The sequence below is a fragment of the Juglans regia genome, chromosome 13 (assembly GCF_001411555.2).
Source record: "Juglans regia cultivar Chandler chromosome 13, Walnut 2.0, whole genome shotgun sequence".
Lineage (NCBI taxonomy): Eukaryota > Viridiplantae > Streptophyta > Magnoliopsida > Fagales > Juglandaceae > Juglans > Juglans regia.
Window position 1 is genome coordinate 6307910 of NC_049913.1, and position 71008 is coordinate 6378917.

The 71008-nt window shown below is 36.8% G+C and overlaps 7 protein-coding genes and 1 pseudogene across 8 annotated transcripts in view; 3 read left to right on the top strand and 5 right to left on the bottom strand.

Moving 5' to 3' along the window:
- Positions 1 to 2488: 2488 nt before the first annotated feature.
- On the top strand, positions 2489 to 5310 carry LOC108993340 (subtilisin-like protease SBT1.6). Its single transcript, XM_018968218.2, has one exon. It carries the CDS (start codon positions 2624 to 2626, stop codon positions 4964 to 4966), a length of 2343 nt encoding a protein of 780 aa, XP_018823763.1. The 5' UTR covers positions 2489 to 2623; the 3' UTR covers positions 4967 to 5310.
- A 6191-nt stretch (positions 5311 to 11501) lies between these two features.
- On the top strand, positions 11502 to 29699 carry LOC108993344 (protein EARLY-RESPONSIVE TO DEHYDRATION 7, chloroplastic-like). Of its 2 annotated transcripts, XM_018968224.2 has the most exons (5): positions 11518 to 12563; positions 13139 to 13305; positions 14194 to 14278; positions 14645 to 14840; positions 29557 to 29699. In XM_018968224.2, exons 1-4 carry the CDS (start codon positions 11674 to 11676, stop codon positions 14832 to 14834), a joined length of 1332 nt encoding a protein of 443 aa, XP_018823769.1. In that variant the 5' UTR covers positions 11518 to 11673; the 3' UTR covers positions 14835 to 14840; positions 29557 to 29699. The 2 variants fall into 2 exon arrangements, with proteins under 2 accessions (XP_018823768.1, XP_018823769.1); XM_018968223.2 differs by lacking the exon at positions 29557 to 29699 and having other exon boundaries at positions 11502 to 12563; positions 14645 to 15058.
- LOC108993334 lies at positions 21517 to 29587 on the top strand (annotated as a pseudogene).
- On the bottom strand, positions 29608 to 32720 carry LOC108993343 (amino acid permease 3-like). The gene is made up of 8 exons (XM_018968222.2): positions 32471 to 32720; positions 32234 to 32372; positions 31695 to 31928; positions 31519 to 31612; positions 31163 to 31377; positions 30901 to 31058; positions 30518 to 30745; positions 29608 to 30407 (listed from the first exon to the last, which is right to left on the bottom strand). Exons 1-8 carry the CDS (start codon positions 32516 to 32518, stop codon positions 29982 to 29984), a joined length of 1542 nt encoding a protein of 513 aa, XP_018823767.1. The 5' UTR covers positions 32519 to 32720; the 3' UTR covers positions 29608 to 29981.
- Positions 32721 to 39411: 6691 nt separating this feature from the next.
- LOC118344176 (uncharacterized mitochondrial protein AtMg00810-like) lies at positions 39412 to 42286 on the bottom strand. The gene is made up of 4 exons (XM_035684162.1): positions 42214 to 42286; positions 40465 to 40880; positions 40292 to 40377; positions 39412 to 40162 (listed from the first exon to the last, which is right to left on the bottom strand). The coding sequence occupies exons 1-4, from the start codon at positions 42284 to 42286 to the stop codon at positions 39412 to 39414; spliced, it is 1326 nt and encodes a 441-aa protein (XP_035540055.1).
- Positions 42287 to 55761: 13475 nt separating this feature from the next.
- On the bottom strand, positions 55762 to 56943 carry LOC108993394 (myb-related protein 308-like). The gene is made up of 2 exons (XM_018968294.2): positions 56517 to 56943; positions 55762 to 56400 (listed from the first exon to the last, which is right to left on the bottom strand). The coding sequence occupies exons 1-2, from the start codon at positions 56777 to 56779 to the stop codon at positions 55914 to 55916; spliced, it is 750 nt and encodes a 249-aa protein (XP_018823839.1). The 5' UTR covers positions 56780 to 56943; the 3' UTR covers positions 55762 to 55913.
- A 2766-nt stretch (positions 56944 to 59709) lies between these two features.
- LOC108993393 (L-ascorbate peroxidase 3-like) lies at positions 59710 to 64706 on the bottom strand. The gene is made up of 9 exons (XM_018968293.2): positions 64398 to 64706; positions 63690 to 63814; positions 62730 to 62779; positions 62410 to 62475; positions 62281 to 62329; positions 61725 to 61807; positions 61556 to 61635; positions 61347 to 61449; positions 59710 to 60066 (listed from the first exon to the last, which is right to left on the bottom strand). The coding sequence occupies exons 1-9, from the start codon at positions 64508 to 64510 to the stop codon at positions 59869 to 59871; spliced, it is 867 nt and encodes a 288-aa protein (XP_018823838.1). The 5' UTR covers positions 64511 to 64706; the 3' UTR covers positions 59710 to 59868.
- Positions 64707 to 68010: 3304 nt separating this feature from the next.
- The window catches only part of LOC108993422 (synaptotagmin-1-like), a 5125-nt gene continuing 2127 nt past the window's right edge, over positions 68011 to 71008 (bottom strand). Inside the window, exons 5-12 of the mRNA XM_018968337.2 lie at positions 70994 to 71008; positions 70802 to 70903; positions 69927 to 70001; positions 69601 to 69677; positions 69268 to 69514; positions 68835 to 69185; positions 68483 to 68614; positions 68011 to 68335 (exon numbers count right to left, since the gene is read on the bottom strand). The exon at positions 70994 to 71008 is cut by the window's right edge and continues 104 nt beyond it. Of these exons, the coding sequence (XP_018823882.1) occupies positions 68207 to 68335; positions 68483 to 68614; positions 68835 to 69185; positions 69268 to 69514; positions 69601 to 69677; positions 69927 to 70001; positions 70802 to 70903; positions 70994 to 71008 (1128 nt within the window). The 3' untranslated portion in view covers positions 68011 to 68206. The remainder of the gene's footprint in view (positions 68336 to 68482; positions 68615 to 68834; positions 69186 to 69267; positions 69515 to 69600; positions 69678 to 69926; positions 70002 to 70801; positions 70904 to 70993) is intronic.

The window sequence follows — 71008 nt, forward strand, 5'->3', positions numbered from 1 at the left end:
GCTTGATGACGTCGTTGCTGTCAGTGCCGCTTTGTTTCCCACGCACTCTCTATCCAGCCTTCACTATATAAGGCCCATTGCCCCTTCTTCTTCTTCACCATTTCCTTCCACCTTCTTCTCTCGTGTTTCTGTCATTTCTCATTCTCCTTCTCTCCCGCCGTCATGTTTTTCTCCCTTCTCTTCTCTCCATCACCGCTCTCCTGTCGTTTCCCACCACTGTGATGGCACCCAAAGTTGATGTTGTTCCTCCGTATTTCAGGGGGAAACGATGGGTTTCCTCCATCTTCGGCAATGACCTCAGGGTGTTTCGCTCTAAGTATAAGATCCCTCCTACCGTCGTTCTGGAGATTCCTCAGGGTGAGCATGCAGTGAACCCCGACGGCACAGCGGTGAGAGTGGCTCATTTCCAGGTAATGTTCACCAATGGTCTTCGCCTCCCGTTTTGTCGACTGGTTTGTAAGGTTTTACATTACCTCAGCCTGGCTCCGTCACAGCTCCACCCTAATGCGTGGCAGCTCTTGATATCCAATTGCATCATCTTCCGGATGATACTCAGCAAGACTCTTGAGAAATACCTAAACATGACAGCCTAGGAGTTCTTGTCCGCATATCGCCTTATTTACCGACCGTGAAGCATTGTCAGTTTCAGGCCCAATCTCCAGGCCACAAGATCGCCTCGCTTGAGCAGCGTCATTCGAGCATAAAGGAGTGGTCTCAAAAGTTTCTCTTCGTGTCTGATCCAGATTGGGAGTACCCCGAGGGGGAGGCCACTGGTGAGGAGTTCCTTATTCAGGTGTGCTAGGGATTTCCACCTTTTGCAAGAGCCTGGAACTTAGGATTGTGCAAACTTTCGAAAATTCTGATTCCGTCCGGCTCCGATTCTGACTCCGATGGAGTCGGAGTGGTCGGAAATTGGAGTCGAAATCGGAGTTTTTTTGAATTAGTTGATGGAGTTGGAGTCGGAGTTAGGAGCTCCAAATTCCAATTCCGACTCCAATTTTTTTTTTTTTTTAAATCAAGATGTAATGTCGTTTTACATCTGGATTTAAAAAAAATTATTAAATGACATTGTTCCACTTAATGTGGAACGTCGTCGTTTCATCACACGGGGGGTCCAAAATGCAGCACCCCCTCCCCCTTCCCTTCTTCCTTCTCTCTTATTCATTCTCCCGTCTTCATTCTCCCTTCTCTGAACTTCTCGGATCTCTGCGTCTCACCGCCTCGTTCCCTCTCTATTGCCACCGGCCTGCCGTTGCTCTTTGCGCCTCCGTAGTGCGCAATAGAGCACTACCCTTTTTATCTGACCCTCTTTATGCGTGCACCTTAGTAGTGGTGAGGGATGTCTGCTTTGCGTGTTTGACCCCCTCTCCCTTTCCCATTTTCTCTTGACACCCTTACCCTTTTGTCCCTTTTGTTCCCCTTTCATTCTCTCATATTTTATCTTCTAGTGAAAGCTTTCTTGATGGACTGAACCTTGAAAACTATTTTGAGTTTGATGTATTTTATCCCTTCACACAATAATTAGAAATCTCAATTGTACACGTTATATTTCAATTATATTTTGGTATATATGTATATATATATTTCTTAAAGTCTATTTAATATGGAGACTATAATCTTTACACTACCGGCATAAAAATATTTGATATAAAAAAAAGTTGAAAACTAAAATCTTTTACTAATTAAATTTTGCCCTATTGACAATGTAAGAGGTACGTTCTTCGGATCTAGCACGGTGATACGTTAATGGTGTACAATTCAGATTGTACGGAATCCAAAATTTGACGGTGCTACTCTAACATCACCATCATTCAATCTAAAAAATATATAATGGTGATTTGAGGATTATGAACTTCTTTTTTTAAGTTTTAAAATTCTTTTAAGTTTAGTTTAATTTTATAGATAAAATGAGATGAGTTCAAATTAAAATTAAAAGTTAAATAATATATTATTAGAATATATATTTTTATTTTAAAATTTAAAAAAATTAAATGATTTATTTTATTTTATATAAAAATTTAAAAAAATTATAATAATAAGAATATTTGATAAAACAATCAAGGCTTAAAGATGACTCTAATTAATAATTTCGGGGTATAAATATGAATGCAACGATTAACAAATCGTTAGATAAATAATGCCTTTGAGGACAAGACGGAAAAACAAAAGGCCTGCTTCAATTAAAGTTATTAAACCAAGACAAAACGAAGTCGTTTCTATCTTGTTTACGTCGTGTCAAACCGTCTTTTACATATAGATGGATGGGTCCCAAGATCGTAGAACTGACTCATCAAATCCATGTCGCGTCAAAATATTAATATCCGCAAAAAATCTTATTATTATTACCTAATTCATACTAACACAAATGCTCGGAAAAAGTTTTTCCATTAATTAAGGAAAAATTTTAAATATAAGTCCTACAATTTTTTCATACTGTTTAAAAATATATAATTATATCATTTTATCTTCGTACTATCACATATTTTTAAATAGTTTTTAAAGCGTGAAACTTTGTCAAATAAAACAAAAATCCTTCTTATATCAACTCCCTCCGGTCTCTGTCCGTAACCCATCACTCAGCTCACTCTCACTCTCTCTCTCTCTCTCTCTCTCTCTCTCTCTCATGGCTTCCGATTCGATCCCACCGCTTTTGTTTTTCATCTCCTTCCTCTTCCTCTGTAGTTTTCCACCTCAGATTCCTGCAGTTTCCACCGATCAATCGGCCAGGACCTTCATCTTTCGAGTTGATTCTCACTCCAAACCCTCTATTTTCCCGACTCACTACCACTGGTATGCATCCGAGTTCGCCGATGCACCCCGCATCCTCCACGTCTACGATACCGTCTTCCATGGCTTCTCCGCCACTCTCACCCCAGACGAAGCGAACTCCCTCGGACAACACCCTTCAGTCCTCGCCGTCTTCGAGGATCGCCGTCGCCAGCTACACACTACTCGCTCTCCTCAGTTCCTCGGCCTCCGAAACCAGCGCGGACTCTGGTCCAACTCCGATTATGGTTCCGACGTTATTGTCGGGATCTTCGATACTGGAATCTGGCCTGAACGGCGCAGTTTCTCGGACAAAAATCTGGGTCCAGTTCCGGTTCGGTGGAAAGGGGCTTGCGAGATTGGAGAGAAATTCGTGGCCAGAAGTTGCAACCGCAAGCTGATCGGTGCCAGGTTTTTCGTTAAAGGTCACGAGGCTGCAGGTGCGGGCTCCGGTGGAGTACCGCCAATAACCATGGTCAACGATACGGTGGAGTACCGATCACCAAGAGACGCCGATGGACACGGGACTCATACAGCGTCCACAGCCGCCGGAAGATACGCTTTCCAAGCTAGCATGGCAGGGTACGCCTCCGGAATCGCGAAGGGTGTAGCTCCAAAAGCTAGATTAGCAGTGTACAAAGTTTGCTGGAAGAATTCGGGCTGCTTCGACTCCGATATATTAGCCGCTTTTGATAAGGCCGTTGCTGATGGTGTGGATGTCATCTCAATCTCCATCGGAGGAGGCGATGGTATCTCTTCGCCGTATTACCTCGACCCGATTGCAATTGGAGCATACGGCGCAGTTTCCAGAGGGGTCTTCGTGTCGTCCTCTGCGGGAAACGACGGACCTAACGTAATGTCGGTGACAAACATCGCACCGTGGCTCATGACGGTCGGTGCGGGCACGATAGATAGGGATTTTCCGGCCATCGTGACTCTTGGAAATATGCGGAAGCTCTATGGCGTGTCTCTCTACGCCGGAGCGCAGCTGAACGGCACAATGTATCCTCTGGTTTATCCCGGTAAATCGGGGGTTTTCTCTGCCTCGCTGTGCATGGAGAATTCCCTGAACCCCAATCTCGTGCGGGGAAAGATCGTGATCTGCGATAGAGGAAACAGCCCAAGAGTAGCCAAAGGTCTGGTAGTGAAGAAGGCTGGCGGTGTGGGAATGATTCTCGCGAATGGGGTTTACAATGGCGAAGGACTGGTAGGCGATGCTCATCTTCTTCCCGCTTGCGCAATTGGTGCGGACGAAGGAGAATTGGTCAAGAAATACATCACATCAACTGCAAATCCCACGGCAACGATCGATTTCCGGGGCACTCTGCTTGGGATCAAACCGGCACCCGTCGTAGCTTCGTTCTCGGGGCGAGGGCCGAACGGCCTGAACCCGGAGATTCTAAAACCGGATTTGATTGCGCCTGGGGTGAACATCTTGGCCGCTTGGACCGACGCGGTTGGTCCGACTGGGTTGGACACCGATACGCGGAAAACAGAGTTCAACATCTTGTCGGGGACTTCAATGGCTGCTCCTCATGTGAGCGGCGCAGCGGCTTTGCTGAAATCGGCGCACCATGATTGGAGCCCCGCCGCGATAAGGTCTGCAATGATGACCACCGCTAGTATAATCGATAACCGGAACCAGCCCATGCTTGACGAGTCGAGTGGAAAACCCTCCACGCCGTACGACTTCGGTTCCGGACATCTGAATCTTGACCGAGCAATAGATCCAGGGTTGGTTTACGATATCACCAACGATGATTACGTGAAATTCCTCTGCTCTATTGGTTACGGACCAAAAATCATTCAGGTTATCACAAGATCTCCGGCAAGTTGCCCGGTTAAAAAACCGGTCCCAGAGAACTTGAACTACCCGTCGATGGCGGCATTGTTCCCGAGTTCATCATCGGTGGGGCCGTCGAGCAAGACCTTCTTCAGGACCGTGACGAATGTGGGCCCATCAAACGCTGTTTACGTGGCGAGAGTTGAGGCACCGAAGGGTGTGACGGTAACGGTGAAACCGTCGAAGCTGGCGTTCACGACGGCCGTGAGGAAACAGAGTTTCGTGGTGACGGTAACAGCGGACACCAGGAATCTTGTACTGGACGACTCGGGAGCAGTGTTTGGTTCGCTTTCTTGGTCTGACGGAAATCACGTGGTTCGGAGCCCCATTGTGGTAACCCAGTTAAATCTTTTGTGAGCCTTGAGATTTGATCATGTCGTTTTGATCAACGAATAAAAAGAAGAAAAAAAAAAAGACAAAAAGAAAAGGTAGGTGCAGCCTTCCGTAATAGAACTTGCAACGTAAATTAGAGGTTTTACTGTTTTTGTGTGCTTGTCTTTTTGTTTTTTGATCCCTCGTTTGGCAGGGTAGGACTAGTTTTAACTTTTGAGGGTGGTGTAGCATATGTATTTTTTTTCTTTGCCTTTTTGCAACAGATTTGATGTTGTATTTATAGACTTTGAGGCATCTATATAAATACTCAAATGTCATGAACTTATCCATAATATGATTATATTATAGCCTGCCAAAATTGGGCATGATCTTCATGTTTTTGGGATAATCCTGTGGTCATCCTAAGTTTGTCAAAAGCCAATTTAGCTGGCTTGCATGATCACACTTTGGTAGATTAGTCCCGTGACTTTTGCTTTTGCTCCAATGCTTTGTGGCTGGTTGACATCATTATTAAGAGAAATAGAGTACTTACTGTGTTTGAGCAAAGGTGCATTCGCACAAACTCAATTCCCCTTGTGCTTGTGCTTGCTTTGATCTTTGTTATTGGTTCATGTATTTGATTCCTGGTCCGATTAAAGAATGACTTATTTATCATCATACTGCATCATTAGAATGTGGGATGCAAATCAATATGTGGGTTCCATTTATGTTTCTAGTGGGGTATGCTGCGATGTTTCTTTGCTTGAATATAAGTCAAGGTGGCTTGCAGTCATTAAAACAGTAGCAACAATACAAGGAGGTATACTTTTTGGTTCGAAATTATATTATCTTGTACAGGAATGTGGTGTGTTCAGAGATTAATAGGCTTGATTCTTGTCCATTTCAAAGCCCTAAAACCTTTTTTCTTTTCCTTCTTTCTATCTTCAAATATATTTTCTGTTTGCATAAAGGCATATGCTAATATTAAACTCTGTTTTCTCTTTGGCATGCCTTGCAATACTCCCTTTTTAAACCTTTTCTTTATGAGTTCCAGATTTTTTAGGTTTCCTACAAATTCTCTGTAATCTTGAGGTACACTTCAATGGGGGTTCTTTCTCCTTAACTAAAGCGGAAAACGTGAAGCCCATTTAACTTTCGAAAGATAAGAGGACATATTTTCTTTAGAATTTTTTGTTCCTAATTTTACTTTGGTTTTGCCACAAGGCTTTTTTAAAGGGGATCTGGGTCCTTGATGAACTGCATACTTGATTGATAAAGTGGAACCGCTTAAAAAAAAGACCTAATAACCTGTCCTTTTAACTAAAATCTTCTGCCAAGGTCCCATACAAAACACGATGATGATGGTCTGGTGGGGAAACCCCCCATTGCTTTGGTTGCTTTATATTTAACAAAGCGGGGATTGTGATCAATGAAAGAAGAAAAATATCATGCATTCATCTTCACTCACCATTCAGCCAAGCAGAGGGGGCCTCATGGGTCGGCCACTAATGCTGGTAAAAGAACTCTCAATGATTTGGTCTATTTGAGTGAACCTTTTAGGTAAGAAAAAATTTATTTATTGTCTATTTTTTATCATTTTTTCATCATTTTATGAATTATTTTATGATGTGAAATTAAATAATAGGTTCACAAATGAAATATAATAAATAGTTTTCAATCATCTAAATACACATCATGAGATGATGAAAATTTGGATAATGAGTAGTATTAATCTTTAGGCAAAGACCATTTAAAAATCAAGGGGTGAAATTTGTGAACTTAATCTGGACGTAGGGTCCAATTAGTTGGCTTGGATGGTGCAGCTGATTACTAGTTTCTAATTGGATCGAAATTCTCTATAGTTTCTGAAATCATATTCCGCTTATTCTTAGTTTAGTCCATACTCCTAATGCCCAAGAGATCACTCACTTCCTTTGAACTTACATGGAAGCCAGAAACTTCAGCATCAATTAGACAGATAGAATGCATCTATGATTGGCTTAAAAATAAAAGAAGCTAAGATGTGGAATGAATGTTGTATTACCCTTCAGATACTGGTTTCAATTAATTAATCTACAGATTCTTTTTTAGTTGTAATTATATAAAGGAAAGGTATCCCGCAAGTCACGGTGAGGCCCTATATTTAACATGATCGTACCTACCAGAAACAGATCTTATTCATTTACCTTAAAAGGAAGACCACATCGATAATCATAATAATAGTCTCTCTGTTTTTGGATTATTGACCCATTTTCGGCCAAGGTGCGCCTTTTTATTTTATTATATATATATATATATATATAATACTAGCAGTACGTCCCTTGGACGTTTGCCTAATATTTTTTTTATTTATTTTTATCTAGAGATTGAGAAAGTATTTTTTTAATGATGTTGTAAATTTTTTATTTTTTTTAAAATATTTATGATGATTAAAAAAATACATGAAAAAAGAAAAGAAAAATAAAAAAAATGAAATACACATTTAGGACATATTTTCGGGTTACTTTTTTATTAGTTGTAGCAGTTCTCTTTAGTTAATTAAGAATATTATCATATTTAAATTATGTTAAAACTTTAATTATTTATATAGTTATATTTTTTTAAAAATATTTAACAAAATTTCATCATTTATTTAATGATGAAATATTAGTATTTTATAAATAGTTGGTTACTTTGAAATTAGTGGTACTTGTGTAAAATTCTGTTTGGCGTAAGATTTTCGAATTGATAAGAAAAAACACATTTGCCACATCTGCCAAATTGAAGAAAAAAATAAAGTGTGATTATATGAAATTTAAATTATATTAAAAATTCAAATTAATTAGATAGTTTTTTTCTCTTAAAAATGTTCAGTAAAACTTCATCATTTATTTAATTATGAAAAATTAATATTTTATAAATTAAAGTTAATTTTAAGTGTGTGATATAATATTATTCTATTAAAAATGTTCAGTAAAACTTTATCTTTTATTTAATGATGAAAACTTAGTATTTTATGTTCATTATTTATTATGAAATTTAAATTATATTAAAAATTTAAATTAATTAGATAGTTTTTTTGTCTTAAAAATGTTCAGTAAAACTTCATCATTTATTTAATTATGAAAAATTAGTATTTTATAAATTAAAGTTGATTTTAAGTGTATGATATAATATTATTCTATTAAAAATGTTCAGTAAAATTTTATCTTTTATTTAATGATGAAAAATTAGTATTTTATAAATTTAATTTAATTTTAAGTGTATGATATAATATTTATATTTTAATTATCTATTTTATGTTAGTTTAAATCAATATTTAAACTTCTACCGTTAAATTAAATATAAAGATTTAGGATGAAGGGTTGTGATTTAAAACCCAAAGTTTACGTATGATATGTTATTTATATTTTACTTATTTAAATTAGTTTAAATAAGTGTTTTAATAAGAGAAATTATTTAGATATAAATTTTAATAAGAGAAATTATTTATTATAGTGATAAATATTACAGTCTTATAATTATATCTCTAAATTTTACAAGAGAAATTATTTATATAATTTTAAAGTGTGTAAAATATGCACAATATCTTTAACAAAATTTGGTATATTTGAGATCCACTTTAAAGAATCTACTTTTTACATAATTGTGATAAATATTTTAATGATTTTATTTTATTTTTATATATAATAGTGATAAATATTATAGTGATTTTATTTTTTATTTATAAAAAATCATGTATAGTGTGTGGTGTAAGAAATAGGAAAATATGAGTAAAATAAAAAGATAAAAAATTATTGTTTTTACATTGATCCATTACATTTAACGATATATGATTTTAACAACTCAAGTCAAGCCACCTTTAAAATTATATTCTAAAATAACTAATCAATATTACAATTAAAATATCTTAGAAAAAACTTAAAGAGTTATTGTCTTACAGTTTACTTGGAACCAAAATATGTTATAATTTATGTTATACAGACAAGTTTAAGCTTTGTTCATAAGTTAATTTTAACAAAATATATTTTTACAGTCTTATAATTGCATCTCTAAATTTTAACAAAAAAAATTATTTTTATAATTTTAAAGTGTGTAAGTTACGTATAATATCTTTAAAAAAATTTGGTATATTTGAAATCTATATTAAAGAATATATTTTTTACATAATAATGATAAATATTTTAATGATTTTATTCAATTTTATATATAATAATAATAATAAATATTATAGTGATTTTATTAATTTTTTTTCTTTCTTCACTTTCTCTCTCGAACTGTTCATTACTGTAGCACTTAAACAGTAAGGATCTTTCCGCATATCATCAAACCGGGTCAAAACAAGAAATGAGGCATTCACGGTTTTGTATTGTTCATTACTGTAGTACTTGAACAGTAATTTATAGCCACTTTTAAGATAAATGGGATATATATATATAAAAAGACTTGCTTTAGCTTTATATATAAAGGAAAAAAGAATACTGAGTCTATGCTCTTTATTTACAAACATATCTATTTTAAGATGGATTTTTACCACTGTAAAAATCTAACATGCAAGGAGGAATTAATAAAAGTGGGGATATTTCTATAGGCCTGCGTTGAAGCTGCCCATTGCGCCAAATTATGTGCACATCGATTTTTGTCTCGATGTATTTTTACAATTTTTCGTGTTACGAAGTTGCCAAGAAGATGTCTGATGTCTCTGATAATATTTTGCATGGTCTAATCTGAAACTTGCTTCTTGTTGTTTATTGGTTGAACAACTAGATTTGAATCTCCTTGAACTATGATTTTCCTGAGCTTTAGTTTTTCAACTTCTTCTATGATCATCAAGGCTGCAGCTGCCTCTCCTCTATTGGGATTGTTGCTTTGAATGAAATATGTTTTCACCACTATTACACTCTCCGAATCAGATCTACAAATTGCAGCAAGAGTACGGCATTCTTTCTTAACCGCCACATCAAAAGTTAGAAGATGAAAACCTATTGGTGGATTTTTGCTATTTTTTCTTTATTTTTTGGGATTTCAGCCCAAGCTTTTTTATGTTTAGAGTAAGACTTCTTGAGCTTAGTAACAAAGATATGGGATGAAATTGTTTCTTGATCATTCTTTTTAAAAAATAGTAGAGCTCACAATTAAAAATAGATTTTTCTACGTGAATTTAAAATTTGTCCATTTTTTTTTGAAGGAAATGTATTGAACTTGCATACCTAGGCCGTTCCTATTTTAAAAAAAATTTGAGCTAATGGAAGGCCGTTTTGTAGAATTATTAGGCCTCATCACAATTCTCATCATGTGTGCTTATGATTCTGAATTATTTAGCTTTTTGTCTATAAACTTCATGTAGCGGTTAGTGGAAATGCGTGTACGTTTCTTTGAAGAGGACCGATCAAGAACCTCCAACCCTCTCTCTGTCTCTCTTTCTCTATTCCTAATCTATTTCTCGATTCTGCCAAAGTGCTCTCTGATTAATACAATCTAGTGGCCGATAGGTAGAAGATGTTAGGAACAAAGAGAGGAATTGAGAGGGAGAGTGAATATGATCGTGTCGTGGTAGCTCTCTAGGTAGTTGGTTTTAGGAGATATGCAATTTCTCTTCACTTTTAGAAGACCGATCGTGTAAATTAAATGGAGAGCCAAATGAAGAAGTGTGACGCTCAAGGCTTGTTTGGAAAAAGTTTTCATTCCAAAATTCTTATATCATCTCATCTCATCTTATTTGACATTTCCAAACATCACTTAAATACAAATACTTTCAAACTAATCATTCCAAATTTCTCAAACTTTCAAACAAAAAATAAAAAAATAATTCAACTTTATAAAATAACCAAACAAAAATAATATTAAAACTAAATTTTAATAATATTTTAACTTTATAACTCAAACGATCTCATACTATTTACAAAATATCTTACTATTATTCACAAAATTATCATCTCATCTTACTCTCTAATCTTGCATGCTCTGGGGAGAGAGTCAGGTTGTAGACCTTAATTTTGGGTGTGGCCAATTACGTGCACATCCCAAAATCATTGCCGTCAACCAAAACAAAAACTCTCTTGAGCTGGTTGATCCAAAAACAGTTGTTGAGCCACTGCCAGGTGCCAACACCATAATTATGTACAAGAGAAAAGATATTTACAACCGTAAATTGTGCAATTATCGCGTAATCGTTTTGAAAAAAGTGAATAAAACATGAGACTTACATGAAAAAAATTAATTTTTTAATAGTGAATTCTACTATTTTTTAAAGCGATTACGTGACGATTATACACTTCACAATTATATATAATTGTATATAGAATTACTATTATGTACAAACCCAGTTACCACCATTGCAGGGAATCAAACCACCCGGCTTCTCCAGTCCTTCAAATACTTATATCAGAATCAATCTTTCTTATAGCTCATTGGGTTTTCTATGGATAAGTTTTTTGCATACCCATGGGCGGAAGCAACTCTGGGATTCCCTAATAATCATTGGTATTGTGTCCACGGTGTTAGGTTGGACTTCTAAAGGGCCTTAAGACTGATCACAAAGCCCATCAACAAAACCGCGGGACAGCTTTATTTTATTCAGACAAACTCCTCTTTTAACTTGAGTAAAAGATCAATCACAGACCACGGTTGTCACGCGGCTCGTTCCCAGCGTGCCACGCTTGTTCCAACCGACACCCCCTTCCATTTCCTTCGTTACCACGATTCCTCCAACCTAAATACGCCTCCGATCTCCTCTCAGCTTCGCCCTCAATCGAATAGTCACAAACTCAACAATGTCAGCTTCGAAGCCCTCTCAGAACACAAGCCAGGAAGTCATTTTCTCTAACCCAGAAGCCACTTCCTCTTCGTCCCTATACCCTTCCATCGACGTGAAAGAACTCGCAGAGAACCTCTTCCCTGCTGTAGACGATGACGTTTCACAGGCCTCTTCACACTTGCTACAACCCTCGGAAGATGTTCTGGTCAAGGTCCCAGGCGCACTAGTGCACCTCATCGAGAAAGACCATAGCGTCGAGCTCGCTTGCGGTGAGCTCGAGATAGTTAGTCTTAGGCAAGGCGATAATGTCGTCGCCGTTCTTGCGCGTGTCGGAGATGATATTCAGTGGCCGTTGGCGAAGGACGAGGCTGCTGTCAAGCTCGATGAGGCCCATTACTTCTTTACCCTTCGGGTTCCGCCAGATGGGCCGGTGGGAAGTGATGGGGACGATGAAGATTTTGCTTGTAAAGAGTGTGAGATGTTGAATTACGGGTTAACGATTGCGTCGAAGGGACAAGAGGCTTTGTTGAAGGAGCTGGATCGGGTTTTGGAGATGTATAGCTGTTTTTCGGTACAGAAGATGGGAGAAATCGGGAGCTGTGAGGTATTGGATGGCTCGGTGGCGAGGGAGATGTCTCCTCGGGAGTTGGAGTCGAAGGAGAATAAGGAATTGATGGGTGAGAGCTCGGCCGCGTACTGGACAACATTGGCACCGAACGTCGAGGACTATAGTGGGCACGTGGCGAGGCTGATTGCCGCAGGGTCGGGGCAGCTGATCAGAGGGATCTTGTGGTGCGGTGATGTGACGGTGGACAGGCTGAAATGGGGAAACGAGTTCTTGATGAAGAGGATGGAACAGAGATCCAATTCGGAGATTAGTCCATCAGTAATGAAGAGGATAAAAAGGTTTGACTAATAAGCTCTGCGTTAATGTCTTTATTTGAGTTGGTTAGCTTGGATGATTGTCTTATGCATATTCAGTTAGTCATATTTATCAATCTTCACCCTCCAAGGCTCCAATAGAAAGTTTGCTTTTTTGTAATTTTTTTATTGGGATCAAAGAGTTTTCAAAATAAGTTGTCTTAAAAAACAAGAAAGAAAGAGGCTAATATCACGTTATGGTGGACACTTTTCCAATAGGGGATTTATTGTGATTGGGAATGCCGGGGAGATGATCCGGTGAATATCCGTTTTTCTGACATTAGTGGTTAGATAGCCAGTTAGATGGCCAATTGATTTTGTTTAGTGATTTTCCAACGCAGAGTGGAGAGCCTGGAAGTCCGGTTGCATTATTTGTTCAATGCATATATGATCTACTTTTGAATTGTTTGACCTCTGATGAATGATTTACAGCTTCCTTTCTATTTTGTAGTTCAGGCCCTTGTTTCCTCTTCAATATTTCTATATTGTAATTTCTGCCCCTGTTTTTGTTCTTGATTTTTTTCATTTTATATGGAAGTATCATGTTGTTGATCTTTTAGGGTTAAAAAGTTGACAAAGATGTCAGAGAATATGGCTTCTGGAGTCCTTTCTGGGGTTGTTAAAGTGTCCGGATTCTTTACAAGCTCGATAGTGAACTCTAAAGTGGGCAAGAAATTTTTCAGCCTCCTCCCTGGAGAGATTGTCCTTGCTTCTTTGGATGGATTTAGTAAGTTCACATTACTTCATTTGTTTTTTCAATCTGTTCAATATGTGACTTTGATTGTCTGTGTCTACAGTTGTTTGTTTTTGCATTTGTCTTCTTAAAAGTTAAAAAAGAAGTCCCCCAGGGCGCGGGGGAGGGGTGTCGTCCTCTGTTTTTCTTACTAAATATGGGTAAATTAACATTGAGCAAATTGGAGCTACCACTAGGTTGCACGACAACATATATAGTGAATTTGCACAAAGCTACAACTGTACATATTGCTAAGCACGGAATGCCCTTTTGTGTCTGACAGCAAGATATTTTGAAGTCTTACAAGTTACAACTAGTGGAAAACTCTGTATGTTGCCTCATCTATATACGCCTGACTTGTCCTTAAACGCCAAAATGGGCTGACAAATTGAAGTTGCTAGTTTGTACTCGTGTAGCTACTTTGGAACAATTTTTTATTCATTGGCTACTTCTAGCTTTGTTTTCAAACCTCAGGAAAAGGAACTTATGCATAACTACTTGTTTGGAAAGTCAAGTAATTGGATCAACAGCCATATTCCTATGCAATCTGTTGTAGTTGGAACTTGCTCTAGGCATCATATACCTAGTGGATGGTGAAATGGGAAACTCAACTTTTGTCTAGATGTTATATTTTATTATTGATACATACGCAAGCTTAAATATAAAGACAGATCTCTAGGGCTTAATTTGGGATTGGAAGTTTCATGAGACAAAAGGAGGCTCTTGGAAAACGGAAAGATAGAAGAACTATTTGAGTTGACCAAAGATTTGGGATATAAATATTTTCCTTTAATATTCTTTCTTGTTTTCTCTGGTTCCAGAAAATATGGCATGAGCCATGCTTCTGCCACTAAAATGTGTGTTGTGTGTGTGTTTTTGTAGGCAAGGTCTTTGATGCTGTTGAACTTGCTGGAAGGAATGTCATGTCAACTACTTCAGTGGTGACTACTGGGCTTGTTTCACAGAGGTAATTCCTAATGTGACTGTAGAATTGATGCGGTAATTGCATCAGCATTGGTGTCATGAATATAATCACCATGATTCCTATCTTCTTTCTTACAATTTTTTGGCAAGGTCTTGCTCCACTAATGTTCATTAGCCTATGTGGTTATCGTCAATCATATGCCATTGATGAAATACAAATTTCTGTAGCTTGGTTTGGACTTTTTTACTTTTAACTTGCAAAACATCTCCAAGTTGGGGAAAGCAGCCGTTGTACCTGTCTCCATGTCTGGACCTGGCCAACTTTTAATATTTGTACCATGTTTCTCTCGTTATCTTAAAGATGCATGGTAGGAAGCAATGAAAAGAAGTATTTTTTGGTTCATTGCAGGTATGGAGAACAAGCAGCAGAAGCGACAAATGAGGGGCTTGATGCAGCAGGACATGCTATCGGTGCCGCTTGGGCTGTGTTCAAGATTAGAAAGGCTATCAACCCCAAGAGCGTACTCAAACCCACAACGCTTGCAAAAGCTGCTGCTGCAGCGAATTCTGCTGAACTGAAGGCTAAATATAAAAAGTAATGGCAGGCGTTCTACCTTCCTTTTTTCTTCTTTTTAATGAATAGCGGATACAGTTAGTTACACTAAAAGCACTCCATCTTAGCTTCTTACATTTAGCAGAGGCCAAGCTCCTTGGTAGCTGTTAGCCATTATATTGTTTTGTTCTTTTTCTATACTTCAATGGATCAGATGACTTCTGTAATTTGGTTAGTGCCATAAAATCAAACGTACAGTCCATTTGCATTTTTGTTGATCCAGACACCAAGTTATTTAATAAGCCACGTCATGGTCGGTATCATCCTCCGATCCATGAACCAAGTCATACATTATCACAAAGACAAAAACACATCATTAGTCTTTAATGTCTGCTTGGATGTGTATGTGGTTAGGCCATATTGAGAAAAATATCAAATACTTGGTTATTAAAGATGAACATGACTTCGAAACTTCTTTCTGATAAAGAAGCTAGTTTGGGTTTATTCCTTACTAGAACCCCAAAAAATAATCCCAGTAATCATGGCTCTTTCTTAATAACTAGTTTTGAATGGAAGACCGTTTTGTGGAAGTATTAGGCCTAATCACAATTATCATTCTGTGTGCTTAGGAATCTGAATTATTTAGCTTTCTGTCTATAAACTTCATATAGTGGTTAGTGGATGGGCGTGTGCGTTTTTCAGAAGAGGACCGATCTAGAACCTCCAAACCTACGTTTCTTCAAAGAGGACCGATCAAGAACCTCCAACCCTCTCTCTGTTCCTAATCTATTTCTCGATTCTACCAAAATGTTCTCTGATTTATACAATCTAGTGGCCGATAGGCAGAAGATGTTAGGAAAAGAGAGGAATTGAGAGGGAGAGTGAATATGATCGTGTCATGGTAGCTCTCTAGATAGTTGGTTTCAGGAGATATGCAGTTTCTCTTCACTTTTAAAAAATCGATCTTGTGAATTAAACGGAGAGCCAAATGGAAAAGTGTAACACTCAAGGCTTGTTTCAAAAAAGTTTTCATTTCAAAATTCTTATATCATCTCATTTCCTTTTCAAATATCACTAAAATACAAATACTTTCAAACTAATCATTATAACTTTCTCAAACTTTTAAACAAAAAATAAAATATAATTCAATCTTTTCAAATACCCAAATAAAAATAATATTAAAAAATTATATTCTAACAATATTTTAATTTTATAATATTTTTTATTTAATTTTTTATTTTTCCAAAATAAAAAAAAAATTAATTCAAACTATTTCATTATTATTTACAAACTATCTTATTATTATTCATAAAATTTTAATCCCGTTTCACTCATTAATCTTGTTCTTGTCCTAGCACTCTCTGGGGAGAGATTGAGGTTGTTGACCTTAATTTTGGGTGTGGTCCATTCTGTGCACATCCCAAAATCATTGCCGTCAACCAAAACAAAAACTCTTTTGGGCTGTTTGATCCAAAAACAGTTGTTGAACAATACAAGTCGCTGCACTAGGAATTAAATACATTGCACTTGTATTCAAATCCACAAAAAACAGTTGTTGAACGATCCAAGCCACTGCCTGGTGGCAACACCATAATTATGTACAAACCCGGTTACCACCATTGCAGGGAATTAAACCACCCGGCTTCTCCAGTCCTTCAAATACTTCTATCAGAATCCGTTTGGAGTGAGAGATAAGATGAAATGAAATAAAATAAAATAATGTGAGATAGTTTGTAAATAGAAATAAGATCTGAGTCGAGATAGTTTTTAAAAATTTTGTGTACTTAGATTGTAAGTGAGATGAGATAGTTTTAAGATGTTGGAGAGAAGATAGATATAGATCCTACAAATGATTATATATTATTTGTAATGATTTTATTTTATTTATAAATATATTTATAAATAAGTAATAATATTTTGTTAAATTACATACCCAATTTTTTTTTATATAATATAATTCATAATAATATTATAAGATGACAATATTTTTATAAACTCAGTTTCTATAAAAAATATCAAATAAAAATATATTTTATTTACAATATTCTTAAATAATTATGAAATATTTATAAAATCAATTTATTTTATATTTTTATTATTATAAAAATTACGTATCGAGCAATAATTTATTAAAAGAAATTTGAATATAAAATTTGAAAAATATGTAATCTATCACAATACCCATAGTAGGGGTGGGCAGCGGGGCGCTGCCACCCGCCCCCATGTATGGGCGATCCCCTGCCTAGATGTGGGGCCCCCCCCCGCTGTCCCTGTGGGGGAGAGGGATGAGGGTGGCCCCCCCCGCCGCCTATAGGGGAAAACCCCTCATCCCCCCTTCTTCAATAGTTTTCTCATTTTTTTTCTCCAATCTTCAAGGCTTCTTTGTCGATCTCTCTCCTAGACTAAGTTTGCGCCTACTCCAAGACATTGTAGTCTTTGCCCCTCTTCTCTCTCGATCTCTCTCCCACTATCCTTATAATTTGTTAGGGTTTCGACAAAAGGGATGAAGAAGAAAAACAAGGACTTGGGAACTGAGAAGAGGCTTCTGAACTCTGGAGGATCTGTTGAAGTGTGTGTGTGTGTTGCGAAGTGATGAAGTTTGAAGAAGAAGAGGTCCAGAGGATATGACGTCGTGGAGCAATCTATTACCTGGGTCAAAGCTGCCGTTTAAGTCAAGGTGTTGCACACCATTTTGTGTTGAGGTGCTGCGCACCATTTCATCACTTTTCCTTAATACAAACGGCAACCAACAACCTGGTTCGTTTGCAGTCTCTCTTTTAATTGGAAAGGCTAGCCTTTTACTATGATCAACTTCGTATTCTTAAAGCTTTTGTTTTGCTTGTGAGTTATGGAGTTGTTTCTTCCATACGACACCAACACGTCCATGAGCTTCACAAAGGGCAGAGTAGTTTTTTTTTTTTTTTGGGGGGGCACCGCACCCCGTGTAGTGGACGGGTTACCCCGCCCCCTCATGAACGGGGGTGGATTGTCGGAAAAAATTCACCTCCCCCGTTCATGTGGGGGCGGGGGACGGGGAAGGGTTGGCCCCCTCCTATAGGGGGCGGGTAGAACCCCTAATCCATAGTAAAATAAAATTTTACGCCTCATGTATCATCATAATCTGAGGAGAAATATTATGTAAATTTCAATAAGTCAAAATGTACTTGGAAAATTTAAAAAGTTCGAATAATCAAACTGCACCCTTACAATCACAATATTTATGATATTCATGTCATCATGAGCAATTCACCATTCACTAATCGCTCCTAGTTGCCTACATAGAAATGACAATGTCATCCTTGATTGCATCCATAGCTCAGACTGATTCCAACGTCATGTCAGGAAGACGTGTTGAAGCTACAACGTCACCAACCGCACGGCCATTCGGATCAAGCCGCATGCTCCTCCATTTCTTGAAGAAGAAATCGTCTGGCGTCGTCATTCTAATAAAATTATGTAACGTACAATATGTTGTGATCAGTAACCCTTGCCTCCTAACTAAATACGCAGGCATGAGTCTTAACAATCAAAACCGTGATTTAAAGACCCCAAATGTACGTTCTCTTACGTTATGAATGATTGAATGACGATACTTAAAATAATCCTTATATTCCCTAAATCCTTGCTGACCCTAACGATCACTTCTATGATATCTTTCTCTAGGATAGGGGGCATAAATTCCTGAGTACATGGAAACGCCAAATCTAGTAGATAATAATGATCTGTTAACCTATTAACAATAAATATAAAAAAAAAAAATCAGTTACTTACCAACTATTCCCAGAGATATAACAAAATACATATAAAGATAAATAATTTTTAATAAAAAAATTAAATAATATTATATGTTTACCGTCCAAAGGCCATGGAAATTGGTTGCGGGCCTGATTCAATGCATCAATGAATATGCATGCATCATGCACGATTCCCTCCCAACCAGTGTACAAAAATGTAAACTTCATATCTAGGTCACATACACACAAGACATTTTGGGTAACTCGCCCATACCGGTTGCAAAATGCCTCATATACCTATTCAGGTACAATAGCGTCGATCATGGTCTCATCAATTGCACCAACGTATCGCTGCAAACGAATAACCCATTTGATTATGCTTGCGTAAGTTCAAATAAATAATTTAAGCAAAACTACTGCATAATTCTTATTATAATTTATTATGTACGATAAAATACTTACCTCAAACCAAGGATAATTTCTCAGGTTGGCTGCGATTGCTGGGTGCACCTTGGATGTGTGTGTTGGGTGAATAAGATGTGTCCCAAGCCTACATAGGACCCGTGTGACTTTCCTTATGTGCAGATTAATGGCATTCGAAATAACTTGTGACAATTTCTCAGATTTCCATTCAAAAATTCTAGAATATATTGATGTCCCCACAGGACGATATTATGTTGTAGCTGTCTAAGATTCTGTCTTTGTCGACGACCAAGATTCCCAACGAGGTCCATGATCATAATCATCTTCTACAAATTCATCACTGTTATCAGTCGCACCCTTATCAGGAAAGATGTCGTACGCATCGAGGTTCACATCCATCGAGGAAGTTTCCATTGACCAATTCGCATCATCCATGTTCTATCACATTCTACTATGTTGTCCGACCAAAATAGTTAGGAATTAGAATTGCATACATTGAAAACATCATATTTTAATATAGAAAACATTACTCTTTTATTTTTAAGTTCTAAACTTTTAATCAACCATCCAACATATACTTGGCATGAAAAAATATTAGTAATAAATATCGCACTTAATGCCACATCTCAACGATCATGGAAAAAGTTTAACACAACACAATTACCAATAACATAAATTCATTAAACCAATACATAATCATCTTATGAAACAAATAAAGTAGCAGTCACAGAGATAAAGTAACAAACACATAAATAAGGTAGCAGTCATAGAAATACAAGTAGCAAGAGCGGAAATAAATAGATGATAAGACAATTATCATGCATGCTCATTAATAATTTCGAGCCTAGAGTTCCCTCCCGACGGGATCTAACGACAAGAAGCATTGCCGCATATCAGGGTCACATAACTCCTTTATTGCATGATACCATTGTGGACCCTCTAGTCTCGAAGAAATCTCTCTGAGCAATGTCATACAATGACTAATTGAATTGTAACCTCCATCGATGCCTTCACTAGGCTGTGATTCTTTGTTGCGCTTCACTGAACCCATAACTTCACCATCATCATACTGCTTACGTTGCACGATCTGCGTGCGTTTAACCTCATCCAGGCACACAGAGATTTCTTGATCGAGCGGGCTCGTTTTCTGTTTACGCCTACATGATGAATGTGCATCTACACCGCGTGAGTGTGACCCATCCCCATCAAAATATCGATGTCATCAACCTCAATGCGCGATCCCTGTTGACTACCCAATGCAGAAGCACGCCAAGCTTGCATCTCTGAATCAAGCTGCCGCTCCTTGTCACTATCTATGGGCAGTTGTGTTGAGGCGTGTTGCAAAGTCCCATATGCAACTAAAGCACCGAATATGGTGCACAACTCCTCGTACTTTGGTAGGCCAAATGTCTAAAACCTCCCTCATTTATTTTTGACCTAAAATTTTCATAATACACATATGTCAGTAATAAAGTTGGCACATGAAAAATTAGATAATAAAGGCACAAGTTAATTTTTTGCCCCGATGGCATTTTCCCAAACCTCATCGCTCCCCACTATCATCTTCGTGTCAGGATCCCAACACATCCCGATTTGGCTCATTAGATCGGTAAACGGACGCTGTTGGTCCTTCAACCTCTAGATTTTGCTCCAAATCTAGCTCGCGTCAAACACCCTCACACCAATAGCGGTGAGCCGCTCAGCATAAGCGGTATGCTCTCTACTCGTGATCTTGCCAATCCTTAATCTACCGTGAATGACATCTTGGTGAAGCATGTCAATGAATACTTCCTCCATGCCATCGCCCCAAATTTCACGATCACGAATCGTGTTTTTAGAATCATCCATGTTTAATAGCTAAGAAATTGATAATATGTCAATGCAAGTAATTGTTCGTAAAATATCCAAAATTATAACCTCATGTCAAGTAGAATAGTTCTTTTGGTAGGGTAGAAATGAAAAACAGAAATATTACTTACAACCCAGTATTATGATCTTTATTGAACATCATAATAAGTTGGGTACTAAAGCAATGCATTAACCTCATTATTGCATCCTACATCATAATAAGTTGGGTACGAAAGCAATACATTAATTACTTGCATCTTCCTCAATCAAACTAAAATAAGAAAAAAAAAGTATTAAGAAAATTAAACTCACAGCAACAACCAATTACATGCATCATGAAAAAAAAATTATGAGTAAATAGGATAAACTTGACAGGAAAGTTGACTAATTTAGGACTATCATATTTTGGTCGTTTTCAAGTAATGCTTAAAATTCACTCTCTCATTCTAATGTATAAGATTTGACTAGGACAAAGTTATGAACTGTCTTCCAAAAAGAAAACCCTTCAACTAAAAAAAATCACCAAATACAAATCATATTTATCAACTAAAAAGAGGCACTTGCAAAAATCAAGTTGCCAATCAAATGCCCCTCAAACTGCCAAAAATCTCACATAATTCCAGGAGTTTTGTAAAGGACCACAGTTTCTAACTGCCATAGTTAGCAGAGGCCAACATCAACCCTGTCAGCTTCTCCCTCAATCGAATAGTCACAAACTCAACCATGTCAACTTCGAAGCCCTCTCATAACACAAGCCATGAAGTCATTTTCTCTAACCCAGAATCCACTTCCTCTTCGTCCCTATACCCTTCCATCAACGTGAAAGAACTCGCAGAGAACCTCTTCCCGGCTGTAGACGATGACGTTTCACATGCCTCTTCACACTTGCTACAACCCTCGGGAACATGTTCTGGTCAAGGTCCCAGGCGCACTAGTGCAACTCATCGAGAAAGACCATAGCGTCGAGCTCGAGATAGTTAGTCTTAGGCAAGGCGACAATGCCATATCCGTTCTTGCGCATGTCGGAGATGATATTCAGTGGCAATTGGCGAAGGACAAGGCAGCCGTCAAGCTGGATGAAGCCCATTACTTCTTTACCCTTCGGGTTCCGCCAGATGGGTCGGTGGGAAGTGATGGGGACGATGAAGATTTTGCTTATAAAGAGTGTGAGATGTTGAATTACGGGTTAACGATTGCGTCGAAGGGACAAGAGGCTTCGTTGAAGGAGCTGGATCAGGTTTTGGAGATGTATAGTTGTTTTTCGATACAGAAGATGGGAGAAATTGGGAGCTGGGAGGTATTGGATGGCTCGGTGGCGAGGGAGATGTCTCCTAGGGAGTTGGAGTCGAAGGAGAATAAGGAATTGATGGGGGAGAGACCGGCTGCGTACTGGACAACATTGGCACCGTAATAGATGATTACGATCATCACTCACACTTGATCTCAATCATGCAAAGATCTGGGACCAAAATCAGCTCATCTTCCAAACTTGGCATCCTACAATCTCGTGTACAGCAAGAGTTACTTTTGGTTTATTTGTAAATATTTGACAGCTATTCTTGCCTTATTTGTAAATCTTAGCATAGGCACACTTTTGTAATACATTGTGTGAGTAAATCAATAAACACCAACGTGTTTCAGAATTCTCTATATGGTATCACGAGACAGCATTCTCAAACGAGTTTGATCGTCTTCTTCCGTTATGTCTTCATCATCGTCTTCCACCCTCTTTGTTACACAATCCACCAACCCCAACTCACATCCTGAAACTGCTATCATTGCCATCAACGCCACTGCACAGCTTCCTTACAAACTCACCTCTTCCAATTTCCCTGCATGGCGTGCCCAACTCGACTCACTAGTTGTCAGGTATGATCTTCAAGGCTTCATTGATGGCTCCCACCTCTGTCCACAACTTGGCACCACTCCATCTGTTGAGACTCAAGCAGCTCATAGCCGCTGGATCTGTCAAGATAAACTCCTGCTAAATGGGATTTTCGCATCGGTGTCTAAAAGCATTATGCCCTTGATTGCTTCTTCTAGCACTTCAAGAGGCGCTGGCTTCAATTGATCCGTCTCTTTGCAAATCGCTCTCGTACGCGAGTTATGCAACTCAAGGATAATTTAACGTCCTTGCACCGTGGCTCCAAGAGTGTCATCGAATACTTACAACAAGTCAAGTCCACAGTCCACTGCTGATGAGCTTGCACTTATTGCCTCTCCTCTCACGAATGATGATCTCACCCTCTACATACTTAATGGACTGGGATCTGAGTTTCGTGACATTGTTGGTCCTATTCGAACCCGCGAGAATCCCCTTACCTTTGAAGAACTGCATGACCTCTTTGTAAGTCATGAAACTTATCTCAAACGACTTGAGACCCTGCATCAGACAACCATTGCTACTGCAAACTATCATCAGAAGAAAACCTTTCAGTCTTCGAACAACAAAGGCAAGCCACAACGCAACAACAACTCTTGGCACAACCAACGGGGCTTCCAGTCTCAAAACAATTCTCACCCTTCACAGAAAAATGCCGTGGCTTGCCAATTCTGTTCTAAGCCTGGTCACACCGCACGCCAATGTCGAAAATTCTGGAACTCATCCTCTCCTAATGCCAAATGTGATGATACAGGCTCCTCCACACACATCCATGGGTGGTCAACTCTGGTGCTTCTCACCACATTACCTCTGATTTGTCCAAGCTCTCTGTTCATTCCGAGTACGATGGTACTGACGAGGTGATCATTGGGGATGGTTCAGGTTTGGCAATCTCTCACATTGGCACTGTAGATTTACGGCTTCCCACTCATACTGTTACTCTCAATAACACTCTTTATGTTCCTGCAATTCATAAAAAATTTGATTTCAATGCATGAATTTACCAAGACTAATAATCTTGTTCTTAAGTTTCATCCATTTCATTTCCTTGTGAAGGATCCGACATCGGGGGCGACACTAATGCAAGGCAAATGTGACAACGACATCTATTCATTTCCAGCTTCATCGTGCAAGGATAATTCCTCACCAATGGCTTTCACCACTGAATGTGTCTCCTCTGATATTTGGCACAATCGTTTGGGTCACCCCTCTCAGATACTTGTTCATCATTTAATAAAAATGTATCAGCTTCCATCCAATAAAAGTACTTCTCATTCTCTTTGTTCTTCATGCTCCATCAATAAAAGTCATAAACTTCCGTTTCATTCTTCTAGCATTTCCAGTTTTGCACCTCTTGAATATATGTTCATGGATGTTTGGGGTCCAGCCCCCCATACCTCACTTGAAGGTTATTGATATTATGCACTATACTATGTTGGTTTTTTCCTTTGAAACTCAAATCTGAAGTTTCTGCCATTTTTCCTCAATTAAAAGCACTTCTTGAAAAGCAATTTTCTTTACCAATTAAACATCTTTACTCAGATAATGGAGGCGAGTTTGTAGCACTCAAAAGCTATCTCAGTCAACATGGCATTTGTCATCTCACTACTACTCCACACACTCCCGAACAAAACGGAGTGGTCGAAAGTCGTCACCGGCACATTGTGGAAATATGAATGACATTGTTATACCATGCCAATCTCCCTCCATCATACTGGAGTCTTGCTTTTCAAGCTGCGGTCTACTTAATCAACTATATGCTAACTCATATGCACTCACTCAAATCCCCCTTCGAAGTCCTTTTCAATGCTAGACCCAATTATCTCAAACTTAGGATTTTCGGCTACCAATGTTTTCCATGGCTCAAACCTTACTCTCCTCACAAGTTGACCTCCAAATCTCGGCCCTGCATCTTTGTTGGATATTCCACTTCCCAGAGTGCATATAAGTGTCTTGATCGATTCACCAATCGCATTTTCATATCTCGGCATGTTTGGTTTGATGAAACCTGTTTTCCTCATGGGAAATCACTGTCTTCATCTCCTTCTACCCAACCGATACCCTCACCACCTCAACCTCTCATTCTTCCTACCTCGTCAATGACACTCTCAACTGGTAAAGTCCTCTCGGGTCCCTTACTCGATGTAGCTGGTCCACAGGTGCCTTCACAACCTTGCGTTGATGTCCCCCCTGCTTTACCTTCAGTTGCTACTGATTTCCCATTCATGAGTTCTCCTATTGCAGACACTGACCAGGTTGTTGAAACAAGGCCATCCCAGCCTTTGCGCATGGTGACCCGCTCTATGAACGACATTCACAAGCCCAACCGTCTCTTTATGACCACGAAGCATCCCATGCCACCGTCCATTGAACCCACTAGTGTTTATCAGACACTCAAAGAACCTCACTGGCGTCAGGCCATGAGTGAGGAATTTACTGCACTCGTTCGTCATGGCACATGGAAGCTGGTTCCTCCCACTCCCAAACAGAATTTGGTTGGCTCCAAATGGGTGTTTCGTATTAAAAGGAAGCTTGACGGATCAGTTGATCGCTACAAAGCCAGGCTAGTTGCCAAGGGCTTTCATCAACGTCCCAGACTTGACTATACTAAGACATTTTCTCCAATCATTAAGCCTGCAACTATTCACATCATCTTGATTATTGCTGTCATGAAAGGGTGGCCTCTCAAACAGCTTGACGTTAACAACGCCTTCCTCCATGGTACAATTACTGAGGACGTGTTTATGGCTCAACCAACTGGCTTCATTGATGCCTCTCAACCTTCTCATGTTTGTCATATTCAGAAATCTATTTACAGACTGAAACAAGCCCCAAGGGCCTAGTATCGAGCCCTTCATGATTGTCTTTGCAGCATTGGTTTTTTGAAGTCGGCATCTGACCCCTCTTTGTTCATATATAGTCATCGGGACATCATAGCATATTTTCTTATCTATGTTGATGATTTAATTCTCACTGGCAATAACTCTATTTTTCTCTCTACTGTTGTTAACAAACTTGGCTCCCAGTTTTCACTCAAGGACCTCAGGTAGCTTCACCTCCTTCTGGGTATTGAGGTTCTCCCCACGACACAAGGTCTCTTCCTCTCACAGCATAAATACGTGCGGGATCTTCTTCAGAAAACGCAAATAGAGGGTGCCAAAGATGTTACTACTCCCATTTCCACTTCAGGACGCCTTCATTTACATGATGGCTCACATTCCATTGATAGCACCGCTGCACCATGTATCGTACTGTCATTGGAGCACTCCAGTACCTCTCACTAATGAGGCCCGACATCGCTTTCTCAGTGAATAAACTTGCCCAGTTCATGCATAGTCCAACTGAACTTCACTGGGTTGTTGTTAAAAGACTACTGCGCTACCTCAAGAACACTCTCTATCATAGGATTCATCTCAAAAGGTCCTCCACCTCTCAGCTCCTTGCCTACTCTAATGCCGATTGGGCAAGGAACCTTGATGACCGAACCTCTACATCGGCGTACATTATTTTTCTTGGAGCAAATACAATCTCGTGGAGCACCCGAAAACAGAAAGTTGTTGCTCACTCCTCAACAGAAACTGAGTACAGGGCCCTTGCCAGTGCCACGTCTGAACTTGCTTGGCTTCAATCCCTTTTCCTTGAGCTTGGTGTCCAACTCTCATCTCCTCCAAAGCTCCTCTGTGACAACATTGGTGCTACACAACTAAGCTTAAACCCAGTGCTTCACTCCCGAATGAAACATATTGTCATCGACTTGCACTTTGTGAGGGACTATGTCAGTAAAGGGCTACTTCAAGTTGCACATGTTTCTACCCATGATTAGCTAGCTGACTTAATGACCAAAGCTCTCTCTCGCCAGCAGTTTCAACTTCTGAGATCCAAGATTGGTGTCGCTGATGGGAGCACCATCTTGCGGGGGCGTAATAGATGATTACAATCATCACGCACACTTGATCTCAATCATGCAAAGATCCGGAAGCAAAATCAGCTCATCTTCCAAACTTGGCATCCTGCAATCTCGTGTACAGCAATAAAGATAGCAGAGTCACTTTTGGTTTATTTGTAAATATTTGACAGCTATTCTTGCCTTATTTGTAAATCTTAGCAGTGTATAAATAGGCACACTTTTGTAATACATTGTGTGAGTAAATCAATAAACACCAACGTGTTTTAGAATTCTCTATACATCGAACGTCGAGGACTATAGTGGGCACGTGGCGAGGCTGATTGCCGCAGGGTTGGGGCAGCTGATCAGAGGGATCTTGTGGTGCGGTGATGTTACAGTGGACAGGTTGAAATGGGGAAACGAGTTCTTGATGAAGAGGATGGAACAGAGATCCAATACGGAGATTAGTCCATCAGTAATGAAGAGGATATAAAAAGGTTTGACTAATAAGCTATGCGTTAATGTCTTTATTTGAGTTGGTTAGCTTGGATGATTGTCTTATGCGTATTCAGTTAGTCATATTTATCAATCTTCACCCTCCAAGGCTCTAATAGAAAGTTTGCTTTTATGTAATTTTTTTATTGGATCAAAGAGTTTTCAAAATAAGTTGTCTTAAAAAACAAGAAAGAAAGAGGCTAGTATCCCGTTATAGTGGACACTTTACCAATAGGGGATTATTGTGATTGGGAATGCCGGGTAGATGATCCGGTGAATATCCGGTTTTCTGACATTAGTGGCTAGATAGCCAATTGATTTTGTTTAGTGATGTTCCAACAGAGTGGAGAGCCTAGAAGTCTGGTTGCATTATTTGTTCAATGCATATATGATCTGCTTTTTCAATTGTTTAACCTTGTATAATAGATGATTGTTCATTCTTTATAAACATATCCAAGATCTTGTACACAGATAATGTGAGATTATTCCTCAACACCCTCCCTCATGTGCAGGTCGTATTTTTCCCGATCCTTATCATGGATAAATAATGTGGGCCTCCATTCGTCCTGTAGTAGACCCTGATACTATAAAGAAATTCTTAAGATTAACTCATCTCATAAAACCGATTCTACAATAGATGACTGTTCATTCCTTATAAACATACTCAAGACATTTTTCACAAGCAATATGGTATTATTACTCAACATCCTCTTCAATATTCTATACTGTAATTTCTGCCCCTATTTTTTATCTTTATTTATTTTATTTTATATGGAAGTATCTTCTTGTTGATCTTTTAGGGTAAAAAAGTTGACAAAGATGTCAGAGAAGATGGCTTCTGGAGTCCTTTCTGGGGTTGATAAAGTGTCCGGATTCTTTACAAGCTCGATAGTGAACTCTAAAGTGGGCAAGAAATTTTTCAGCCTCCCCCCTGGAGAGATTGTCCTTGCTTCTTGGGATGGATCTAGTAAGTTCACATTACTTCATTTGTCTTTTTCAATCTGTTCAATATGTGACTTTGATTGTTTGTATCTACAGTTGTTTGTTTTTGCGTTTTTCTTAGAAGTTAAAAAAGAAGTCCCCCAGGGCGCGGGGGAGGGGGTGTCGTCCTCTGTTTTATTTACTAAATATGGGTAAATTACCATTGAGCAAATTGGAGCTACCACTAGGTTGCATCGACAACATATATAGTGAATTTGCACAAAGCTACAACTGTACATATTGCTAAGCACGGAATGCCCTTTTGTGTCTGACAGCAAGATATTTTGAAGTCTTACAAGTTACAACTAGTGGAAGACTCTGTATGTTGCCTCATCTATATACGCCTGACTTGTCCTAAACGCCAAAGCGGGCTGACAAATTGAAGTTGCTAGTTTGTACTCGTGTAGCTACTTTGGAACTTCAATTTTTTTATTCATTGGCTACTTTTAGCTTTGTTTTCAGACCTCTTAAGGAAAAGGAACTTATGCATAACTACTTGTTTGGAAAGTCAAGTAATTGGATCAACAGCCATATTCCTATGCAATCTGTTGTAGTTGGAACTTGCTCTAGGCATCATATACCTAGTGGATGGTGAAATGGGAAACTCAACTTTCATCTAGATCTTATATTTTATTATTCATACATACGCAAGCTTAAATATAAAGACAGATCTCTAGGGCCTAATTTGGGATTTGGAAGTTTCATAAGACAAAAGGAGGCTCTTGGAAAACGGAAAGATAGAAGAAGAACTATTTGAGTTGACCAAAGATTTGGGATATAAATATTTTCCTTTAATATTCTTTCTTTTTTTCTCTGGTTCCAGAAAATATGGCATGAGCCATGCTTCTGCCACTCAAATGTGTGTTCTGTGTGTGTTTTTGTAGGCAAGGTCGGTGATGCTGTTGAACTTGCTGGAAGGAATGTCATGTCAACTACTTCAGTGGTGACTACTGGGCTTGTTTCACAGAGGTAATTCCTAATGTGACTGTAGAATTGATGCGGTAATTGCATCAGCATTGGTGTCATGAATATAATCACCATGATTCCTATCTTCTTTCTTTCAATTTTTTGGCAAGGTCTTGCCCCACTAATGTTCATTAGCCTATGTGGTTATAGTCAGTCATATGCCATTGATGAAATACAAATTTCTGTAGCTTGGTTTGGACTTTTTTACTTTTAACTTGCAAAACATCTCGAAGTTGGGGAAAGCAGCCATTGTACCTGTCTCCATGTCTGGACCTGGCCAACATTTAATATTTGTACCCTGTTTCTCTCGTTATCTTAAAGATGCATGGTAGGAAGCAATGAAAAGAAGTATTTTTGGGTCATTGCAGGTATGGACAACAAGCAGCACAAGCGACAAATGAGGGGCTTGATGCAGCAGGACATGCTATTGGTGCCGCTTGGACTGTGTCCAAGATATAAGAAAGGCTATCAACCCCAAGAGCGTACTCAAACCCACAACTCTTGCAAAAGCTGCTGCTGCAGCGAATTCTGCTGAACTAAAAAGTAATGGCAGGCGTTCTACCTTCCTTTTTTCTTCTTTTTAATGAATAGCGGATACAGTTAGTTACACTAAAAGCACTCCATCTTAGCTTCTTACATTTATGATTTCTGTAATTTGGTTAGTGCCATCAAATTAAACGTACAGTCCATTTGCATTTTTGTTGATCCAGACACCAAGGTATTTAATAAGCCAGTCATGGTCGGTATCATCCTCCGATCCATGAACCAAGTTTATACATCATCACAAAGACAAAAACACGTCATTAGTCTTTCATGTCTGCTTGGATGTGTATGTGGTTAGGCCATATTGAGAAAAATATCAAATACTTGGTTATTAAAGATGAACATGACTTCGAAACTTCTTTCTGATAAAGAAGTTAGTTTGGGTTTATTCCTTACTAGAACCCCAACAATAATCCGAGTAACCATGGCTCTTTCTTAATAACTAGTTTTAAATGGCTTATAAGTCTTGAGATCCAGAACAACTCCAGCAAAGGAGCCGACTGCAGCGGCTATAGAAATGCAGAGGCATGTCATACTTATCATCTGAAGCCCTATCCACCTGCTTGTCCAACGTGCAATCTTCTTTTGAGAAATGTACATCTCAATGGGAAAGAAAACTGTCAATGGCCAGAATCCAAAGGCCCCAAGTATCCCAACAACATCGTTGAAGAAAGGCATGAGCATGGAGATGAGGGTTGTCAAAATAACAAAGATTGTCCTCCATATTAGACGGAAGAAGTTAAGCTGATAAATACCAAAGAAGGGGATAGGGATGTCATATTCGGCTGTTATAAAAGTACTCGTGGCCCACTTCCGCTTACTCCATTTTTCTATGAATGCAAACAAGGGCTGGCAAAAGACCTGCAGTTGACACGTGATTACTTCGAGATCTAAAGAATAAAAACCTCGTAAAGCTTACCCAAGCCAAGAGGTGCACAGAAATTGGGTTTCTATTGCTGCTAGAGCTATACCTGATATGCACCAACGAGGTGGACAACAATGGCTACATTTGCTATATCTAGTAGCCAGTAGGGGTTGTAGAATCCAAATCCAGTTAAAAGATTTCCGGGAGCTTCATCACCAAAGGCTGCATATCCCATGGCTCCACAAAGCATATAGAACACTGTTGTTACAGCGATGCTGAACAAAGTAGCTTTCTTCATGGTCTTGTGTTCTGCAGGAGGAGATCTTATTGTGTCCTGCTCAGGCAAGCAATTTGCACAAATTATTCCATATGTTGGATTAAATTGTACTTTGTCCGATGACCAATGTCATCGTTGTTGTGGACTTGATCACGAGATATCTAATCTAATGATCTGTGGTTAGAAGATAGGCAGATATCTAATTGAAGTACCTGGATTTCAATGAGGATGATGGAAAAAGAATATGCGAAGGCAATAGCTCCAAGAGCTTGCAAACTCCTCCACATCTTCTGTGTAGCAGTGACTGTTCCGGCATGTGTTACTGTCCCTATACTAATACCCAGTAGGCTTCCTTTGAAACTCCCATTTTCTGCCATTTAAAAAGTAGCGGTGTTTCATACATATGTTAGTTGTTCTTTTGATGCTATATAGGTACCAGTTTAATTTGAGTAACGATTGTTCATATGTCTATACCTGCTACTTTGCCTATGCCAAGACCAAGACCAACACTGGAGTATGTGAATGACATAATTGCTGCGACTATAGAGAGCCACCACACTTGATCAAAGTCCGGAATTTGAGAGAATATCACCTCTATGATTCCAAATGTTATCATGTACCCATTGCTGGACATGTGACACGGATCTTTCCCACCACTTTTATGGAAACAGTTTGATCTCTTTATTGCCCTAAATTGAGCTCAACACGAATATAAGAGTGAATATACTTTCAAAATTACATGCAAACTTTTTGTTACATACTACAAAAATTATAAAACAGAATGCAAAATTCATGTGTGAATTATATGCTAGCTAGCTTGGGAAACTCACATCATGCTGACTGATGCTGCAATTGTGTACCCTATCGCAATGCCAAATAGATTTATATACTGAATCAACCCGCATAACATGACCTTTTTTCCCCCTGCAATCTCACATGGACATGACTTTTAGAATCATGACAAAATATAATCCCCTATCTTAAAACGACAGAAACTATCCCTCACCCAAGTTAGCCTTGACAGCATCCATATAGGTGTAATTTCTGTGTCCGGTAACTTGGTCACCGGACCTATAGCACTGTGCGAGAAGGCCCGAGGTATAGACATTAACAAGGGCAAAGAGGATCATGACGACAGGTCCTGCAACCCAACCAAGCTGCCCTATGGCCCATGCCAATGACAGCACTCCAGAACCAATGACCGCAGTAATAATGTGTGCAGTTGCAGTCCAAAAAGTCCCTGCATCACATATATCGTTATCATAATCAGTTCCATGTGCTCACTGGATATCAGTTTTACCAACACGTAATTATAAAGGTCTCACATAACAGATCAATTTGTACCTGTTTAAAGAAGCTAAATTAGATAGATATGGTAATAATTAAGGAAAATGGCTAAATGATGAGTTTGGTACTCGTGAAATTGTAAGAAATTTACTAAGGCTACTCAAAATGGTATTCCCCATGAAATAATAATAAAAAAAAAAAAAGATTAAGTGGCCGTGTTATAAAGTAAAACTAAAATATATATTAGGTGATTTTTACCTGTTCTCTTCAAGCGGCCATCATCATCAAAGCACTTGGAGTAGTTGGACTGAGGGTTTATGACTTCAGCCTCGGTACCCAGGGTTTTAGGTTGGACTTCCACTTGCAGGTAGTGCTTGATGTCATGCCTCTCTTCTACCTGATCAGAGAAAGATGGGCATATATTGTAAGATATAAGAGAACCAAGCATCTCAACATGCATATATGAAAGAGATGGTCGGATTAGATTTGTCTTACGGCGCCATGATGGATCCTGGATGGAAGTGTACGACTCCTTGGTAACATGGCTATGAAATGGCGGAAATGATTTGCTAGAGAGAGAGAGAGAGAGAGGGTGAAGCTGAAGGATACTTGGAAAATTATCTGGAGATCGTGGGGTTTATATACAGAAGATCTAGGAGGATAATAGCTTGAATAGAACTTACAAAGAAGATCGAGAGGCCGGGTGATATTGCAACGTGTTGGTTAGCGATCATGTAACACGCCCTCGATCGGCCTCTAGTGCTAGCTCTTGTCCAAAACTTCCTCTCAAATTTTAGTCAAAGTGCAAATGATAACATGTAACGCGTACAAGATTCTGTTTCTTAGTTGATGTGAAGTACTACCGGTACTGAAAAGAAAAGTAGTCATGAACTAATTATTGAGTCAAGTTTCCGCGTGGTGGTCAGATTAATTATGGACATGTTGAAGATGACATGCATGATGCAGGCCATAGTACTACTTATACTGCTAATTATCGTATGCATAAATAGAATCATGAAAAACGATGAAGCTGGTTGAATATATAATTATAAATAACATATATGGATGTATATTTGCATATATATATACTCATGATCATTAAGTACTACAATTCTCTCCAAATCACCATTTTTGCAATCATAGTGTTCAGTATTGTACGTGGCTGATGGTGTGGTTAAAACTTAAAATATTTGACACCAACTGCAGGATGATCAAGAAGAAGAATATGTAAGGCAAAACGACACTTAACACAAATATATATATATATATATATATATATATATATATAAGCTAGATAGTTATCTCAAGGAAAAAGCTTATCTTAATGAAGGGCAAAGCAAAAGCTAAGAGAATGATTTGATAAAGGTTAGCCAATAATTTGAAGAGAATGATTTTGGAAGAAGCTAGGTAAAATTAAAATGATACCTACAGTAATTTGGTAACAGGTAAAGGGAAAGAAAGATCATCTGGATAGGATATGTCTTAATAATTTGTTTAGTTTTTTTGGGGCCCATGCATGATGGAGACAGCAAATTTACAGCAGAAGCATTAGGCATATAATGTACACTTGTAACACTTCAATTGATCTTCAGGTCGATATCTTTCCAACCTAAGCCACGCCTTCTCTTTTCTAGTTTTATTTTTTAATATGATGCAATAAAAAAACATGCATGATCTCTTGAGAGAGAGAGATGTTCCTTTATTTTCTTTTCTTTTTTTGCCTATCAGGATACCATCTCTAACACGTACGTCAAAGGATCTGCAGTGACTAAGTATACTTTTCAGTCTTTTCACAATCATATTGCGTTATTGTATTTTTAACTAACACATTACACTCTTTTAACCATTACAAATATAATATCAAGAATATATATTTTTCTTTTTTCATCCCACGTTAACCATTTAGATCAATAAGTGATAGATTTTAAATGTTATCATCTTAAAGATCTTAAATTCGAATTTTAGTTTTACATTCTAATATATTTAATTATTTTACGTATTGTGCTTATTTGTTAAGAGAGAGTGATTTGACCTACCCATGAGGGACAATATCAAGAATATATTATAAATAACTACAGTTAGCACTTTTCACTTTCGAAATAAATGAAGATATATACCCAGTGTTTTCATGAATTCTAACAACTAAGATGAATGAAACTAGTTACTTTAACGTGATACAATTTTAAATTTAGACGTATTAATAAATAGTAGTACTGCAAATCGATTCTGGTGGAGAATTCAGACATAAAGCAAGGTGAACTTTTGGCAATATATACCAACATTAACCATATCGGAGACAACCTCAATATTTCTCAGTTTTGTACCATTTCGAAGTACTATGATTGGTTATCATGACCATTAATCGCCGTGGCAAAGCATAATTAATAATTAGCGTCATTAATATATTTATGGTTCTTGAAATATACAAATTAAGAACGTACAATTGATCATCCTTATTAACGTGCATGTGGCAGAATCGGAACCGTACAAGTACCACAACCTAATTGGGAAGGTACTATATCTTCATGTCAGCACCCAAAAGAACAGTACTTACTTTCATTGTTTCCCAACTGGGTGGTGGTAGCTTGTCAACTTTCCATGCCACCACTAGAGATCGACATGACATCATTCAAATCATCGATCACATGTTATTTTTCACAGGTTTTGCCTTTTCTTTTTATTTTTTTTCCTTCCCAGTGGAGGACGTGTGCATTGACCTGGCGATACAAAAAACCCATGCGAAGGTTACTTTATATATATGGAAAGTGCAGGCGGGCCGATCTTCTTGAGTCGACGACGACTAGATCACATCAAGGATGACTTTAGTCTACTTGCCCTGCCCTTCCGTGGAGGGTCTTTGTCCCCAAAATGCTTTGCTGACTCTCCCACCACAGTCAACATGAGATGATATGGATGATCTCTAGATCTGGAGCCTAGCTAGCACCACCTAAAATTGTTCACGTACATCCGCCATTCTTGAACATCTATATAATCAGCAGGTACCTGGTAATTGGTTACTTTTTCCTCTCGTTTTCTGGTTTTCGAGCCGCTCCTCTAATGCTAGTTCGCAAAATCTTGATGCTACTAGTATATATATGGCACGTACAATCATCTTAAGGACTCGTTTAGATTCGTAACTCATCTCAACTTATCTCAACTCATCTCATTACTATTCAGCAACTTTAACTCACAAATCTCACTACTATTCACAACTCATTTCATTACTATTCACAATCCATTTCAACTCATCTCAAGTCATCTTCGAATCTAAACGTCTCCTTTTAATTAGTTGGTTGTGATATCATATTAATTAAATATCGTCATTAATTAATAATTAACTCATATATATACAACCATCTAATGCATGTACGTGTGTGTATAATAATAGCATAATTCATGATCGGTTTTCTGAAAAAGGAAACAAACCCCAAAATCACAGTTGGAACAAATTGGTTTCATGGATTGCCTCTATAATTATTTCTATCATATATCTTCCTTGATTCCTAGAAAGATGAAAGCATGACGGCCACTTGCAGTTGCACGAGGGCTGACCGTCAAGTCTGCGCACCCAAAGGTACTTGAATGCAGCGTTACTAGATAGGGACGGTCGATGGTCCTACGCACCACTCACTAATTATATATTATATTATATTATATTATATATATATATATATATATATATGCATGGTGGACAGAGTTTTGGCCGATCGATGTACTGATCTGCTTAATTAATTAGAAAGTAGTAGGTAAGGTAACTACGTCTATATATCTTTCCTTTTTCTTTTTGGCCAAAAAGGAAAAGTCGACAGACATCGATCGATCCAGCTTTTTGCCATTGCTCTTTATCTATGAATTGAAATCATATCATTTAGTTTACAATCATATATATGCTAGGTCGGCTTTATCGTTAAACCACGCTTTTCACATTTCATGCGTATATAGTAAACATGTGAAGTCAGTAATTGCAGCAATTATTATCATGATCGTGGTATGCGATATTATTGATGAAATCAAGCATGTATTTTACGTGTCAATATTATTTAAGAGTACCAAGTACAAAGGAAAAATAAAAAAAGGGAAAATGATACGAAGATTGAGGTTCTAATTCAAATTAGTACTAAGCTAGCTAGAAAAATATGATTCTACGTAAGTCTTTTCTTTTTTAACAAATACGTATAAAGTCTTTCTAGTGTGTATATATATATATATATGAGTAATATTAGATACAGTTATGGATTATCTAAGCGTCACGCATTCATTTTAAAAAATAATGGAATTTTATTAAAAAATTAATTTTTTATATAGATCTCATATTTAATCATTTTTTTAAAAGGAGTGCGCAGCACTTACGCACTCGATAACTATAAATATCATTACTATATATATCTTGATATTTTTTTGGTATATTAATCAATATTTTTTAGTATTATCTATAACTGTAAAAGAAAATATTAAATATATTTAAGAAAAATTTACTTTTCTACTTATCAATTATTAATATGTTGAAAATCATGAAATTTAAATTTCAAAAAAGTGAAGTCTCTAGTACTTGATTTTGTTTGAAGCATGGTAGTACTAGAGAGTTTCAAAGATTATTCTTTAATTATCATTAGAGTTATATATAAGAGATGTATGGAATATTATTGATGATAAATGCTATTTATCATTTTCACACCATACACTATTATAAAATTAATCATTTTTGTCATTCTAGTTAAATTTACATATTTACACATAAATATGTGTGTATTTAAATAGAATAACAAAAATGAAAAATCACATACTGCTATGTGGTGTAGGAAATAATAAATAGAATTTTTCATTATTATTAGAGGATTTTGGTTTCTTATTTCGTTGTCCTATGAAACTATATTAATATTTTCTTAAAGGAAATTGAAGATTGAATATCAATAGCTTATTTGCATGAGAATTTCACTTGACATCAACGTCAAAAATCCAGATATATATAATAGATAAGCAAAGATATGCGAATTTTAAAAAATATATATTATTCATAATTTTTTAACCATCATTCTTTCATTGTCCCTTAGTATACCATCAAATGAATAATAGATAAATAAAAAATAACTTGTGCATGTGAGAAAATTGTTCCATCAATTTAATTTATAACCTGCGTTTTCATATACTGTAAATAAAATTAAGTATATAAAATCCAGTTAATGGGACTTAATTTGTTATATATCTTTAAAAGCAATGAGAAATAAATAAATAAAATCTTATGATACAGTTAATTATGTCTTTATCATTTTCCTATTAAGAATGGAGAAATTTCATTTATTATTATTATTTCCTGACATAATTTCAAATAATCAAAAAATATTTCTCATTTAGGAGTCAAATTATTTAGGGTTTTACTGCTATCGGTTGGATTGGTTTGAGATCGGGCCAGGCGGCTACCACTTCAAGGCTATTGACTGAAATGTTGGGCTTAGGCTCTCGGCCTGTCTGAAACCCCTCAGAGACGATGACCTTATTTGTCAGCGATCTTCAGGGCAACTCGCTGGATGCCCGAGTCAGTGCCTTGTCGCAGAAGAAATTGTTTTTGTTTTTCATATAGCAGGAAAGTGAAGCCAAAGAAGAAAGACGAAGGCGAGGTACGACCGTGCGGTAACGGTGTTCTCTCCGGACGGGCATTTGTTCCAGGTGGAGTACGCCTTCGAAGCCGTCCGCAAAGGTAACGCCACCCTAGTTGTTGCTAATAGGCTCAGACGTCATATTTCTCGGTGTCGAAAAGAACCCCACCCCTAAACTCCGGGTACTCCGACACTTACCATTCCATTTAATCATATTCCATTGGTAAAAGTTCTTGTTTTTTTTGTTGTCTCAAAAGTGAATTTTGTTTAGAGTTCCTCTTGGTTTGTAGTTTGGTGATTTTTCACTAATGGGACTTCGTTTGTTCCAATTTGATTCGATAGCCAGATTATTGCGCTAGATTCTAATCCCAGGGGCCAGATTTGTTGTAATCTGAGATTGTAATAAATTTGATAGACTAACGAGACAATGAAACCGTGAAGTTGGCCCTTCGTGCTTTGCTTGGAGGGTTCAAATCTATTTTTCCCTCGTTTTTTCGTAATTACTTTTCGATTTTGTTCGTTGAATTACTCACAAATAATTTTCCGATACTTTTGTTATAATGCTTGAGCCGGCCTTCTGCTGGGCGAATGGGTTCACCTTTCTGTTGTAAGTTTTTAAGACGTGCTTTAAAATTTTGGTGCTTTTGGCTTCATTAGTTGCATTAAGGGAAGTACTAAGTGTCATAATGTTAGTTTTCTAGCATAATTATTAATGCTGTTGTTGTTTTGGCTAGTACATTAACCTTGACATGTTTACTTGCGATTTTGTGTTCGCCATCTTTTTCTGTGGCTTCTATTCTCAGATCGGTTAGGAAGATCGTGTCATCGGATAGTCACGCTGCGCTGGCCTGTGCTCTGTCATTGGAGTTAAAGCAGATGCTCGTGTCTTGATAAACAGAGCACGCATTGAGTGTGAAAGTCATAGGCTAACGGTTGTGGATTCTGTAACTGTTGAATATATATCACGTTACATGGCGAGCCTGCAGCAGAAGTATATGCAAAGTGGAAGCAATTTAGACTCCATTTGGTAGTGGAGTGTTCTCTCCGTTACGATTCATTATTTTCTCATTACTTTTTATTATTATTGAATATTTTATTATTTTTTTTATTATTATTCACAGAATACTTGAGATCATCTCACTACCAAAACGCAACCTAGACTTTCAACTTTCATTGCAGGTTTTGACCCCTACACTAGCATCCCATCTCTAGATTTCTTGGGAACATTTCAAGCATGGAAAGCCAATGTGACGGGGAGAAACTAGAATTGGATGAGGGGGTTTCTAGAGAAGAATTATAAACAGAACTTCTGTACATAAAACCGTGAAGTTGGCTATTCCTGCTTTGCTTGAAGTAAGGTTCCGAGAGTATTTGAAAATCCTCCTTACTTTGAGAGGTAAGTTGTATTGCTTTATATATTGCTTTACAGATTGTGTAACCGTAATACAAATCAATTGATGTACAATTAAAAAGGAAACAATATACAAACAAATGACCTACAATCACATTGGTCAACTTTGACATGTATGGAAAGAATGTGATTGAAGAGTGATATCCTCAACTCCCCCCCCTCCTCCCCCCGCGCAAGCGAAGCGTTGGATTGGATCTGACGTGGAGCTTGGACCAAAAGAACTCAAATAGAGGACTCTTAGTAAAAATATCAGCAACCTGTAAATGAGAGGGGACATGTTGGGTGTGAAGTTTGCCAGCTACAACAAGTTCATGGAAAAAGTGATAGTCCAATTCAACATGCTTAGCCCGCTTGTGTGAAATTGGATTGGAGCTAAAAAAAATGGCACTTTTGTTGTTATATAAAAGAAGAGGTTGCTGAGGCATGGGTACCTAGAGATCACGCAGGAGATGTGTGAGCCAAATGAGTTCAGCAATAGTGAAGGCAAGGACACGATACTCAGATTCGCAGCTAGAACAAGAGACAGTCGGCTGTTTCTTAGCACGCCAGGAAACCAAGTTATCACCTAAATAGATAGAGTAACCAGAGGTCGAACGGCGAGTATCAGGATAGCCGGCCCAATTAGCATCAAAATAGGCAACAAGAGCACCAAGAGAAGAGGATGGGCAAAAAGTTAAGTCAAAGTGAATGGTGCCTCTAACATAGAGGAGGATGCACTTAACAGCCAGAAAGTGATCTTCAATGGGGGCATGCAAGAATTGGCTGACAGAGTTGACAGCATGAGCAATGTCGAGCCGTGTGATGGTCAAGTACTGGAGTGTACCGACAAGAGATTTGTAGAGAGTAGGGTCGGAAAACAGAGAGCCATCGGTAGACAGAGGCTGAGAAATAACCATGGGAGTGTGGACAGGCTTACTGTCAAGTAATTGAACTCGAGAAAGAATATCCCGTGCATATTTGAGCTGATTGATGAAGAGACCGTCAGAAGTTGGAGTAGCTTTAAGACCAAGAAAATAGCTTAGAGAGCCCAAGTCCTTAGTGGCAAACTTAGAATTGAGTTTACAAGTGAAGCTGTCAAGAAGTGAATAATTGTTGTCTGTAATAATGATGTCATCAACATAAAGAAGCAAATATATAATATTTGACTTCTGATAATAGATAAAAAGAGATGTGTCAACAAGGCTACAAGAAAAATCAAGATGAATGAGAAAAGAGTTAAAGCGCTAAAACCAGGCATGAGGGGCTTGCTTGAAACTATAGATGGCTTTCTTCAATTGGCAAACATGGTTTGGGAAGTAAGGATCAATATACCCTGGAGGCTGCTCCATATAAACTTGATCAATAAGAGTACCATTGAGAAACACGTTCTTGACATCAAGTTGACGAATAGGCCATTTCTATGTCATGGCAAGAGAGAGCACCACGTGAGCAGTAGTAGCCTTGATTACAGGACTGAAAGTATCATTGTAGTCAAGACTAGGTACCTGTGTATAACCCTTGGCAACAAGACGGACTTTGAGGCGCTCAACAGATTCATCGGGAAAGTATTTGGTCCATAAAACCCATTTGGAGCCCACAATGTTGGTGTTGGCAGGCCAATGGACCAAAACCCATGTATGATTATTCTTCAGTGCATGAATTTCTTCATCCATGGCAGCAAGCCAATTAGGATTCTTAGCAGCATATTTGAAACCTTTAGGCTTAGTCGATGCAAGGAGAGCCGGAAGAAGACCAGAAGTACCCAAGAAACTAAGATTTGCTGGATGACGAGTCTTGAAAATGCCAGCTTTAGCTCTCGTGAACATAGGGTGAGTGCCCAACGGAATCACTGCAGTAGGTGTGGAATCTGTACTGGGCTCAGAAGGAGATGGACTGGGAGCCAAGTGCTGCAAAGGAGGACCTGCAAGGACTCATTCATTGGATCAGTACACATAATACATGGATTAGACTCAGATTGAGTAATATGTGGGGAATGAGTGTTAGGGGGAGAGGGAGGCGGATCTATATGGATGAGACTAGGTTCAAGGAAATTGGAAAAATGAAGTGAGGATAGAGGTTGGGCCTAAGAGGTAGCAAGGGAAGGAAAATGAGTTTCATCAAATTGAGCATGGCGGGTGATATTGAGCCTAGAGGGAGGATTGAGGCAGCAAAACCCTTTGTGAGAGGAACTGTAACCCATAAAATACACGGGATGCTGCAAGGAGAAAGTTTGTTAGGCATATAATCATGTAAACAAGGGTAAACACGGCAACCAAAAGGATGAAAGTTTTCATAATTCGAAGAGTTACCATACAAAATCTCAAAAGGTGATTTACCTCCAAGAAGCGGTGTGGACAAGCGGTTGATGATGTAGGCTGCAATGCTAAAAGCATCAACCCAAATATGAGGAGAAATGTGAGAATGAAAAATAAGTTTTAATCCTGTCTTAGTCACATGACAATGTTTTCTTTCTGCACGACCATTTTGGGCTGGTGTGTATGGACGTGAGAGCTGATGGTGAATGCCAGAAGAACGAAGATGATCTTGAAAGAAATTACTGGTAAATTCAGTACCCCCGTCACTTTGAAAAACTTTGATACAAGCAGAATATTGATTTTTCATAAATTTTTTAAATTGAATAAAAACATTATAAAAGTCATATTTCAATTTCAAAGGATAGAGCCATGTGAAACGAGAATATTCATCAATAAAAAAAACATAATAGGCAAATCCTAAATTAGATTTGACAAGGGAGGGACCCCATAGATCGTAATGGATAAGATCAAGCACTTTAAACGACCTATGTTCATTACAAGAATAAGGCAAGTGATGACTTTTTGCAATTTGACATGTGCTACATAAAGCAGGAGAAGGCAACAAAGATGTAAGATAAAGCTGTCTTTTTTTATTTAATAGAGAAATAATAGAATGATTGACATGTCCAAGTCGTGCATGCCATAAATCATAGTACGCATGAAGCGATTTATTTTTAAGGACAAAAATAAAAGCAGAATTGCCTCGCTCAAGCACATCTAAGCCTCCATCACACTTGCCAGTTGCCACCACCCTTCCTATTTTGTGATTCTAAACTATGAAAAAAAATTTAGTAAATGTAACAGATAATGGAAAATTAGATGTTAATTTACTAATGGAAAGTAAATTTTTAGTGAGGCGAGGTACAACTAAGACATCGAGAAGATGGAGATTTGGGGTAGGAGAAATTTTACCAGTGTGGGTAATGGGTAATGACTCACCATTCCCAACAACTACACAATCTTTACCCATGTAATTTGTGGATTGGTCCAATTGAGAGTGATCCACGGTCATATGGGCCGAGGCCCCTGTATCCACAAACTAGTCGGGGCCCATATCTTCACTGAGAGAGCAGGAGCTTGTGAAGACTTAGGCAAGTTGAGCAGAGGGCTCACTCCGAGCATAGCGTTGGTGGCAGCAGTCGGCGTAGTGGCCTTCAAGCTTGCAAATTTGACATCGTGGAGGACGACGCCCTTGGCCAAAGTTGGAGCGTCCTTGTCCGCATCTTTGTTGCTGCCATGCCCATTTGTGCGACCTTGATGGTTGCGGGAAGAACCACCACAATGGGTGGAATGTGGGGTAGCTGTAAAAGCCGCAACAGAGGAGGAAAGGAGTCCAGAGACTTCTGAAAAATCTCAAAGCTCTCTGCTTTGGAGATTAAATCTGCGAATGAAGGGAGAGGAGTTTGGGCCATCTGTGCTATAGAGAAAGTCGAGAAGTCGCTGTCGAGCCCACAGAGGAACCAGTGCACCTTGTCGGTGCCATCGACGGAATGGCCAATTGCATGGAGTTGGTCATAAAGTGCTTTGAAAGCACGAGCATACTCGGATTTGGTGCCGCATTTCATCAGCTGTAAGTCATCTTTGAGGCGTAACTCTTGGGCCTTTGATCGATGGCTGAACATGTTCTCAAGTGCTAGCCATACATCGCATGAGGTGGAGAGACCTACCACCTCAGCCATGGCTTCCTCAGTGAGTGAGGAAGCAAGAGACTAAGAAGGCGTTGATCAGTAGCCTTCCACACCAGGTATTTGTCACTTGGTGTGAGAGAGTCGACAATTTCAAATCTTGGGGGCAGCACAAGGGTGCCATCAACATAGCTTAATAATTCTTGACTCTCAAGAAGATGGAGGAGTTGGCTTTTCCGAAGGAGATAATTTGAGGAAGAAAGTTTGATAGTGATCATGTGGATTAAGGAGTTGAAGGGGAGAAAGGTGTGAGAGGTTTCGGAAGCCATGAGAGAAAATAAAGGATCGGTGGTTTGCTAAACCAATTTTGCTCTTGATACCATGAGAGTATTTGAAAATCCTCCTTACTTTGAGGGGTGAGTTGTATTGCTTTATATATTACTTTACAGATTGTGTAACCGTAATATAAATCAATTGCTGTACAATTAAAAAAGAAACAATATATAAACAAATGTCCTACAAGCACGTTGGTCAACTTTGACATGTATGGGAAGAATGTGATTGGGGAGTGATATCCTCAACAGTTTCCATCTTGTGGATATGGTTTGTATCTGTCTATATGCGTGCATCCGTTAGTGAATCATGGAGTTTTTCTTTTTTTGTCTACAAGAGGGAGTGTCTGTCTAGGCCTCATTTGTTTTTACAAATGAGATGAGATAAAAGTTGAATAAAATATTATTTTGATATATTTTTTTAATATTATTTTTATTTTAGGATTTAAAAAAATGAATTATTTATTTTATTTTATATAGAAGTTTAAGAAAGTTCAATAATTAGATAATATAAGATGAGATAAATTAAAAAGTTTTGTGAAAGTGAACTAAGCCCTAGGATCACTTGAAAAGAAACTGTTTTAATGGTTGATGGAATAATGTCACATCAATCAAATATGATATTAAATGAATATATAACATTTATTTTTACAAATTGAATATTGTGGAACCGTACGCTCATAATAGTGTTTGCAGCGATCCATTTTGATGCTCCTCATTCTGGCTAGTTGGTTCATTGGCTGTTTTCGTATTAAAGGGTTATTGCAATTAATTTGGTTCCTAGCAGCATATACATGATTTTTTTTCCCACTTCATATCTATGTTCATGGATATCGTAATTGGCTAGTAGTTTTGGTGCATAAAAGTGGTTATTTATCATCCTATAGAATCAGCTGTTCCTTCCTTTTAAGACCATTTACACCCAAGTGTGTTTTAGTTTCTTTGTTTTACAAGCATCGTATGCATGTCTTGTTCTTTGGAAAGGGATTGTGATATTGGAAATGAACAATAGGAATATAATAAAGGTGGAAGAGACAGTAAGATAAGGAGAAACATCGAAACACCAGAGTAGTGAAACTTCAGGCAAAAGAAGAGAATAACCACCAACCAAGCACAACTTCCCCTTCGAAACTTCTCCACTGTATTTCTGCAAGGGTTGCCAGCTCCAAGCTAGAAACTCTGCCTTAAAAGATGAATGAAAGACTTGAGTATGATCTTATAGAGATCAAATGGGCTGCTTGCAAACTAGGAATGGTTGTTCTGGTAATTAATGAACACCCTAAAGCAAAGGTCGAATGAGATGAGATGCTTTCAGGGGAAACTGACACAGTCTTGGTTTTGTGTTGGTCAAGCTCACTTAATTAGGGTATGCTGCTTAGCAGGCTTTTTATTGTTGGGATGGCTGAGACGAATAAATTTTGCATAGAGTGCATGCCTTGCGAATAGTAGTTACTATTACAGTACTCGAATAGTAATTACTTTTGTTGGTGAAGTTGTGTTACCAACCAGCTTTAGGACTAGATGGAGGAGACAACTAGAGGCAATCATGCAATTCTGTCATTAGGTCTGAAACAATGGATTCGGATCGATCCTTGTTTGAAAATTGAGGGATACTTGTTCTGCTACTATACTTCTCGTGAATCCAGAATATGAAAAAGACGTTGCGTGTAACGCAATCACGAAATCCACAAAGTGAGACCAATCTAAGAGGATATCTAGTTTAAGGCTTTGTTTGGATCACAAACATCTCTCAACTCATCTCAACTTATCATTACAATTTTTTCAAATTTCAATATAAAATATAATAAACAATTCAACTTTTTTAAATTTTAAAATAATAATAATATTAAAAAATAATATTCTAACAATATTTTATCATCTCAACTTAACTCAACTCAACTCACTTTAACATCCAAACGCAATCTAAGTTATTGTCAGCAAGATTTTTTCACCCAACTTCCAGCGTGGATCCTCATCATTAGCCTTCACAGTTCTTCACGATACGTACCATATCTGATCAAGCTTACTATGCGGTCCAGCCTGTATCGTTACAGTGTATTTACATTTTTTATTTTAAATATCTTTAAATATTTAAAAAAATATATACAAATCCATTAATAATTATTTTCTTAATTATTAAAAAAAATTAAAATAAACTAACAGTCAAACTTAAGGGATAAGCCCAGACAACATATTATCATCAAAAAATCTTCACAACCTCCTAACACTCCACACTCTATATTATTTTTAATTTTTATTATTTTTTTCTTTTATTAAATATTTATTATATGAATAATGAATAAAAAATTTGAAATAATTTAAAAAGAATAAATTCAAAAAAAAAATTAAAAAATTAAAAATTTAAAAAAGTGTGGAGTGTGGAGTGTGGTGGAGGTTGTGTAGTAAAGCTCTATTATCATTTTCCTATCTATCTGAAGTAGCCATCACTTTTGCACTGTGTGGAAGGAATCGATTTGGATTTGGTTGGCCTAAGCTCGTTGGGATGATATGTTAATGTAAAGAATAAATATAGATAGCAGTCACCGTTTAGGATCAATCATTTTACACACATGATGTGGCATCATCTAGATGACACATCTTCTCAACTCTAATTTATCATCTGACTGAGAGAGACAATGAGAGAGAAGCAGAAATGAGAGAGAGAGAGATGAGAGAGAGGATGAGGGATGAGAGAGAGAGTCGGCGAGAGATCTGATGAGAGAGAGAGTCGAGGAGAGAGAAAGAGCCGGAGAGAGAGAGTCGTTGATGAGAGAGAGATGAGAGAGAGACGCTGGAGAGATGATGAGAGAGAGAGGGGTAGTGTCTCATCTGCGTGTTTTGCAAGAAAAAAAAATACACACATATACAAATGGATCACATGCATCTACGTAGTGTGTGCATTGTGTGCACTACTACAATAGATGTTATATAGACGGACTAATGTAAATGCCAATAATCTGTTTAACATCAAAATCAAAAGTAGTGATGCTCAAATTACATGATCTTATAAAATTGCTCGACAGTGCGAGAAGGTATCATCAAGTTCGGCAAAGGTCCACCACCTTTTTGGGCCTAATCTTTTTTGCCTTTTAGGCTCTCTCTCTGTTTGCTGCAAGTTGCTTAATTCTTTCTTTTTGCTCATAAGATGGGCTATTTAGAACCAACATTTTGCGGCCATTATTCCTCCATGAGTTCTCTTTTTGCCAGTAAGAAAGGCAGTGAATAGTTCTGCATATTGACAAAGTGACATGGGGGGTGCTTCTTTTCATATTCATGCGTTGCCCAACTTGTCTTTCTAGGATAAAACAATTTGTCAATTTACTAAAAATAGGGTCGGACAGTGTTGTGAAATAATTTGTAAATAATAATAAGATAATTCAAATGAAAATTCAGGAATTCTGCGTGACTGTAATAAGGTAGTAGGTAGCTGAATAAATTAACTGGCTTCAACTGCTCCCTAAAAGCATGTTCCTTTTTCCACATACAAGGCCACGATATGCTATGACTTTCTGAAATAAATATACACCAAGCGATAACGTATATATAGTAGCTTCTAAAGAAAGAAAGAGTTGAAAAATCCCCCAAAAATCAGTACACCCCGCATGCATGCATGCACTGTATCTTAACATTAGCCAATAAAAAAGGACTCAAAGGTTAAGGCTCGTTTGTTTTTTGAGATGAGTTGAGATTAAAGTAAAAATATTGAATAAAGTATTGTTAGAATATATTTTTTAATATTATTTTTATTTTGAGATTTGAAAAAGTTGAATTGTTTATTTTATTTTGTATTAAAAGTTAAAAAAATTATAATGATTAGATGAGATATTTTTTGAAAACAAACGAGGCCTAAGTTGCTCTTCGATCGTTTTGTAAGATATTTACGTTGAAAACTTGACGTTACTCATGATTCAAATCGTGAATAATTTCTCTAATTGGCAGCGGATCCTCAAACATAAAACCACTACTTCAACTTGTGTGCTGCATGCATGATCTTGTAAAGTCTTTTACTCCACAGGTACCCTATTTTTCTCTTTTGAAATTGATTTTGGCATACAGTGCTAGCTTTGGCTTACAAAGTCTAACGCACCATAATGAGCATGCAATGTTAATGTTGTTGAAATCATTCAAACACAGATTTGTTTTTTTCCGGCCACTTTTTACTTAGTTTCTTCTTTTTCAGAAACACATTAGTCAAGTGCAGAAGAATTTGGGCATCATGTTTTTTTTTTTCCTTTGTTTTTTTTCGTGTATTTGCTTTTGGACGGGTCATTCTGGACATCATGTTCATTAATTGCTAGACATTTTTAACTCGTTCGGGTGGGATAGTTGTTAGAGCACACTAATATAAATATGCAAAATTAAGTGGGTTCTTCGATAAAAGCCAAAATCATGTGCTTGCTCTCGGGATAGTTGGTGGTGAGATTATTTCATGACCAATATTATATTAGCATGGATTTGAAATAATTATCCAGCGTTGTAATAGTTACCGACCAATTAACTCTATAGTTTTTTATTTTCTTCGTTTAATAGAAATGCTATCTGCATATATCATGTGACATGACATGTCTCATTCCAACTGACACGCATACCTCACGAGTTAGAACCAAAATTCCTGATCAAAATAATGAACACCATTGGCCGGACGGCTAATTTATCAAAATTCCATCATATACTTCGTTCTAATATCTCTTCTAAAAATATTGAATTCCTGCTCTACTAAAAGATTATATATCTCTAAATAAAAACTCCAAAAGTCACTCATGAAGTGGAGGGAGGAGCTCTGATTCCCTCACTTCTCCATTTGCCATTTTACTGACGTTTTTTGTTTTTCTTACTTTAAGCCGATATGCTTATAGGACCTCCAAAAAGTCACACGTGCCTCATCATTATATCTCTGAACTGTTTTAATCATATAGGAATCTAATAAAAATAAATTAATAAAATGATATGATTTGATATGATGTAATACATTAAATTATAAAAATAATTTTATTATAAAATAAATTTAACATATCATATAAAATCATATCAATTTGTAAATTTATTTATGTGTGATTTTTTTATGACTATAACATTTCTCTATATCTATTAGTCCCAATTAGCAACAATCCATTTTAACTTGCTTATGACATATGATACGAGCCTCATATGTCGTCTCATCTTTACACTTCCTTACTCTACATGTCACATGCCCTGACTTTTCTTGTTGAACGATTTTTACAAAGTCTAATTAATCTCAATTTTCCCAATAAAAGTGATAAACCCTTTTTATTTTCTCTCCAAGCATTTCGCTCTCAACCAAAACCCACCCAAAGATCTCATCTTCTCCACCCAGAGGGGGGTGGGGGTGGAGCTTTGGCTCCTCCCCCCTCCTCCCATCTGGTTTGTCTAGAAACTATGTAGCTCCTTTCTTTCCAGTTTTTATTCTATTTTTGTCCATATCAAAGTGAAGTGCTGATCTACTGCTTTTCGGAGCCTCGCGACCTCCACGCGCCCCACCACAGGACTCCCCAGCCGCCGATCCTTCAAACTATAGAAACAAAATGTTGAACAGAGCGGCACGTGGGTCCGTCGTCCTTCGGCGATCCAACGCATCTCTTGTTTGCTATCTACCTATGTTTTTGCTTCTCTTAACTAAAGATCGTGGGAAAGAGGTAATGGAAGTCTCTTGTAGGCAGTCCAAACCAGCGAAATGCAGCACAAATATCTTTACTGTGATTTTCAGTCGTAGTATTACAGTCTGTTTATCAGACTGTATCAAAACCACTTCAAGCGGCATCCCCTTGTGGGAAATAGGTGGGAGTCAAGTCATTGATCCCAAATCCCTCCTTTTTATTTTCATTTTTATTTCTTATGCTGTATTTGTTGGTTTGGATTTAATGTTGGGGCATCATATCCTGTTGACTATTATATCATATAACTGTTAAATATATTTATAATATGTCTACTTAGTAAAAAAAAAATCTCAATTTCCCACTTCCAAGGCCACTTTCACCTCGAGTGTCTATCATGTACATTGACCATCTTTAGGCTTTAGGTTGCATTTGGATGTTGAATTGAATTGAGTTGATTTGAGTTTTTTATGAATAGTAGTGAGTTGAGATAGTTGAGTGAGTTTTGTGGGACCCGCTTAAGATGATTTTAAGTGTGTTTAGATTTTAAGTGTGTTTAGATGTATTTATAAGAAGTTGTAAAATTATTGGATCCCACCATTAATTATTATTGTTCATATGACAGCTTTGTCTCAATTTACCGGTGCCAAACCTGCAAGCAAAATAAAAGAAATGAAAAAAAAAAAAAAAGGATTGCACTTGCTGATGACTAAATTTTTCTTAGCCCCACAAAAACAAAAATGTCGGTGGGAAATGAGAGGATTTTCTATTGGAAAACGAAAAAGGACAAATTTCAGATGGAGGGAACAAATATGTCAGGTGGGATCCAGTCAATTGTAGAAATTTGAAAAGCTGTAGGCCCAACTACTAATTTCATATTTAAATTGCTTTGAGAGGAGATGAAATTTACATTTAGATGTTGAACTCAGTCTAAAAATAAAGTGAACTGAATTGAGTTGTGCATGTGAACGAAACCTTTGAGTCTAACAACTGAATTATCCACAACAATATGAGCCCCTTCCCACTCTATTGCAGTATCTCATTACAACGACCAAATCAAAGCGGTCCATAACATGATTTTCCACCGTCACATCAATGGGAACTACTTATTTGAATCCATGCATTTTCCATATACTTTATTTCTTGGCAGCATATGCATTGAAGCTTCTATCAGGACTTCACCCCTCATCTTCTACCTTTGAAATTATTCACACATCATTTGTTTATAAAAAAATTTAAGAGAAAACTAAGTATTAAAATACCAGCTTTTAGGCAATATTACAGAGTCTATCTGATCTCCATGTGTATATAATAATGGTGGAAGATGTTTGGCAGGTAGGGGGATTTAAGAATATCGTGAAGGATAACCCGAGGTTAAGTTGGTGAGAGTAGTAGGGCCCAACAATTAATATAAGAAAACAAGAGTAGTGTGAGGTTAAGCATAGGGAAAGGGACAGGGAGTTGACCCTTATGGGGAGGGAGACTTTGGGATCCATCACCATCCCTATTACTCATGAAGCAACCACTTCCTAACAACATGAACACATCTCAACCGCACAACCCACCTATATCCTTTCCTTCTCTCCCCCACATCGTATGCTTAGGTTTCCTTCTTCTTCCTTTCTGCGCTCTATTTATTAATTATCCTACATAATTCCTCACCAAACTTTACTAACTTTTCCTACCTAGCTCCTATACTTTCACTATCTTGCGCCCAGTGCATATAATGCGCACCAACATGCCTCCCCCCCCAATAGCAGAACCTATGATCATCGTACAATGGCGGGGTTCAGCTTTATGGAGGGAGAAGTTATTTTGAAGATTTAACTACTTTTTATATATAATATATATATATATATATATATATCATGTTCAGCGTTTCCGATGAGATTGAACTAATCCCCTCCCACTGATGCCTTTCAACAGTACTATATGCCATGAGAGTTATATCGACCTAAGAGACACTATTCTTGGGAAACGTCGATCGAGTTGGAGCCTAGACTGGGCGTGCATGGTGCCAACAAGTACATCTATTATATACATATATACATATATATAGTCAGTCTCTACTCTGTACTCTGTATATATACATATATCTTCACATATTTGTAAGGAAAATGAGTTACAGTGCACACCATTTTATTCCCGGGCCACGACAAATGCAGGCGTGTAAAGCATTATGCATGCATGATTAGTTCGTTGGATTTAAATCTCGATTATGGGTTATCTTCCTAACCAAGTTTACGTGAAAAAATATAGGAAAAGAAGTTAGCCAATTGGTAGGACCAAAACCTCTGTCTTCTTGGGTTGTAAAAATAGTACCGTAGCCCTAAAGTAATACCCCCCCTCCGCATACGATTTTTCTCATGTGAGTCACGCTAGCTCATTCTTGGACGCTATTTCCGGCAACGGTACCTGACTTTTTCTTTTCCTCTCAGACGAGTTTTTCTTGGCGTTTAGGATAGCTAAAAATCTTATTCGTGGGAGGGAAACCGAATTTCAGGAATCAGGGCTGATGTTTTATTGGATTTTGAGACAGTATGGTTGAATAAAAATATTAAAAAATTATTTGAGTATAATTGTTTTATATTATTATTATTATTTTGAAGTTTAAAAAATTATATTTATTTTTGTATTTTATAAAAATAATAATTGTAAAAATTTCTAATCTAATCTCATCATTCAAATATATTTAATCTTGAAAATGAGTACTAGTTCACGAGGAGTATGACGTTTCTCATTGCCGTATAATCAAGGATCTATACAGCCATACAGGAAAAATCTAAAAGAGGACAGGAAAAAAGAAAAAGAAAAGTAGGCCCGGGGGGAAATAAAGAAAGAGAAAGGGATGATGGGGTTGGGTTGTATAATTAAGGATGGAGGGGCCCAATGGCGGCTGCTGGAGGCTGACAGGATAAAGGGCCCCAACGCCGCAACCACGCACATGAGCCTACGTCCGACGGCTGCCAACTTCTACCCAAAAAGACAGGAGTTGGTAGCGTGTGGGATGCACGATGTAAACTTGACTGTGCTTGCATTGATGAAAAATATTTAGTTCGTAAATAGATTTTTTTTTTTTTTAAATAGAATTGATTTGATTTGTTTAATTACATTATATTGCAAGTTTTTTTTTTAGAAAAAATTAATAGATTTAACGTATATATATCTCATCAGTTGCCACTATGCTGTTTGCCTATATCGTGAAAGTTAGAGGGTCGTCTCTCTCTCTTGTTACTGAGATTACAGGTTCGAAATGGTTTGCGTAAAACTTGTGAATTAAAGTTTTTGAGTGCTTTTGCATATTGACATTTGGTAAAATTGCGGTGACGGGTTATTTCACTTGAAGTCAGTAATTATGGCTCAATTCGAATATGTCACGACAAGTAAGAGTTCTTGTCGTCACGTCTAGAGAGGATTATACATAGGCCATCCTCCCCTACTCTTTTGAAAAAAATAAAAAATTCATCGGTTTATAAATTTTATTTTTACTAGATATTTTTATGAATCTAATTATTCTTACATCTTAATGTGCTGTCGTATTTATTTATTTACTTTAGACTTTAAGATTTTGCATCAGTTTTTATTGAGTGTCTCACATGCATGCTCTTATGGATAATATAAAATTATGTGTGATCCATACATTATTTTTTTCTCAAGCACTATATTTTTTTATGTCCTGTAGTTCGGACAATAAATATATAAAATTTTGATACGAACTTTTAATTGTTTATTATGTAGATTAAAACTTATAAACATTTTATGATGTAAATTTCAATTTTTATTAATTTAAGATCGATGTATGGTAAAAAAAGAAATGACAATTTTGAAATATAAAATAAAATAATTTTATTTGAATGTGTCTACACCACACATTATTTACGTTATATAATTTAATCTGAAAAATAAATTTTAAATTTTAAATCTTATAAATCAGATTCTAGATCTGTAAAGATTTTCAAATAACAATATTATATAGAATATAATATCTGGCCAATTTTCAATTCTCTCCAACATATCCAATTGGCTAGCAAATGTCATCACATTTGTTAAATACATGAAAACTAATTAAATTTAATTGTCCCGACGGGAGAGTGAGAAAGACAGATCATATATTCGGTTCTTCTCATGTTACTTTCGAAAGGAAGGTGCACCTACTTTTTAAGAAGTTGTTCTTTATTTTTATTTTTTTAAAGACAAGTTTATTTAAAAAAAAAATAAAGAAAATAGAAAAATTCACGAGAGACTTGGTATTACTTAATATAATACATTAGATTTACTTTATAATAAAATGAATATTACAATTTAATGCCATAACGTCACTATTCTAATACGCTATAAACAAACTTATTAGGTGAAGAGAATGTCGTTGGTAAGTATTGAACTAAGGACGAAGAGAAATAAGTTGTTTATTATCCCACAAAGATGTAGAAATTCCAATTCTACTATATGTTAATTTCAAACCCCGTGTATTGAATATAAAGGGAAGAACAAGTCGGATGATGGATCCATCCCTCACTGAATTTCCATAATGTCGGTTTTGCACAACTTTGTCATCTATCAATGTTTTTGGATATCATAACTTCCCTACCAAACACAAACGCAAATAAAAGCATAAGTTGAAGACAATCGTATAGAATATTATTGGGAATTTCAAACTTCTGATTAAGATCCTTTGGGTAAGGTAGAGATGAAGAGGGAAAGGCTAAAAGGACCCACCACAAGGATCATCATGCATGTGCTGTTGGGTGGAAGTTGAACCTGTTAACAATTAAGTTGGAGCAATTATTGCTCTGTTGAGAGTTAGAGAAGCAATAATTTAGTAATTAAATAATAACAATTTATTTTTTTAAAAAAATAAAATAAAAAAAAAACAAACCAACCTAGCAATATATATATATATATATATAACAATTAAACAAATTATTTTGGATCAAGATGGGGAAATATCTTATAGAAGCTTCTGATGTCTCTACCTAACACCTTTGAAAAAGGTGAGAGGTTGGAAAGTAGCCCCATTTTTATGTGGGAATTAAGAGGGGCTTGGCCAATGGCCATTGGTGTTTCAGTAGCTATCACTCCCAATTGTGTCTTTTTGCTAATGCCCAATGCCCATCATCTATGCCTAAGATTGCTTTTTTAAGCATGGAATTTATCTCTCTTTCTTCCTTTGATGAAGACCCTTTTCCAGTCACTGTTTCATCTTTCAATTTGCATATAATTTCTGCTTAATTGTTCAGTACACATAGACTTTGTCTCGCACCCCAGCGAGTCAGTGATATTAACATTAATCAATGGTGGTAGATATGGAGTTTTTTTTTTTTTTTTTTAATGGCTGGTGATTGTGTCTGTGCAACCCTTTTGACCTCTAACTTCATTATCAAACTATATATTTTGCCTGTATAAGTTAACCTCGTGCATATCTTCTTACCTTCTCTGTTGATTTCTACCCATTAATACAGAATGAAATTCCACAATTCCAGTCTTTGGGACCACCTGGAAATTGTATTCATTTGTTTGAGGTACTTGTATTTTTAGACTATAATTGAAAAGCTTTTCTGCCCATAAATTGGATTTTTAAATTATCTTTAGAATGGATTCAATATTCAGAAGACATTATATTTTTAACAAAAATTCTGTGCAATTATTTTTGCGTATTCATTACTTTTATCAATTTTTTTAAATATAAAATAACTGTTTTGACCAATCAAATAAATAAAGTGTGCAAAAAATACACAAAAATTATTATACATAACATAACATAACTCTTTAATTTGGGTATTCTTCAACCAAATTAAATACTTGCAATATTCCATATTTTTCAATATAAATAAAGTTGGTACGAAGAAGCTAACACTAGAATGTGGTTCAGTGTTTAGAGTGTACGTACAACATTTGGTCAAATTGAAATTACCTTATTAATACGTAAAAGCCAAACCAATAAGAAAGTAAACTGCATAAATATATGATTGAATAATTGGTATAGTTGATCTCTGATTTTAGGACCACCAAATAATTTCCACAAGATGATCCAAATCTATATTAATTGTATGTATGAAATAACATAACATAAAGGTAAAAGGTATGTGAACAAGACAGACGACAGAAAACACCAAACCTTAGTACGTAGAGTCCCTTTCTTTGGAGTCAATTTAGAAATTAATAATGGAAATTAGGTGTTAATTATATTCTGAAATGTACTAACAAAACACTAGTTATGGATGTTGTAGATATAATTTCAGGGTTTTGTAGATCATCACGTACAAAGGCTGATTTATTGTTTGGATTTGGGAGGGTGGACGTAGAAGGATGAGTACCACGGAGAGTTTGCTAGTTTCTTCACGCTTTTTATACTGCGTATTCTGCTTTTTGTTCTTGTGGAAATGATGGGTTACCCACCACTCCTAATCTTTTCCATGTTTCTCCTCCTCTCACTGCTTATCCATATTACCTCATTATTAAAATCCAACCATCTTCCCAAAAAGACAAACCCAAAAGAATCTGGAAATGTTTTTTGAGGGGGAAGGAAAGAGGCCGTGGAATCCTCTGTATCACATGAACAAACCATATGCATGTAGAGTCACGATTCATCCTAAAGCAAAAACTGATAACGATGAATCTCCAATTCCTTTTCACCCAAAAAACCAACCTCTCTCCCACTCCCTCAGTGGACATGGCGATCTTTGATTGTCATCAACTCTGTATCCCTCTACCTGTGCTCGTAGCAACAACAATTACAGGACCCTTTTGAAGATCTGGTACTGGTAGGGGGTGCCTGACAAACTCCAACTTTTTTTCCTGAGAAAAATAAGGGACCTAAACAAAGAAAAAAAACCCTTTTGATTTTTTTTTTTTCAAAAACAGAATAAATAACTATCAAATCAATGAATACACCAATACATGGAAAACGTTCACCAATAATGTTCAACTGTAATGGTACTGTATCACTATTCATTACTAATTATACAAATTAGAGAAAAGAGAAAAACGGAGATATTTCAAACTAATAGCAATCTCTTTATCATTTCTCTCCAATCTTTTGGGTTACATAATTCAAACCGGCCGATTCCATCTCATTTCGTTTCCAAGCTTCTGTAGTCTAACACTCCGCTCGTCAACCCCAAGAAATCATAACCAGTGGAACTAGTGCTACCACTGGTGCTACCATTACTAGCAACTCTGCAACTGCAATCCTTACTATTCTGCAACCCCAAGCTGCAAGCCATACATAGACTCGCTCCACCAGTCTTCAATGGTTCATGCTGGTTTTGGCAAGGAGGGCTAATCCTAAGCTCAAGGTTCAAGTCCGGACACCGTTCTTGAACCTGGCTTTCTGCGGCTTTCCCCCCAAACACCGCGGTTGTGGGGTTTTCTTCTTCTTTGACGGCAGAAGCAGCAAAAGATATAGTGGACGTTGTATCCTGAGCAGCCTCATTGATTGACCTGTGAGTTGCAGGGTCAATGCCTCTGTTCAAAAGTTTTCTTCTTATATGAGTGTTCCAGTAGTTCTTTATCTCATTATCCGTTCGCCCAGGTAATCTCCCCGCTATCAGAGACCACCTAAAGAAAAATCCAAGAAACCCCATTGATGATAATACCCAAGAAAAAAAAAATCCTTTATGTTCCATGGTGTTGCACACGTACTTATATAACATGGTGTATCATGCTAGACTTACTTGTTGCCAAGAAGGCTATGGAGTTTGATGATGAGCTCGTCTTCTTCTTCAGTGAAGTTGCCACGTTTGAGGTCGGGACGGAGATAGTTGATCCAGCGAAGCCGGCAACTTTTGCCGCATCGGAGAAGGCCAGCGGCTTTAGGGAGTGAGCGCCAGCAGCCCTCGCCGTGAGACCGGATATAGGCGATGAGGCGATCATCTTCTTCTTTGGTCCATGCTCCTTTGTTTGTGTGAGCTTTCTCACAGCAAGGAGACCTTCCCATTTGAGAAGTGGAATTGACAAGTAGTAGTAGTGGCTATAGCTGTTGGTTGGAATGAATCTTATTTTCTATTTGGTTTAGAAGTGAGAGGATGGTGGAAATGGAGGTCTTTTTTTATTGTGTTGCTTGGACATTAAGGCCGGCCCTTTGTGGGAACCTTGGTATGGTTATATATGTAGGCTTTTTGACTCACACACACACACACACACAGAGAAGAGAGAGAAGTGAACCTAATTGCTTCTAGATGTGAGTTGGTGAGACGGGTTAGAGGGAGTGGCTGGTGGCATCATCAGATAATAAGTTAAAAAGGAACATTAACTACGGGTTACCTTCAGGTAGGTGTAAAGTAAGGTATATTAATGTATTGGGAAGACATGGTGTGAGCAAACTCTCAAAATCTAAAACTCTGGAGAACATCACAACAATTATGTTAGTTACCTCTCAAAATCTTCTCCAACTTGCTAGACAACATGTACCAGAATGCAAAATGTATAACTTATAATTTATAATGTTGTTTAAAATCACACCCATTTCGGTTTTTTTAGGTGAAGGTCTACCCAGATTTTCCATTGTGTGGCCACTTACCCCTTGTTCTTCTCATTCTAATTGGCTCTGCTTTGCAGCTAAATATTAAGATTGCACACTTTTTGTTATTTTTCTTAGTGATTTTTATTTTCTTTAGGGTGTTTTAGTACTATTTAAAGCTTAATGGGGAGATTGTTTGTAGATCTTCGATGGCTAGTAGATTATTTGTATAATCTTTTTTAAAAAAAATTGTCATTACTTAGATGAATACATGTTGGTTGAAGATGGTAAGCACAAAATTACATCTTAAAAAAAAAATCCAGGGCCTGAATGAAGTGAGTTGGATTAATATTATGGTGAGTAAATATCTAATCTTGTCAGTTTTGGTCTGTTAGTTGCAGTGTACATCTAATACAGGATTGTACAAATGGTTTATGCATTCTTGTGTGCAAGTATGGAGATGGTAGTTGTGGATCTCTATTCTATCGGTACCCTATCATGAATATGAGAGAGAGAGAGAGAGTGTGTGTGTTTCTAGAAGGGTTGGAGGTTGGGTTAAGGGAGGATGATGAAAAAAAGTGGAGAATTGAAAAGACCATGAGTGTGGTTGTGGTTGTGGTTGTATGTGGGCTTTGGTTCACCTTCCACTTTTTTTCCTTTTTTTTCTCCCAACCTTCTAGTGTAAGTTTAGGCTACAATGGTAGGGTTAGGGATGGACAGGTTGATTCATCTTTTTGTTGTTATCTCCCTCCAATTTGTGGTACTGTTTGTTACCCACCACATTGTGGACTCTCTCTCTCTCCCATCATGAAAATCAAGTGGATGGTAAAAGCTTAGGATCATGGGGCACAAATTGTTTTCAGAGAGAGAGAGAGAGGTGTCCACTTGTATAGTTTTATCTGGGTGTATTTCACCTACCTTTTCAACTTTCCCTACCACCCTTGCCTCTAGTTCAACTTTGGCTTCACTTTGATGTTGAACTGGAAAGATTTACCAAGTACTTGGCTTATCGGCACAACCCCATCTATAAAGGTTATCCATATATTTTGCTTTCAAAACATTAAACAAACAACAATAGGCATTAACATCATGACTAAATTACTATGTTATTGTACTTAAAAAAAAAAAACAGTGTTATATCTATACAGAAGTCTTATACAAGAAATTTACAAGCTGGTGTGACTTAATATCTATACAAAACTCTTATACAAGAAATTTAAACTATGTCATTTTGTAAATTTATTTGTGCAAGATTTATGTGATGGTCAAACATTTCTCATTTTAAAATTCTATTAAAATTACTTAAAGAAACAATGGATCAGATCATATGACTAAGCACATTAATTTCTTCTGCCTCTAGTCTCTCCCGTTTCAATCAGACTGCATTCATCGTCACAATCAGTGAGGTCGCTTTAACGCTAGTTAATAGCATAATGGTCTTATCTTAACATGTCTTCCCTCCCTACAAAATGAACCAAAAGAAACAAAAACAAGAGAAAAGCCACATGGGAGAGGAATCCACACAGATAATTCAAAAAGAACGATTTTTTTTTTTTTTACGTGGTAGGTTAGGCTCAAGATCGGCAATTATCTGAAATGCATAGTGACAGCCAGCACAGCAACTCTTGGACCATCATGTGCTTAGGTATCGAGTCAAGACTTGTGGGGTTGCCCTAAAAACCCTTACCTACCTCTTCAGCTGCCTCCTCATGTGGGGCTCCCTGGACTTTTGCAAGAGGTCTGTTTCAAATGTTCCATTGCCAACACTGTGGATAGATCCTGAAATATGTGGTACTTTCCTATTAAGTTTCTTTGTATCCATCATTCCATCGTTTTTTTTTTTTTTTTTTTTTTTTGAGGTCTTCAATTTCCTCAAGCAGGGACATTAAAAGCAAACTAGGGAGTATTGCTTCTTGAGAAAGATTGGTTTATGTTTCTTGCAGAGTGGATAGGGAAAGAAGATAATCTAAGTCATGCTATAAATGACAATCTCTCTACCATACTCCACGAAGACATGGATGAGGCACTGGGAGACGCTTCTTGCACAGCCAAAATGTCACAATCCTTGAAATTATGCATACAGCAAGCTGTCTGTTTTGCGCGCATGCCCCACACGCATTCTTGGGTCTGAATTGTTCAGAGACAACACTGACGATTATAATCTGGCAATTCTTCAAAGAGAGAACCCAATTCTCAAAGCTTTAAAAATTTGTGAAAGAAACTAATCATGAGGAACCGAAGGCTCGCATTTAAATTGGGCGAGCTCGCATTAATGGTTACTTCAAATTGATGAGAAAGTTCACTTGTATCTCTTTCTGCCAGTTCGTCTAGCAGCCATGCATTAGTTACAATAATGCTAAAGACACGGGGAAAGATAGACGGGGGGCATGAACAAATCACTGCTTTTTAGTAAAGCTCTACTGCTCTGACCCGTTTTATTGGCACATAAAGACAAGAACATTGTAGCTTTTTTGTGTTGCATGTGTAAGCAAAAATGAGCTCAGTGCTATAGAATCATAAGGGTAGTAGTAACAGAGATATTTGAGATTAGATCAAATAAGCCATGTTCATTTAATATTCTTGTGAACTTCGTAAAAGTAGCTCAAGATCACCACAGCAGCAGCAACCGCAACTCCTACACCACTTTGTGCCAGTATGCTGCTCTGCTTTGAAATTACCTTTGAACCAGAGGAACTTGGAGCAAACCCAAGCTCTGATAGTTTCTTATGCGATTCTGCATAATCTCTAAAGAATGCTTCCTCGTCCTGCCACAAATGAATTTGAGTAGCAAATAAGAGAAAGACATCAAATTTAAAAACCCAATGAAAAGTGCCAAAGATGTAAATTGCCAAGGTTTAGCTTATTTTGATGGGGAACAAGAACGCGAGCCTCAGATCACATTTACGGATGATTGAGCTGGATTATTATTAAGCTTTTTACTATTTTCCATTTATTTGTTTTATTTTTTCAGATTGGTGGTATTTTTTTTATTTTGGCTTTATATTATCTTAGTGAGCCATTAACCCAAGTATTATTAGGGTCAGGTTTAATCTCCACTCTATAAACCTAATTTTCTATTGTGTTACAGTGTTAGCAACTTTTATTGAATTAAGAATATTTTGAGACTGTTCGCCTTTCTCTTCGGCTTCTTCTTTTCCCTCCTCTTCTCTCTCTTTCTTCTTCCATACTGTCCTAATCATATTTAAAGAGAGCACAGAAGCTAGTACTGTAGGAGCAGCTGAAATGAATTCAAAGACCTACAAATTCCGTAATTGCCTCGAATATCACTGTCCAAGACCATCGCAAACAGAACTTACCCATACAATGTGTCAGCTTTTGTTCTGTGGTGTTGATTTGGATTATAGAATCAGATCATGGTTACGTTTATTGACAGAACAAATCAATTATTTGAGCAAAGAAACACAAATATAACCACTGAATCCAATGAATTGAGAAACAAACACAGATGCTTCTAACATTTTTTTTTTGACCGGTACTACTTTGCCGCTAGAGTAGCCCACTCCAAGTGACCGCTGGGCCAAGATTTCCTTTTCATATTTTTTCAATTTTTTTATCATTTTTAAACATTTTTAAAAAATATAAAAAAAAATATCGATACACTAATAGTCGCTTCTTTAACTAAAGTAAAAATAAAAAATAAAATAAAATATATGAGGTATTAAAATGAGAGGATAAATTGAGTGGATATTTTTTTTTTTTTTTTTTTTGTCAAAAAATAATTAAGTCCAGTATCATGTCTGCCATATCAGAGTTTTGCGCCAAACCCAACCACAATTGTTTTTAGCAAAAGAGAGCCAGATGGGGGAGCCACATTTGAAATACTCAATGATGGCAGCATCAACTTCTACAGGTCCAAGTACCACAATGAACACTAATCCAAGACTACGTTGGGGAAAACTGGCAGTGACAAACTTAGATATATTTCAAGCAGCAAGACGAACATAATATATTTCTGAGTCATATAGTATTATATCCCAGGTAACAATTCTATATTGGTTGTTGAACCGAAATAAGCAAATGTTACCTTTGCATACAGCTCCACATAGTGACGGAAATTAGGATCATCCACTAAAGCCTTGTCTGTTGGAAGTCGCAACAGACCCTCTGATTCCCCCTCCAAAAGTTCCCTGGTATCAAGACTAACTATCAATGGATGGCTGAAAATCAAAGGCTCTGAAAAACACCCTTATGAAGGTAAAGGCAACAATTTGCAAGCCCTATTTCAGGTCTTACACAAAGTATGAGTTATCAAACTTAAGAGGTTCCTTAGTCCAAGGACCATCAAAACCAGATCTCTCTGGATGTGCCCTTCCCTGCAACAACAGAGCAAAGGAATGGTGTAATCACGTGTTCCATTGCCAAAGAAAACCACATACAGATGAAAACATAAAGAAAGAACTACCAAAGTGTGGCCCCCAGACAGAGCAACAATATCCTCGTCAGACAGACCCATCCGATAAAAGATATCCCTAAGATGTGGTGCACCTACACCAAAATCGTACCAAAAGTCAATTCAACAATGTTTTTTCAACCTTTTAAACCATATGCATGCAATAACTCCACACACGACACTCTTGTAAGACTCCACCATAAATTTAAAAAAACAAAAAAAATACAGAGGTAAAGGAAGCGTGTGTGAGTGTGTGAGAGAAAGAGAGAGAGCAGGGGGGAGGAGCAGCAATGGCACTTATGATCCTTTTACAACTTAGAAGAGTGAAAATGTGAGATAGCCCTTGTACAACTTTGTGTTTTTACTTCCACATCACATCTAAAATTTTCTTAGAAAAGTTCTACTGGCAGCAAGATGATGACAGTAAACAAGTTTAACAGACAACAATCGTCAGTTACATACACCAGATGCACACCAGCACTCCCACAAATCAACTTTAGTCAAACTCTAGTATGTATCTATGTGAATCTCTCAAGAAACGTATAAAGAAAATAACTGCCGGGCAGACCTTGCTTAGCATCTGGAAGTCGCCCTTCCTTGGGACAAACATTCGAGTCCTAAGAAAAAGGAAAAATGGTAAACGAAAAGGAATGAAATGGTATAAGCTAAATCCTAAAAATATGCTACCATAGCATACCTTTCTGCCAGGAACAAAGTCAATGGTTGGACCTCCAGTAACCTCAACGGCAACAACACCGGCAAGCTGAAAACACATATGATTGATTGTGAGTCAGTTCACTCAAGTCTTTCAAACCTCCAATTAGTTATCATTTTATCAAAGCAACATATTCTTGTTTCTCTCTTTCTACCCTCTTGGTTGATATCTTCATCAGAGAAAACCATGCTATGTCAAACAAATTCAACTGGAAAAAATATTGCTACTTAAACCCTACTGATTTCCAAAATAGTCAATAAAGCATAGATTATAAGCATAATGAACTTTTTCACCATTATCACCTGGTATAGGTCTGCATATGTAATCTTGGGATGCTTAGACTTCACTTCCTCTAACATCAGAAAGAAAACACCCATCAAATAAAATGTAAAGAACAAGTCAATTTCAAATGCAACTTTCTAGAAAAAAAAAAAAAAAGATAAAGAAAAAAAGAAAAATTACAGTTGAAAGGATCATACTGAAATTTTCTCATCAGTTGCACCCAAAACTATCAAAACAATCGATTTGCTCTCCATGGAAATTACAAAAGGAAAATTAAATTTTACACCCCTAAACTAGCACTATTTTTTCAATTTTCACCATAAACTATCAAATACATTGCCAAAATTTGCTCTCTAAACTACCAAATTTTGACAATTTGCACCCTCAATTAAGATATGATAACTATGATTGCACCACATATCCTATTTTCAGTGATCTTAACATTTAGGTCTTCATGGACGGTGCACATTGCCAAAATTTGGTAGTTTAAGGGCTAGTTTGCCACTACTATTCATTATTTTATTATTACTTTTCACTTACTTTTCACTAGTATTCAATATTCTATCATTACTTTTTCACTACTATTCACATAATATCTGAGATTATCTCACTACCCAAACGCAACCTAAGATACCAAGTGAAATGTAGTTTGGGGTGGTTCAAAATCTAGTTTCCCCAATTATATATCCCAACACGTTCTTATTAATGAGAACTATCACTAAGTCATGGAAGAACACCAACTTCTTGTGGAGGTACATACATCCTTAATGGCATGGTCATGGCAAAAGCAATGGGCCTGCATCCGACATCCAAGTGGCTCAAATTATATGAATCTCAAGAGAGAAATGCCTTAGAGTGATATCAAATGAGGTTTCTAACCAGCAAGATGGGGCTTTCTTTTTTAATACGCTTCCTATTATCTATCAAATGCATAATCTATGAACAACTTGTGGTATTTGCAGTAAAAGAAAAAAACTTACCGCACCAATCAATGGCTTTTTTCAAGCCATTGTTAGAACCATGACTGTATTCTTCAGCATTCCTAATCGAACCATTCGGTCCACCTGTTTTAGTCTTCACATCATGTGTGCCCGCATCATGCCACCTCGAAAGAAAGAAAAAATACACATACTGATAATTATTATCCAATAGTACCAAAAAATTGAATGGAACCAACAAGTGAGAGATATGATTCAAACTTGGGACCACCTCCGCCAATACTATCATAAATTATCAATTCTCCGCAAACTTTGAGGAAACTTAATCAATATTTAAGACACATGACAAACTAAAAATTGCTAAATACGATTATTTGCTAAAAGTTACATACATTTGCTTTATCCAAATGAAAGAGTTAAAAAACAAAATATAAATAATGACAAGATTAACTGTCTATCTCATCGCTTAGAAATTATAAAAGATCAATGGAAAAGAAAAAAACCGGTTATTGATTCAACAACTACGCTAAATACCCTTTTATCTTTTCTGTTTTTACGTTAGTCGATTACTATATAACATTACAAAACATAAAAAATATAAGTAAAACTAAATATACCACTTATCGTGTTTCCACTTCGTTTTTGGCTTCAACTAAGCTAAAAAAGTTATATACTACTATGTTTAATTTTTTCTGCGTTTCTTATATCTCAATTTACGAGAAACAAACAGGAGGGAGAGAGAGAGAGTACGCCAAGCGAAGCATGATGGGAGCGCAGTGCCTGGAGGCGATGAGGGCACGGAGATCGCGACGAGCCTTGTCGACCTCCTTTAGGTACTCCGTGTCAATGACTGGTAACGCCATCGAAGCCCTCCTCACACTGCTCACCGACTCACTACTGCCTTGAGAGGGAGAGAGATGGACGAAACGGATTCTGACTGCTTGGTATTAGGAAGTAGGAACTCACAGAGAGAGTAAACACAGCCCAAGGCAAGGAGCAGAGCTTTTTCGATGGATGAGTCAAGACAGAACCGATGGTGTCAGATCAGATAAAACCCAAAAACCGAGTGGACAGGTTAAAGTGGAATGAGATTTAAAATTTTAATCCCATATCATTTTATTATTATATATTTTTAAAATTTTTATATAAATATAATAAATAATTTAATTTTTTAATTTTTAATTTAATTTTTTAAAATTTTAATTTAATTTTTTTAAATGCTAACATAATAATAATATTAATATATAATATTTTAAACTTTTAAATAAAACATAAAATTTTTATTTCGTTTCTTAAATCTGGCCGATCCTCACACACCCTCTCTCTCTCTCTCTCATATTCATAAAAAATAGTCTGTCATTAAGATCTCGTTTATTTTACAAATAAGATTAAATAAAATATATTGAGTTAAAATTAAAATTAAAAATTAAATAAAATATTATTTAAATATATTATTTAAATATTATTTTTATTTTATAAATTAAAAAATGTTAAATTATTTATTTTATTATATGTAAAAATATGAAATAATTATAATAATTAAATAAGATAAAATGAATTTAAAAAAATTGTAAAAACAATAGTCCTTGTGTCAATAAGATCTCATTTATTTCGTAAATAAAATTAAATGAGATAAATTGAATTAAGATTAAAGTTAAAAGCTAAATAAAATATTATTAAATATATTTTTTAAATATTATTTTTATTTTATAATTTAAAAATATTGAATTGTTTATTTATTTTGTATGAAAATATGATAAGATTATAATGATTAGATAAAATAAAATGATTTAAAAAAAATTGTAAAAACAATAGGCCTCGTGTCAATAAGATCTCGTTTATTTTGCAAATAAGATTAAATTAGATAAATTGAATTGAGATTAAAGTTAAAAGTTAAATAAAATATTATTAAAATATTTTTTTTAAATATTATTTTTATTTTATAATTTGAAAAGATTGAATTATTTATTTTATTTTGTGTAGAAATATGAAATAATTATAATAATTAGATAAGATAAAATGAGTTAAAAATAATTATAAAAACAAATTAGGCCTAAGTCACACACCATCTCTCTCTCTCTCTCATATTCATAAAAAAGAGAAAAGCTACTTACAACCGGCCTTGCGTAACCTTATGCAACCGGCGCTCCTTTTGATGAGAAATTACTTCCAAACAAACTTCACATGAATTATTCTAAGATTCAAAACGTGCGAAAAAAATCTCCAAGTCAACTCCTTCACGGCTTCTAGTTTTCATATATTAAGCAATCACTGCGAACCATCGAGCCTCTCTTGGTGCATGGTAGTTCTTCTTTAAGTTGCTTGCCGCATTCTTACTTGACCCAGTGCCATGGATCCTACCAAAAGCTCGGACGTGAAGTGTCTGATAGTCAGGGTTACATGTAACAAGATATAGTCTTTCGATTCTCTGCAGAACTTCGACTGCTTTTCGTTTATTTTTTGTTCGTTTGTTTCTTTTCGCTTATTTGGGGTCGTGCAATAGACATTTTAATTGACCCAAACTCCATAACTAAATGCCACGATACCCCCAATACCTTTTGTATGATGTGTGCATATAATAATACTTTCTTGCCAAGATATTTATGTCGACAACCCTTTTGTACCAACCAGATATAAGTAATTTCATCCACAATATGGGCTCTAACATGTGGCAGATTTCTACGATGTTACTCTCCATCAAGTGGGCACTCTAAAGAACCAGAAGCAAATCCCAAATCACACTCAGGAAAAGAGGTCAAGAACCTCCGATAGCACTATGACTGGCAGCTGAAACCACCTATGGAAATTCCGGAGAACCCTCTGAAAAGTAGAAAGTTAAACCAATTAACTCCTAAATAAGTTTGAATGGTGCCGTTATAGGAAGAAAGGGACACAAACCTATCTTGCCAATTGCAGAAATGATATAGAGTGGTGGTGCTGCCGTGTGTGGAGCAGTGTAGCGTTTGACAGTGGCTTGGGCTGCGCAAATTCAAACAGTGGTGGTGTTGGTTAACACCAATAGGACGTGCGGTGCTTTGAGTGGTTATTGGCTTCGTGTGGATGCAGGCGCACGATTGTAGAGTTGGGTGCACTACATGGGGCCGCTCAAGGCTTCGGCGGTAGCATGGAGTTGAGTTGTGCAGAGGTGAACGGGTGGAAGTGTTGGGCTTACAGAGGAGTTGACGATTTTCTTTTTCGCAGGTTTCAAATCTTAGAATAATTCACGTGAAGTCTGTTTGCGGGTAATTTCTCATCAAAATGAGTGACGGTTGCATAAGGTTACGCAAGGCGGGTTGTAAGTAGCTTTTCTCCATAAAAAATAGTCCTCGTGTCAATAAGATCTCGTGTATTTCATAAATAAGATTAAATGAGATAAATTGAGTTGAAATTAAAATTAAAAGTTAAATAAAATATTATTAAAATATATTTTTTAAATATTATTTTTATTTTATAATTTAAAATTTTTGAATTGTTTATTTTATTTTATATGAAAATATGAAAAAATTATAATGATTAGATAAGATAAAATAAGTTAAAAAAATTGTAAAAACAATAGTCCTCGTGTTAATAAGATCTCGTTTATTTCGCAAATAAGATTAGATAATTTGAGTTGAGATTAAAGTTAAAAATTAAATAAAATATTATTAAAATATATTTTTTAAATATTATTTTTATTTTATAATTTGAAAATGTTGAATTGTTTATTTTATTTTATGTGAAATATGAAAAAATTATAATGATTAAATAATATAAAATGAGTTAAAATAATTGTAAAAACAATGGTCCTCGTGTCAATAAGATCTCGTGTATTTCATAAATAAGATTAAATGAGATAAATTGAGTTGAAATTAAAATTAAAAGTTAAATAAAATATTATTAAAATATATTTTTTAAATATTATTTTTATTTTATAATTTGAAAATGTTGAATTGTTTATTTTATTTTGTATAAAAATATGAAATAATTATAATAATTAGATAAGATAAAATGAGTTAAAAATAATTATAAAAACAAATTAGGCCTAGTCAAATCTACAAAATTCGAAAAGTCAAACTTGTTTATCTCTTTTTTCAACCCCACAAAATACCAACATATTTTCAACAACATAATGTTTTTTTTTTTTTTTTTGTAATTTTTTTCAAAGGAACAACATTAGAATTTGCTCATTTGGACCGAACATCTCCAACCACAAAATAACCATAAAATAAGAGTAATTCTACGTAGAATTATGAAGTACATAAATGCTACGTAATCGTTTAAAAATAAACAAAATCCACAATTAAAAAATTAATTTTTGTTATGTGAGTTTCATATTTTATTCATTTCTTTCAAAACGATTACGCGACAGTTGCACAATTCACGATTGTAAATATATTTTCTCATAAAATAATTAACAATGTTTCCCTCAATGAGATTATTGGTGCAAAAACAGAGTTGTGGTTGCGGAGGTCTTAATCGCGATTGTAGTTATAAGTACATCCATGTACATACATGAAGAACAAACAAATCCAAATGGTAATGAAAGATCACAAAAAAAACGCCGAGAGAGAAGAGAAAGCTCATGAAGTCCTCCATTGTAACTCGATCTGTATACGTCCATTCTTGGAGTCTATAAGATGGTACTTCTCGTTAATTCGTTTGTTGGAAACAACATCCGCGAGATTGATATCAATATAACCCAGAGATTCCTGTTTTAAAAAAAAAGCACGGCTTCCATGATCAAGTTTCAAAAACAAAACTACGATAACTAGAGAGAGAGACAGAAGCTGCATTTATTAAGAAATTGTCATCCAATCAAACATAAGTATCTGCAGTCACCATGTAAATCAATGTACCTTGGGATGCAGCAGGCCCATCCTTGATGAGCTGCTGACAACCTCTACGTGCATTTTTTCCTTGATGGGAGGCTCATCCAGCACAAACGAGAATTCCTCTTCCCACCTTGGATCTCTGCTCTTCTTTATATGCTGTACCAGAGCAAAAATAAAAAATAAAAAAATAGTAATCATAATCCATAGGCCAATGAAGCAACCCGGATTGTAGGAATAACCGCATTGCTTTACTCGTACTCACTAAAAGGTCAGCAAAATATCGTGCAGCACCAAATAAGGTTGGACCACATGAACAAATCTGAAATCATATTTCAAAGGATGAAAAATTTGGCAGATGGTGGTGCCAACTTCATACCTTAGTCCTTTTCTCTTCGCCTCTGAAAATAATCCGTACATAAGGATTCGTGTGGTGCTTCCCTTCAACATCTTGAGCTTCATGAATCATAACTACCAATACACCTCCACCTGCAGGCGTTCCATCTGGAGTCGTCTGTACTGTCTTCGTTTCTTCATAACCTTTTGGTAAGTCTTCCTCTTTGAAAGGCCTATATGTCAATTCCACAACAAGCTGCCCGCGTGATTTTTCATTTTGAGCATCATTCAAGTCCATATTTTTAAGGAGGTCCAGAGTCATAACTTTTGACTCATCAGGGGTTAGTTCTTTCAGAGGGACTACCTCCATTCCCAGTTTGTCATGTTTGCCAACCTAAGAGAAGGGAATAAAAAGCTTTAGATGCATGGCATGAAAACAAGAAACGGCTTCTGACCAGCTATAAGGGAAAATACACCTGCTCCCAGTCATAAACACGAAGCTCTAAAGCCTGGGATTGTGGATCTTTAACGACAATACTGAACTCCTCATTCCATTCAGGGTTCAAGGTTTTGTACTGCACAGAGGTCTTCTTCGATGGAAGCTTTTCCTCAGTGATCTTTAGTTTCACATAAGGGTCCGATGCACCAAGAAGATCTTTCTTTTTCAGTTTCATGGCCCTCACCACCTTCACGTTGAGAATTCCAACTGGCCTCTTGAAAGCTCTATCAGTTCCAATAGTTTTGTTAGCCAAATCACAGATTTGAAAATCCAAATATATACAATTCTAGGATACAATGCAAAAACTTACTTTGTTGGATCCAAAATAGGTACTTCCAGGGTTTGGGGCCATAGATACATTTTGGCAACTTGATCTTTTATAAGCTCCTGTAGAAAAAATAACTTCTGGAACAGTTAAAACCACAGACCACAATAAAATATAGCCCTTCATAGACGAGCAAATCTTCCTAAGCAAGCAAAGAGTCCAAACATCCATCTGCCACATGAAACACAATTTCTCCATGCAATTCAGGGACCCACCCCTGCTTTAAGGGAATGCAACTCGGGTTGCAAAATGGAGAAGAGATCAGGATTCAGGGGACGACTAAATTAAATATATAATAAAAGGTGCTGTACCTGGACAAACCTGTAGAGGCCAGGTATTGACATAAGATCAGCCCCAACAAGCTTTAGTCCAAAGTCAACATGTGGCTGAAAAAAAAAAATAAAACATAATCAGAAGAGGAGAGTTCCACACAAAAGGCATACCGAATGTGTTGGAGCAATATAATTACAGATGGAAGCAAATCCTGGATGAGTTGTCTCCTGAATGTACTTTGAGATTTAAATAGACAATTCAAAATGTGTTGCAGGTAAGAACAATCAAGAGTAAATGTTTCAACATTATGAAACTAATAAAGTAGGCCGAGATTAATTGCATTCTGTAATACCAACAACCAAATCGATCACTTGAATCATTATTTGTATTTTATTGATCATCTGAATCATCAGGAAACAAGTACTTCAGCATAAGAACTTGAGAGTACAGAGTACATAATATTGGAAATTATTTTTTTATCGGCGCTCTCAAACATGCACGTAATGGGTTTTGAATCCACAAATCTTACCTTTCTCCTCTATTTGAAGAGGGACAAGGTTCCTTCTGAACCAACGCTCCTTGGCCTAGTGTTAGAAATTACCTCAACACCTCTACACGTGGCAAAAGATTTCGAAAATATCCGCAAAAACTCAAAAGGTGTTTATAGGCATCCAACAATGATAGGATTTAAGTTCGATGGACTCGGGTATGCATGTAAACTGTAAAGTGAGGTTATATAGTCATCAGACCACACTAACTACTATACGTTCAAGTGTTAGGACAACAGGATATGAGTAAATTCTCAAAGCTTTCCAAAAATCACTTAAAGTCCACCCAACTATTAAAGTACCCATGTAAAATGGACCAAAGAAATATAAGCCGAATGGTAAATAACTAGAACCATATCACAAACCTTGTCCATGAGAGACACATAGATTTTGGCAAAACAAGGAAAGCTTGGAACCAAGGGCTTCAGAGTAATACGTGGTGCGGCAAAGACTTGCAAATCAACCGCCTGAAATCATCCCAATTGAACTGTATTAAGAATCAGATATTCTCTCAAGTATCATAAAATCTTCATCCCCGAGTAAAACAAACCAATCACCTGGACAGTTGCTTT

Excerpts from the sequence above, each read along its gene's own strand:
- LOC108993343 (XM_018968222.2), bottom strand. The coding sequence starts at position 32,518 with ATGTTACCAAGGAGTCGTACACTTCCATCCAGGATCCATCATGGCGCC. Across the intron at positions 31,059-31,162 it reads TGGCATAGGCAAAGTAGCAG|AAAATGGGAGTTTCAAAGGA; the intron begins GTATAGACATAT and ends TTTAAATGGCAG. Across the intron at positions 30,408-30,517 it reads ACCTCGTTGGTGCATATCAG|GTCTTTTGCCAGCCCTTGTT; the intron begins GTATAGCTCTAG and ends TGTCAACTGCAG.
- LOC108993393 (XM_018968293.2), bottom strand. The coding sequence starts at position 64,510 with ATGGCGTTACCAGTCATTGACACGGAGTACCTAAAGGAGGTCGACAAG. Across the intron at positions 62,780-63,689 it reads AAAAGCCATTGATTGGTGCG|AGGAAGTGAAGTCTAAGCAT; the intron begins GTAAGTTTTTTT and ends TTCTGATGTTAG. Across the intron at positions 61,450-61,555 it reads TTTGATAACTCATACTTTGT|GGAACTTTTGGAGGGGGAAT; the intron begins GTAAGACCTGAA and ends TCTTGATACCAG.
- LOC108993394 (XM_018968294.2), bottom strand. The coding sequence starts at position 56,779 with ATGGGAAGGTCTCCTTGCTGTGAGAAAGCTCACACAAACAAAGGAGCA. Across the intron at positions 56,401-56,516 it reads CATAGCCTTCTTGGCAACAA|GTGGTCTCTGATAGCGGGGA; the intron begins GTAAGTCTAGCA and ends ATTTTTCTTTAG.
- LOC108993340 (XM_018968218.2), top strand. The coding sequence starts at position 2,624 with ATGGCTTCCGATTCGATCCCACCGCTTTTGTTTTTCATCTCCTTCCTC.
- LOC118344176 (XM_035684162.1), bottom strand. The coding sequence starts at position 42,286 with ATGACCGTGGATCACTCTCAATTGGACCAATCCACAAATTACATGGGT. Across the intron at positions 40,881-42,213 it reads TTGTGTAGTTGTTGGGAATG|GTCCTCCTTTGCAGCACTTG; the intron begins GTGAGTCATTAC and ends GAGTCCTTGCAG. Across the intron at positions 40,378-40,464 it reads TTGCCAAGGGTTATACACAG|AAATGGCCTATTCGTCAACT; the intron begins GTACCTAGTCTT and ends GCCATGACATAG.
- LOC108993344 (XM_018968223.2), top strand. The coding sequence starts at position 11,674 with ATGTCAGCTTCGAAGCCCTCTCAGAACACAAGCCAGGAAGTCATTTTC. Across the intron at positions 13,306-14,193 it reads TGCTTCTTTGGATGGATTTA|GCAAGGTCTTTGATGCTGTT; the intron begins GTAAGTTCACAT and ends GTGTTTTTGTAG. Across the intron at positions 14,279-14,644 it reads ACTGGGCTTGTTTCACAGAG|GTATGGAGAACAAGCAGCAG; the intron begins GTAATTCCTAAT and ends GGTTCATTGCAG.